General features: G+C 42.5%; 5 protein-coding genes and 1 pseudogene across 6 annotated transcripts in view; 4 read left to right on the forward strand and 2 right to left on the reverse strand.

Moving 5' to 3' along the window:
• Nucleotides 1–4,857, forward strand: part of LOC112234885 (folliculin) — a 17,707-nt gene extending 12,850 nt beyond the window's left edge. Inside the window, exons 10-16 of the mRNA XM_042305129.1 lie at nt 578–613; nt 2,285–2,448; nt 2,665–2,778; nt 2,876–2,999; nt 3,221–3,349; nt 3,619–3,721; nt 4,038–4,857. Of these exons, the coding sequence (XP_042161063.1) occupies nt 578–613; nt 2,285–2,448; nt 2,665–2,778; nt 2,876–2,999; nt 3,221–3,349; nt 3,619–3,721; nt 4,038–4,245 (878 nt within the window). The 3' untranslated portion in view covers nt 4,246–4,857. The remainder of the gene's footprint in view (nt 1–577; nt 614–2,284; nt 2,449–2,664; nt 2,779–2,875; nt 3,000–3,220; nt 3,350–3,618; nt 3,722–4,037) is intronic.
• A 2,722-nt stretch (nt 4,858–7,579) lies between these two features.
• LOC112234884 lies at nt 7,580–12,465 on the forward strand. The gene is made up of 5 exons (XM_024403198.2): nt 7,580–8,113; nt 8,474–8,583; nt 8,764–8,835; nt 9,256–9,393; nt 11,524–12,465. Exons 1-5 carry the CDS (start codon nt 8,101–8,103, stop codon nt 11,881–11,883), a joined length of 693 nt encoding a protein of 230 aa, XP_024258966.1. The 5' UTR covers nt 7,580–8,100; the 3' UTR covers nt 11,884–12,465.
• An 11,862-nt stretch (nt 12,466–24,327) lies between these two features.
• On the forward strand, nt 24,328–29,437 carry grwd1 (glutamate-rich WD repeat containing 1). The gene is made up of 7 exons (XM_024403196.2): nt 24,328–24,594; nt 24,806–24,923; nt 25,122–25,287; nt 25,442–25,652; nt 25,941–26,086; nt 26,287–26,478; nt 28,957–29,437. The coding sequence occupies exons 1-7, from the start codon at nt 24,381–24,383 to the stop codon at nt 29,263–29,265; spliced, it is 1,356 nt and encodes a 451-aa protein (XP_024258964.1). The 5' UTR covers nt 24,328–24,380; the 3' UTR covers nt 29,266–29,437.
• A 5,274-nt stretch (nt 29,438–34,711) lies between these two features.
• LOC112234882 (CDC42 effector protein (Rho GTPase binding) 5) lies at nt 34,712–39,551 on the reverse strand. Of its 2 annotated transcripts, none has more exons than XM_024403194.2 (2): nt 39,317–39,551; nt 34,712–38,030 (listed from the first exon to the last, which is right to left on the reverse strand). In XM_024403194.2, the coding sequence occupies exons 1-2, from the start codon at nt 39,366–39,368 to the stop codon at nt 37,057–37,059; spliced, it is 1,026 nt and encodes a 341-aa protein (XP_024258962.2). In that variant the 5' UTR covers nt 39,369–39,551; the 3' UTR covers nt 34,712–37,056. The 2 variants fall into 2 exon arrangements, with proteins under 2 accessions (XP_024258962.2, XP_024258963.1); XM_024403195.2 differs by lacking the exon at nt 39,317–39,551 and adding an exon at nt 38,292–39,300.
• Nucleotides 39,552–45,711: 6,160 nt separating this feature from the next.
• LOC112234880 (leukocyte receptor cluster (LRC) member 8) lies at nt 45,712–60,140 on the forward strand. The gene is given in 17 exon segments (XM_042305042.1): nt 45,712–46,042; nt 48,955–49,096; nt 52,075–52,230; nt 52,512–52,595; nt 56,052–56,139; nt 56,142–56,504; nt 56,649–56,799; nt 57,059–57,229; nt 57,627–57,872; nt 58,075–58,239; nt 58,628–58,703; nt 58,705–58,920; nt 59,018–59,119; nt 59,221–59,289; nt 59,397–59,526; nt 59,650–59,857; nt 59,977–60,140. Coding segments are annotated over 17 exon segments (2,571 nt in total). The 5' UTR covers nt 45,712–46,001; the 3' UTR covers nt 60,140.
• An 8,947-nt stretch (nt 60,141–69,087) lies between these two features.
• Nucleotides 69,088–70,491, reverse strand: part of LOC112234879 — a 16,328-nt pseudogene continuing 14,924 nt past the window's right edge.

Below are 70,491 nucleotides of genomic sequence, written 5' to 3' on the forward strand. Positions count from 1 at the left end.
GACAGACAGGTGCCATGGGTGATAGAGACAGACAGGTGCGCACGGGTGCTCATCTGAGTTCCAGACAGGTGCGCACGGGTGCTCATAGAGGGAGGAGACAGGTACGGGTGCTCATTAGAGACAGACAGGTGCTCAGCTGTGCTTAATTGCCAGGTGCTCTGACACAGTTACCTTGTCTCCCATGCCTTGTTAGAGAGGCTGCGCACAGGTGCTATCCATGAGCCCAGCAGACTGCCCTCTGACAGTGGTCCTTCCACACTAACAATCACTAAGGTCACTAATACGCACTGGTAAACAATAGCAGACAGGTACGGGTGCTTATAGGGAGACAGACAGTCGTGCAGGTGCTCATAGAGAGACAGACAGGTACACATGGGTGCTCATAGGGAGACAGACAAGTGCGCACAGGTGCTCATAGAGAGACAGACAGGTGCTGTAGAGAGACAGACAGGTGCTTGTGGAGACAGACAGGTACACATGGGTGCAGGTTACTGACAAGGCCACAGTGCTCATAGAGAGACAGAAGTGCTCTGAGAGACAGACAGGAGCTCATAGAGAGACAGACAGGTGCTCATAGAGAACACTGCACGGGTGCTTATAGAGAGACAGACAGGTACACATGGGTGCTCATAGAGAGACAGACAGGTGCGCACAGGTGCTCATAGAGAGACAAACAGGTGCACACGGGTGCTTACAGAGAGACAGACAGGTACGCACTGGTGCTCATAGAGAGACAGACAGGTGCGCACGGGTGCTCATAGAGAGACAGACAGGTGCGTACGGGTGCTCATAGAGAGACAGACAGGTGGGCACGGGTGCTCATAGAGAGACAGACAGGTGCGCACGGGTGCTCATAGAGAGACAGACAGGTGCTCATAGAGAGACAAACGTGCTCATAGCGAGACAGACAGTGCGACAGGTGCTCATAGAGAGACAGACACTGGTGCTCATAGAGAGACAGACACATGGGTGCTCATAGGAGACAGAGGTGCGCAGACAGACAAGTGCGCACAGGTGCTCATAGAGAGACAGACAGGTGCTCATAGAGAGACAGACAGGTGCTTATAGGGAGACAGACAGGTACACATGGGTGCTCATAGAGAGACAGACAAGTGCGCACAGATGCTCATAGAGAGACAGACAAGTGCGCACAGGTGCTCATAGAGAGACAGACAGGTACACACTCGTGCTCATAGAGAGACAGACAGGTGCTCATAGAGAAACAGACAGGTGCGCACGGGTGCTTATAGAGAGACAGACAGGTACACATGGGTGCTCATAGAGAGACAGACAAGTGCGCACAGGTGCTCATAGAGAGACAAACAGGTGCACACGGGTGCTTATAGGGAGACAGACGGGTACACATGGGTGCTCATAGAGAGACAGACAGGTATGTGCTGGTGCTCATAGAGAGACAGACAAGTGCTCATAGAGAAACAGACAGGTGCGCACGGGTGCTTATAGAGAGACAGACAGGTACACGTGGGTGCTCATAGACAGACAAGTGCGCACAGGTGCTCATAGAGAGACAGACAGGTACACATGGGTGCTCATAGAGAGACAGACAAGTGTGCACAGGTGCTCATAGAGAGACAGACAAGTGCGCACAGGTGCTCATAAAGAGACTGACAGGTGCGCCCAGGTGCTCATAGAGAGACAGACAGGTGTGTGTGCTGGTGCTCATAGAGAGACAGACAGGTAGCCCAAATGTTAAACGGGTAGACAGGTACACACTGGTGTTCATAGAAAGACAGACATGCAGACAGACAGGATAACTCTAGAGGTGGGAGACACCGTGAGACCAGTTTTAAACTAGTCAGAGAGACATATTATCCCATATGGCTCAAGTTAAAAGAAGTGAATAAAAAGATTGTGATCTGATATCAGGGTAAAGCGTTCCTGACAGCATTATCATGAGAAGTCATGTGTTTGCCCAGAGTGGAACAGGAGTCCGTGTCTACAGTAAACGTGTGATTAACACGGTTAGACCACGAGGACAGAGAGCTACGATGTGACTCACTTAACCATATCACACATTCCATTCTGATTACCATTTTTGGGACAATTTTTTTTCCCATTGCTCCCCCTGTTCAGCTCTGATATTGCAAGTCGCTATGACACTTGAATACTTCCAATCAGGAAAATAGTTGCAATTGGTACTTTGTTTACTATCCTGGCTAAATAAATTTAAATAAAATAACAGTATATATACAGTATATATCTAGGAATTAGTCCCGATATTGGGTGTTTTGTATGTCTTTTTAACAATGTCCTGTTGTCTTAGAGCAAGAGGAGGAAATGAGTTGCTGGGAAGGAGCAGAAGGGGGCGGGTCTAGACCCCAGTGCCACCAATCGGAGAGCGAGCTGTACAGAGACTTCTTGTTTGACGAGGGGAAAGCAGAGGGGTATCCTGGTCCAAAGTTCAGGTCCTTAAGACATTTAAGACAGGTAAACATTGGTGTGCCTTTCTCCCTACCACATTATGAACACTTTCATTTCTAGCACATCATACGCCATACTTAATTCTGTTAACCACTTGGTTTCAAAAAAGCAACAACTTTGTGAGCCAATTGGTTAAAAAGGGAAACCAATATCGTCTTATTTTGTGAATGCATTTCTTGTCTGTTTCCTTGTGATGATATCTGTTATCTGATTGGTACACAGGTGCTCGGGACCACTGATTTCCGCCAGCTAGCATGGCACGTGCTCATGGGAAATCAGGTCATATTGAGAGGGGCTGACCCAGGGCTCATCCATTCAGCATTCACCATGCTGAAGGTCAGCCAATCAAAAGTTTACTCATCGTATCCCCCTTTAAAGAATATTCCTCCTAACATTCATCGCTAATCACATGGTTTGGTATATATCCCATCAGGCCTTGCTACCGGTGGGCTGTGTCCGCTCTGTGACGTATAGCGCCCAGTATGAGGAAGCATACCGATGTAACTTCCTGGGCCTCAGCCCTGACGTGCCCATCCCCACACACGTCAGCTCCTCAGGTACACAAACCCAGAATACATCACTGTGGTTACTGCTTTATTTGGAGGTCTGCTTATAATCACTATTACATATAATAGTAATATGCTAATAATAAAATACTGTATGATAATGATATTAGTTATAAGTGCGAACAGAACAATTAACAAATAAAATGTTTTCATAAGGTTTTGAATCCTAAAATGTCCATAAAATATGTCCATCTTGCTGTGTCCCTTCCCAGAGTTCTCAGTGTTGGTGGATGTGGTCAGTCTGGAGAGGGGCTCTCTGTACTCTGCTGCTTGTGGTGAAGACATCCTCTCACTCTATCAGTTCAACATCAGCAGTACCAACTCACAGCCTACAGATAAAGGTGAGGATAGACCCCATCTGGACAATATACTATATACATCATCAACATGAAGGTATACATTATACATGTCTTCTTCAAGGCACCTCTAGTTGTTAACAATCATGGCAAAGGTCAAAGACATTTAGTTGTGTGAAATTTTCCTCTATTAACTTTCCAGTTTCAATCTATTGACCTGCATCTCCTGCTCTCTCCCTATCTCTCGTCACCCCTATCACTCTCTATCCTTATCTCCCGTCCTCTCTCTCTCTTCCCCCCCACTCCTCTCTCAGGTCCCACGTTGTTGAATAAGATCGAGGTGGCGTTGTCCAATGAGAACCTGTCAGTGGACGTGGTCTCTCACTGTCTGCTGTGTCTGAAGGAGGAGTGGATGAAGTGAGTAACAACAACCCCTCTGATAAGCAGGGAATTTCCCTCAACTTTGAAGTTTAATTTCTTTGGCTTTTTCTAAACAGAGGTATGTAGGTATGCAACTGTAGATAGTGGGGCATTAAAGAGTCAAACAAGTCCCCCTATGAAACCCCCCAAAGCCCCAGCCTGGTTACATTGGCTGTGCAGTACAGGATGATGTGGAATGCTTAATGTAGTCCAGAATCATTGGGAAATTCCAATAACTCCTCTCCCTCCCACTTCTATCCATACCACTCCTCCCTTAACACCCCAACCCCCCTCTATCCCTTCAATTCCTTAGTAAAGTGAAGGTGCTGTTTAAGTTCTCCAAGGTAGATGGGCGTGGGAGGGAGGACACCCAGAAGGTGTTGGCCCTGCTGGGTGCCACGGGTCCTGGGGAGGAGGACAACGTCAGGCTGCTCAAGTTCTGGATGACAGGACTCAGCAAAACCTACAAGAGCCATCTGATGACCGCTGTCAGAGGAGGGGAGAGGCCCCTTAGCCAGTGAGAGAGCAGTGGAGGAGAATATGAGCGGTAGCGGGAGAGACCATACAACTGGAGTGAAATATACTGTATCTCAGTATAGGAGGCTGGTGGGAGGAGGTATGGGAGGGTGGGCTCATTGTAATGGCTGGAATGGATTAAATGGAACGGAGTCAAATGTGATTTCCATATGTTTGTGTTTGACACCGTTCCATTTATACCTTTCCAGCCATGACAATGAGCCCATCCTATAGCTCCTCCCAGCACCCTCTGTGTGTATCTACTACTGTATTTGGACAGACAGAGAGAAAGGGAAAGAAAACAAGTGTGAATGAGTGAGTAATGACAGATAGACTGACTGAAGGATATGTTTGTGTCCAGGTGCTGACTTGATTAAAACCCATCCTTCACCATAAAGAACAAAAATCCACTCTATGGGTCGGTTTTAAATTAATAATTAATTCCGATACATTACGTAAAATGTAATAAGTCATTCGTATATTTTTTTAGTAATCATATGGGAATTATTATAGGAACACTGTCCACAATTTTATGTCTAAATTATTATAAAACTTTCAATAGTTTTGTTAACACATTGTACAGAGATATTCAAATAAAATAACTGCTTGAGCTGAAACTGAAATATTGGTGTGGCATTCATCCTTTTTCCCAACTGGCACCATCTTGTGGAGAATCATTAAATCAAAGAAAGAAGGGAGAAGAAAAAGAGTGGAGGGAAAAAAAACGTGTGTCTGTTGCCAGTTCCCTCTCACATGCTTTTTTACAATGAGTGGCTGTCAGCCAAGAGACCTCAATTGGTGTAAAACAACAGTTCTAGGTCTTCGGGTGACACGCAACGTAAAAACCCTTGCATAATGAGATCTCAGTCCCTCAACATATCATTGTGTTGTATACTACCACATCAGCAGGGGGCTTCTTCACTAACGAGCTAGTAACTCATTATTAAAACTAAATAACTGCAAAGCTTTTTGTGTTTTCGCAGTTATTTGATCCCTTTCAGAAGGCTTTTGCTGAAGTCTGCAGACTTGTAAAATCCAGTACCACGAGGCTTCAAGTTCATGCCCTGTTTTTTTTTATACTGTGTATGTATATAATGATTGAGCAAATTAGGGAGTATTATAACATACATTGTGTGTAGTTATACTTCTACTCTTGCACTGCATCTCAGTGCAAGAGGCGTCACTCCGGCCATGATTGGGAGTCCTATAGGGCGGCGCACAATTGGCCCAGCGTCGTCCTAGTTTGGCCGGGGTAAGCCGTCATTGTAAATAAGAATTTGTTCTTAACTGACTTGACTAGTTAAATAAAGGTTAAACATTTTTTATTAAAGTTCTTTAGAAAGAGTGGGTGAAATTTGAGCTTTAAAAAATCTATAAATAGAATGTACCAGTGAATTATACCTACTTAAAGTGTGTTTTCAACACAGAACAAAGAAATACAGTTGGTTACACATGACCCAGTCGATGTTTGATTTGATATTGTAAACTGTAGGACAGCCCACTGGTGGAACGTTAGGTCATATAATATTGTAAAGTAGACAATAAAACAAAGTTACAGACGCAGAAATATCATACCCCCAAGAGATGCTAACCTCTCACCATTACAATAACATGGGAGGTTAGCATTTTATATCATACCCCAAAAGACATGCTAACCTCTCACCATTACAATAACATGGGAGGTTAGCATTTTTGGGGTGTATGATATTTGTGCTTCTAACTTCCTCAATCATCATTATTTACAATTCATTCAGGATTATCCGTAATCATGGTAGAATCCACATTAATTTAGAAGTGTTTAAAAACATATTATATTCTTATTTACAATGGAAGTGACTCAATGAGACAAAACATTATTATTATTTGCCATTCGTTTCTATTGGGCACAAAATAATCTGAAACACAACCAAAACAAACCACAAATGCATCCAACAAGATCGTTAAGTCACAAGCTTGTAATCATTGAATGCAAAGAATATGGGACCAAATACTAAACTTTTGACTACTTTAATACACATAAGGGAATTTGTCCCAATACTTTTGGTCCCCTAAAATGGGGGGACTATATACAAAAAGTGCTGTAATTTCTAAACAGTTCACCCGATATGGAGGAAAATACCCACAAGTTAAAGCTGACAGTCTGCGCTTTAACCTCATAGTCATTGTATCATTTCAAATCCAAAGTGTTGGAGTATAGAGCCAAAAGAAAACATGCTTCACTGATCCAATAATTACGGAGTGCACTGTATATACACTCTGGGTAGAAGCTCTTAGACACAGATCTAGGACCATCTTATCCTTACCACATCCTAACCTGAACCATAAATGAAGAATATGCTAAACTGACCTGAGATCAGGGATCATCCTACTGCCCTATGCAGAGGACCAAGGTGAAAAGAGTTAGGACTGATGGTGCCTCTGGGAGGCTGAAGAATGTTGGTCTGTTGGACTGCAGAACTCTGTCTTCCTTTTCCCTTTGGACCTCTAGAACATTCACTGTTTCTCTTGGCCCATGTTCAAAATGGAATTGATAGAAGAAATAGTACTACAACAAGGACTACGTAAAACCTGAACATGACAATGTACTAATTGATCTACTTCTGATCCCCACTCACTTTCTCAATAGTTTGTCATAACAAAAATATCTGAGTAGCACTTGAAATAATAAACTAGTGTACCACAAATGAAAGTGCTATCAAAATGTGAGAAAGTATCTAAGCCTCCAAACTGTGGGATATTAAACTTTTCCATTTCAAATCAATGGACATTTTTTTGTTATTCATTTATTATTTTGTTTTGAGAAGCAACATCAGCTTCACTGTCATGATTATTATTGACTTTGCACACTTGAATGACTTGCAGCTTATGTCAGTCAGTGTTGCAATCCTTTTAGCCACCCAAAAATACAAGATCATTCTTAATTTATGAGATCCTCTGGTGACTCAACAGGGTGAGTATTAGGTGAGTATTACTAACTGGCTCACTGGAGACAAGGAGGCAGGCACACGCTCAGGCACACATAGGGGGGATTGAAAACATATGGCATGACTTAAGCCTTCTGAGGACTCATTTGGATTGGGGGTGGAGGGAGAGAGAGGAACTTTTGTGAGTGTAATATTTACTGTTCGTTTTATATTGTTTATTTGACTTTTGTTTATCTATTTCACTTGCTTTGGCAATGTTAACAGATGTTTCCCATGCCAAGATGTTTCCCATGCCAATAAAGCCCCTTGAATTTAATTTAATTTAATTGCATGGGAGAGGGGGCTTGGTCAGTCAATAGGGAGGTGAAATGACTGGTGGTGGGAGGGGCTGAGAGAGTACAGGGAGCAGATATCAAGCACTTTCACTTTCAGGCTAGCCTCTGTCTGAGCTCACACAGACAGACTGCCCAGAGGGCGAGAGAGAGATAGTGGGTCTGTTTCTCTCACTCTGTCCATTAGCCATTTAAAGGGTGAGAAGAGAGTGAGGTCTGTAATATACTGGGTCAACAGGGGAGAGAGAGACAGACAGACGGAGGGAGGGAGGGAGAAAGGGAAAGGCTGCAGCTTGACAAACTGGGAGGTGGGAAAATCCAAAGTGAGAGCACAGTGCAGATTGAATGAGAGAAGGGGGTGTGGAGATTTGGAAAGTACCAGGGAGACAAAAGGAGGAATTCTAAAAAAGGGGTCAACTAAGCTGGAGTCTCAACAGTAGAGGAAAAAGAAAAGACTCAGAGCTCTCTCTCTCTCTGTGTCACACACTTGACGGAACCGCTGAGGAAACTTTGCCTAGTCAGACCAGAGGATTTATTTCAGCTGCGTATTGCATGCTTTCAAACACAGAAATGGAGAAGTGGCCTTTCTCATGAAGATAAAAGGATGTTACGATCAGGTAAGAGAAATTCAGTGATGACATAAATTCAGAGTATGCAAAAGTTAATTGATTGATTCGTGGATTTGTATTTGTTGAATTCATTTGACCAGATTAGTGGATTTGTATTTGTTTAATTCATTTGACAACATTACCATTGTACTGTAATTCATATAGTGGTTCTGTAATTTGGATTTGTAGTTAATTTGCTCAAACTATTAATTAAAGCAACAAGTTAACATGAAGTTATGATGTTTCTCATTAAGCATGTGGCTGGAACCACATGGGCAGGACACATACATTTTCCATCCGTTAACCTGCTGCATCTCTCTCTCTCTCTCTCTCTCTCTCTCTCTCTCTCTTTACTTCAATCTCTCACAGTTTTTCTGTTGCTATCAATGTTGACACTCCAAGGTAGCGGATGTGATTACTTTTTGAGGGGGGTTGTCGATAATCTTCAAACCACCCTTAACTCGGACCACGCTGGATTTGTGAGTTGAACGTTGTGGCTATCCTCCTGTACCTGCATGCACCCTGAGTAATGACAGTGGTTTAAAAAAATATGCTTTCACTTCCTAGTGGTTACATTTTTTTATCAATTCGATTTTTTGTCTATTGGCATAGATACTCTTGTGAATACTGTGATTCCTGAACCATTTTTTTCCTCCAAGCGTAAGGTGTTCCCTAAAGACTATTGGATTTCCCACCACTACAATGTCAACCTGCTGTGCAACACTGATCCGGTGAGGCACCATCTATTGATTAAATGACACCATTTTAATAAATGATTTATTCTCGTGTTTTATACAAACATGTCACACTTAGAATATCTGCTATGTCTATCATTAAATCCTTCATTCTGATTTTCTGTTGAGCAATGCGGGAGGACTGGCTCGTGGTAATGGCTGGAGCGGAGTTTGTGGAATGGTATTAACCATTCGCTCCCTTCCAAACATTTTATGAGCCGTCCTCCCCTCCGCAGCCTCCACTGGTTCCAGTACTCTAAAGTCTAAATGTGTGTTGTCAGCGTTACTGGGCAGGATAATCAATAACCTCTGATTAGCACAATGATGATCAGCTCTGTGTGGTGCTCCGTCTATTCAAATCATCAGCGTAACCTCTGTGTCTAAAATCCTGCTTCTGCCTCTCGGCTGCCCCTCCAGTGTTGTGTGTTCCGAGCTGCGACTGTTCTCTCTGACTCCTGGCTCCAGCTCCGCAGCCAGCTGTGGCCAGAGCACCAAAGCTTCGAATTCATCTCCAACCTTATACAAGCCCTGGGTGACAGGGGTATGACAAAAGGGGTAGGTATAACTTTACCATGTCGTGGACATACTCTAGTCATAGCCGCGGGAGGTTTGGGGCCGAGGGTGCAGCACTTTTTCACTAAAGTCGTGCATTGGTCCTGTATTAGCGAAACAATATAGCCGTCTGTATTGCCGGAAAATCTTTCTTCTCCAAACTACATTCCGAGGCTATGACTAATAGTCTATATGAACTGTTTTGGATAGATAGTGTACTGTAGGTTGCAGGTGGGGGTGAACAAGTAGCAGCATGTACTCAAAAGAGACGGACACAGCAGCCTTAAACATTTGAGACTAAGTTATGTAAAACATAAAACAACTATGCCCTAGCAAATGCAACAAAACACTATAAAGATGCCATGTTGTAGTAAAAAAAATGACAGAAAATGGTTAAAACAGGGGAGAATAACGTTTTTTCAAGGCTTAGCCAACCGTTCACATAACAACAGAATGCAGCACCCGACTGAAGAGAGAAGAGACAACAACAGCGCGCTCTGGAAAGAGAGTGGAAGGCAGGTTGCAAGTTCATTTACAGCAGCGCATCCCCTGAACGATAACGACATGTAGGTGAGAAGCCTGACCACGGAGACGGGGGTGAGAAGGTGATGAAGTGTACTTCATGAGCTGTAACCGAAAAACAACTGGTATTTCGAAAGTTTGAGTTGAGGGAGAAAGTGTGGTGAAACAAATATTTTTAGTATCTTGCTAACGTTAGCTCTATCGAATTACCCGTTAGCTAGCCAGGGAAATGTTGAGCAACATTAGCCAACTTAACTGATCAAATAATTGAGTTTATGGTGTGAAAATGAGCTGGCTAATGAAGTCAGACAGCTACAACATCAGATGAGCTAACGTTAGTAACCTAACCAGTTACCAGTATTTACTGGTAACTTTATACGACTCCTTGCCGTTCCTCAAGTTATAAAGCGTTAGTTGCTTACTGGACTCTGGCAATTTGAAACGTTATCGTTAACTATAAAACGAACTAACTACTATCTGATCTGTGAACTAATATTTCCCCTCTACAGTACAGTATGTGGTTAATTTTCAGGATGGGAGAATTAGGTGAAAATGAGGCGCTGCTTGTTAATTAAGCAGTTAGGTGGAGTTGAAGCTGGGCCTGGTTTAAGCTGGATGTCACTATAGAGGTGAATGTTCCATTCGGATTGTTCCACCACACACTTTCTCACATTTTCAATCCGGCGCCAGTGGATAAAAAGGGCTATGCCAGGTGTAGTACTCTGCCTGAAAGAGATCAATTATGCCAACAAAAGGTATCATGCTCTGCTGGCACATTGAAGAACAGATGTACTCAGGCAGAAAGTGTACAGTGTAATAATGTGCAGTGTAGCCCAAAGATTATTGCTTTTGTTGTGTTGAATTTAACAGTAACACGTGTGTGAGTGAGTGGGGATTATTTAATTTTTTACCCAGTGAACGTTATTTTTGCACACATGTAGCCTTGTGCACTGGATCAATGTCTACCATAGTGGCCGCTATAATAGAGCAAAAATAGAATGCCTGTTTGATTCTTTCTATTTGTACTAAATATGTTTTTTTCCCCCCAAGTGCAATATTTAGATGTGAGTGGTCACAAGCATTCTATTATAAAGGCTGTCATGGCTAACTGCAATATTAGTATATTGTTTTTTTCTCAAGACTTGAGTGTCATTTGCAGTAAAGTCTAGGCAACAAGTAACATTGTATTTCTTGCTTTACATTTTTTAGCTATGAGTTAGGTTCACTTTAACCACTTTTTTTTATTTTGCACACAGTGACTGACTGATCATGTAGATCATATTATTTGTTGTTTAATTAGTTAACCTGCATTTCCCCCAGCAGGGATTTTTTTGCATGTTTCAGGGAGGGGGGGGAAGTTTCACCTTTTTGGGCCCTCACCAGTTTGCATCCCTGTTTTTTTTCCTGACCATGTGGCTTGACTATGCAATGACCAGTGCATAATTTTCCTGTTTAGGTCACCTATAATGTATGCAATGTACATCACAGAGGTTAACTCCCCAGAGAACTGGCTATCAATCAATGACAGTGCTTGCACTGTATGTTTGTTTAATAACAACTCCTCTCCTCCTTTATCCCCCTTTCCTCTCCCTTATCACATCCCTCTCACAGAGATTTGAGGATCCTGACCCTTCAGTTCTTCCCTCTGTCTCCTCTCCAGAGGAACTTCTCAACTTCACTTCATCTGTTTTCTCCAAATGGCTGGAGCTGGGGTGCTCGACCCCGGTGGACACTTGTCCCTTCCCCACTCTGGCCTCTCCTGCTGGGGAGGAAGAAAGGGCAGCTCTGGAAAGTAAAAAAGTGAGGTTATTAACCACACGAGCAGTTCACATGGAGAATGAAGGGGAAATAGGGATGAGGTTACACACACCTCCACCAACCAATAGGAGCCCACCATCCAAAGGTGGGCTCCTATTAGTTCTTTCTGGGTCTTTTTTTTTAAACCTTTATTTAACTAGGCAAGTCAATTAAGAACAAATTCTTATTTACAATGACGGCCTACATTGGAGCCTCCTGTTATGTGGACTGACTGGATGCTACTGTAGAGCAGTTGCTAAAGTTACTGAAGTGGATCTCTAATGGCGCACACAAAATGGTTTGGAGCACTTGTTGGCTTTTTCTTCTCAATCTGTCCATTTTAGCTGTTCTAATGCAGTAAGCTTTGTCAATCAAGTGACTGACATGCACACTTAATTGTTGCACTGAATGTACAACTGCAGTCAAGATTATGTATAGAATAACAACCTTTTAATTTACTGTCTGCACACCAGAGTTCTATTATCGCCATAAGAAACCATTACGTACCTATACAACATAGCCATATGTATAAAAAGCCATATTCTATGCAAGCTAACTAAACACTAACAAGTGTTTTATATTGAGCAAGATACAGAACATAAATTATTGTCCAATATTTCTGATCAAATTCATATGATGTTTACAATGCAGTGGAATTTGTATATTTGTTTGTTTGTTGGTCTTCAATTAATGTTTTTTTTTTCTATGAACCTTTGTATATACTGCATCTTGTAAATAAAAACCATGCAGCCGTTATGAGTTTCTCTGATGTAGTCTTGTGTAGAGATCCCCGAGTGCTGACTGTTACCATCCCCAGTGTGGGGAGTATTTTGCAATTGCTGCAGATCTGCACTGCTGTCTGATTCTCAACAGCTATCCTTTTTCTTTCTGTCTCCTACAGGAAGACTTCTGTCATAAGTAAGTTGTAGTTCAATAGAATATTTATGTCTGCAGCTACTGGGTAGGCCTACAACTGAGCCAAATCACTCACATTAATTACACACATCAGCTATATGTACAGTGGGGCAAACAAGTATTTAGTCAGCCACCAATTGTGCAAGTTCTCCCACTTAAAAAGATGAAAGAGGCCTGTAATTTTCATCATAGGTACACTTCATGACAGACAAAATGAGAGAAAAAAAATCCAGAAAATCACATTGTAGGATTTTTAATGAATTTATTTGCAAATTATGGTGGAAAATAAGTATTTGGTCAATAAGAAAAGTTTATCTCAATACTTTGTTATATACCCTTTGTTGGCAATGACAGAGGTCAAACGTTTTCTGTAAGTCTTCACAAGGTTTTCACACACTTGCTGGTATTTTGGCCCATTCCTCCATGCAGATCTCCTCTAGAGCAGTGATGTTTTGGGGCTGTTGCTGGGTAACACAGACTTTCAACTCCCTCCAAAGATTTTCTATGGGGTTGAGATCTGGAGACTGGCTAGGCCACTCCAGGACCTTGAAATGCTTCTTACGAAGCCACTCCTTTGTTGCCCGGGCGGTGTGTTTGGGATCATTGTTATGCTGAAAGACCCAGCCACATTTCATCTTCAATGCCCTTGCTGATGGAAGGAGGTTTTCACTCAAAATCTCACGACCCATTCATTCTTTCCTTTACACGGATCAGTCGTCCTGGTCCCTTTGCAGAAAAACAGCCCCAAAGCATGATATTTCCACCCCCATGCTTCACAGTAGGTACGGTGTTCTTTGGATGCAACTCAGCATTCTTTGTCCTCCAAACACGACGAGTTGAGTTTTTACCAACAAGTTATATTTTGGTTTCATCTGACCATATGACATTCTCCCAATCTTCTTTTGGATCATCCAAATGCTCTCTAGCAAACTTCAGACGGGCCTGGACATGTACTGTCTTAAGCAGGGGGACACGTCTGGCACTGCAGGATATGAGTCCCTGGCGGCGTAGTGTGTTACTGATGGTAGGCTTTGTTACTTTGGTCCCAGCTCTCTGCAGGTCATTCACTAGGTCCCCCCGTGTGGTTCTTGGACTTTTGCTCATCGTTCTTGTGATCATTTTGACCCCACGGGGTGAAATCTTGCGTGGAGCCCCAGATCGAGGGAGATTATCAGTGGTCTTGTATGTCTTCCATTTCCTAATAATTGCTCCCACAGTTGATTTCTTCAAACCAAGCTGCTTACCTATTGCAGATTCAGTCTTCCCAGCCTGGTGCAGGTCTACAATTTTGTTTCTGGTGTCCTTTGACAGCTCTTTGGTCTTGGCCATAGTGGAGTTTGGAGTGTGACTGTTTGAGGTTGTGGACAGGTGTCTTTTATACTGATAACAAGTTCAAACAGGTGCCATTAATACAGGTAACGAGTGGAGGACAGAGCAGCCTCTTAAAGAAGAAGTTACAGGCCTGTGAGAGCCAGAAATCTTGCTTGTTTGTAGGTGACCAAATACTTATTTTCCACCATAATTTGCAAATTAATTAATTAAAAATCCTACAAATGTGCTTTTCTGGATATTTTTTTCTCATTTTGTCTGTCATAGTTGAAGTGTACCTATGATGAAAATTACAGGCCTCTCTCATCTTTTTAAGTGGGAGAACTTGCACAATTGGTGGCTGACTAAATACTTTTTTTGCCCCACTGTATGTATGCCAATACATGCACACACACACTTTAGACAGAACACTTGCAAAATCTTTGATACAAAAAGAAGGGGCCCCTTTTTTCCTGCTGTTTAAGACAACTTCCATTAAACGCAGCCAGGTGCTTTCTTTAATGCACACAAACTTTTAAAAAACAAGGCTCAGAGACTAACAACAATACCCCCAAGGCATGTCTCACATCCTTTTGTAAATGGAGAGGTAGCAGAATGAGCATCAGCCTTTCTGAGAAATTATGATAAACCTCTGCAGACACAGTTGAGAGAGTAATGGTGAATGTGTAAACTCGGCAGTAGAAAGCCTAAACAGTATATTTGACCTTTCAGCTTCCCTATCAAATCTAAAAATGTCAAACGGACAACCTAGAAGCTGAAGTGAAATGTCTACTATTTGCTGATGATCTGGTACCCTTCTGTACCCAGCCAAGGAGGACCTACAGCAGCACCTAGATCTTCTGCACAGATCCTGTCAGACCTGGGCCCTGGCCTCCCAAGTGGCGCAGTGGTCTAAACTGTGCCACTAGAGATCCTGGTTAGAGTCCAAGCTCTGTCGCAGTTGGCCACGACCAGGAGACCCATTGGGCGGCGCACAATTGGCCCAGCATCATCCGGGTTAGGGGAAGGTTTGGCCGGCAGGGACGTTCTTGTCCCATTGCACACTACCGACTCCTGTGGCGGGCCGGGCGCAATGCACGCTGACACAGTTGCCAGGTGTTTCCTCTGTCACATTTGTGCGGCTGGCTTCTGGTTTAAGCGGCCGTTGTGTCAAGAAGCTAGGTTGTGTTTCGGATGACGCACGGCTCTCGACCTTCGCCTCTCCCGATGTGAAAAGACTGTAACTCCCAATTGGATACCACGAAATTGGGGAGAAAAGGGGTTAAAAAAAGAAAGACTTGGGCCTTGACAGTAAATTTCAGTAAAACAAAAATAATGGTGTTTAAAGTAAGGTCCAGTTGCCAGGACCACAAATACATATTCCATCTAGACACTGTTGCCTAAGAGCAAACAAAAAACTATACCTACCTCGGCCTAAACATCAGCACCACAGGTAACTTCCACAAAGCTGTGAACGATCTGAGAGACAAGGCAAGAAGGGTCTTGTACGCCATCAAAATAACATACAATTCGACATCCCATTTATGATCAAGCTAAAAAATTATTGAATCAGTTATAGTACCCATTGCCTTTCAATGTTGTGAGGTCGGGGTCTGCTCACCAACCAAGAATTCACAAAATGGGACTTTGCATGCAGAATTCTGCAAAAACATCCTCCATGTACAACGTAAAACACCAAATAATGCATGCAGAGCAGAATTAGGCCTTTACCCGCTCATGATTAAAATCCAGAAAAGAGCCGTTAAATTCTACAACCATCTAAAAGGAAGTGATTCCCAAACCTTCCATAACAAAGCTTTCACCTACATAGAGATTAAGCTACAGAAGAGACCCCTAAGCAAGCTGGTCCTGGGGCATTGTTCACAAACACATACAGAAAACCACTTGTTCCTTTCCCACTCTGGATTCTCCTGCTTGTGAGTTGAACATTGTGGCTATCCTTTTGTACCTGCATACACCCTGAGTAATTGTCACACCCTGATCTGTTTCACCTGTCTTTGTGCTTGTCTCCACCCCACTCCAGGTGTCGCCCATCTTCCCATTATCTTGTGTGTATTTATCCCTGTATTCTCTGTTTGCCAGTTTGTCTTGTCTTGTCAGGTCTTACCAGCATTCTTTCTCACCTTCCTGTTCCTCTAGTTCTGTTTCCTAGTTTTTCCCGGTTCTGACCATTCTGCCTGCCTTGACCCTGAGCCTGCCTCGCGTCCTATGTCTGCCTGACTCTAACCTGAACACAAACCGTGTTTCTAATGAATCATCTGAGAACTGTACTATCCGCCTCCCGTGTCTGCATCTGGGTCATATCCTGAGTCGTGATAGTACAAACTGGCCATGACTGACCTAGCAGACTCCGATCAGCTCCGCAACGCCATCTCCTCCCAGGGAGCCACCATTGGAAGACACAAGGAGTTACTTCAAGGTCTTATGGAAGGATTCTAGACCTTGGCGGAACGCCAGGATTGTGCCTTCAACACATTGCTGGAGCAATTCCGAGGATTGTCTGTGATGCAGCTACAGTAACCCCCCAGACTGTCAATTACCCCACTACCAGTGGCGTTTCTCCCCAATCTACCCTGGCTTCCCAAGAACCTCTCTTACCTCCTCCTGAGCGCTATGCTGGAGATCCCGGAGATCCATCTCTTTCCCAGTGTTCTCTCATCTTTGAGCTGCGACCCTCTTCAATTCCCTCAGATCACTCGAGGATAGCGTACGTGATAACGCTGACGTCGACGAGTTCCTTCACGGGTTGTCGGAGGTGATTAAAGACATGCTCTTAGCCCGGGAGCTACCCCTGGACCTCGACTCCCTCATTGCCTTGACCATACGGATCGATGGGTGGTTACAGGAACGTAGGAGGGAGAGGGAGTCAGCTCCCTGTCACTGACGCGCGTCCTTGATTTCCACCTCACCTCAGAGGAATCACGGAAATCCCCGAAACCCACATTTCCAAGTGGATCCGATGTCGGACGAAGTCTCTCGGAGGGCACCGAGGGCTGTCGAGTCGTCTCCTCCAGAGCCCATGCAACTGGGCAGGGCTAGATTGTCTCCTGCTGAGCGCTTACGCAGACTTAACACCCAGAGCTGTCTGTATTGTGGAGCTACGAGACATTTTTTATCTATCTGCCAATTAAAGAACCAGGCTCATCAAGGATGTACTAGTACGAGTACGCTGGTGAGCCATACAGGGAGTTTCCCATCTTCCATTGCTCGTACCCCTCTCCATGCTACCCTGTTGTGGGATGACCAGCTCCATCCAGGAGCTCATTGACTCTGGGGCCGACGAGAGCTTTATGGACCCTACCCTGGTGTCTGAGCTGGGTATCTCCACTCAACCTCTTTCCATTCTGATGGATGTCAGAGCGCTGGATGGGCGCTCTATTGGCGGAGTAAACCACAGTATGGTTCCTATCCACCAGCGAGTGTCAGGCAACCACAGTAAATCCATGCAGTTTCTGCTCCTGGAGTCTCCTCATGTACCCATTGTTTTGGTGTTTTCATGTCTCCTGAGGCATAATCCCCTTATTGACTGGGCTACAGGGTCCATTAGGGGTTGGAGCCTGCTTTTCCATGTATATTGTTTGAAGTCGGCGCAGCCTGCCCCGGGACATCTCCCTGCTGGCTTGGGAAAAACCTTGGATCTCTCTGCCGTTCCCACGGAGTACCAGGACTTACGGGAGGTTTTCAACACTGCCCAAGCCACATCTCTTCCACTGCATCAACCCTATGACTGTGCTATCAATCTTCTCCCGGGGCACCGCACCGCCTCGAGGGAGACTTTATTCCCTTTCGGGTCTGGAGACCAAGGCGATGGAGGGGTATATTGAGGACTCTCTCACTGCAGGAATATGCGTCCATCTTCCTCCACCGCCGGCGCAGGGTTCTTCTTTATGGAGTAGAAGGACAAGATATTGTGTCCGAGTATCGACTACCGGGGTCTCAATGACATTATGTTTAAAATCGTTACCTGCTACCACTCATCTCTTCAGATTTCGAGCCTCTCCAGGGGGTGATCATCTTCTCCAAGTTGGACCTTCGGAACGCCTACCATCTGGTTCAGCTACGGAAAGGAGATGAGTGAAAGACTGCCTTTAACATGGCTAGCGGGCACTATAAGTACCTGGTGATGCCATTTGGACTGACCAACTCTCACGCAGTGTTCCAGACCCTGGTCTGTGATGTGCTCCGAGACATGTGAACCGATTTTTGTTTGTCTACCTCGATGACATCCTCATTTATTCCCCGGTCAGCTCAAGAGCACGTCCTCCATGTCCGACAGGTCCTCCAGCGTCTCCTGGAGAACCAGCTTTTCGTGAAAACGGAGAAATGTGAGTTCCATCGCTCCACTATCTCCTTCCTAGGATACATCATCACTGCAGGGAATATTCAGATGGACCCTGACCAGGTGAGAGCGGTAGAAGATTGGCCTCAACCCACATCCAGAGTGGCGCCGCAACATTGACAAAACGCTGATAGGCTTGACGAGACAAGATGAACTGGCAACAGACAAACAGAGAATACATGTATAAATGCACTGGGAAGATGGGTGACACCTGGAGGGGGGCACAAAGACACGTGTTGGGGAATAATCAGAATTAGTTGGTAACATAGGTAAGATGTTTTATATTCATCATATGTTTGTAAGTTACTTCTCATCAGAATGTTTATTTTTGTATAATACTGAGGCCGGGTTTGCAGTCAACTGTTCTCTGTCAAGACTAAGTTACTTGGGCCGGAGAGAGGGGAGAGGTCAAGCGTGTATCTCTTGGCTCCACAATGTCTGTGTGCCAGTCAATGTGTCTCTGTGATCTTGTCAAGATAGGGTGGATTTGATATATGCCTGTTGATATGAGGATTTGTTTAGGTTCTGAGTTTGAGAAAATAACATAGTTTAGGAGACAAAGCTGAACGATAAATTATGGCCAGTGCTGTCTGGCTATGTGTGTCTTTGCTATAAAGGATCTCAGTTGCAATGTGTAAGGGACTCTCAGAGAATTCATTTATAGACACTGAATTGATCTGAGAGTCACAGGGTTGTGATGGAGCTTATATAATTAAAGATGGTGATAACTCTGACTTGTGTGTGGTTTGCTCTCATGATTTGGTAAATACAGGAAATTTCCACGACACACGTGAAACAGATCAGGGTGTGACAGTGTCATTCTCTGGTCAGCTTCCTGACTGATTCCTGTGAGTAACACACTGACTGAACAGTTGCAGCTGCAGAGCTGAAGAAAGGAGCTGTTGGGAAAGCACTTTGGATGGAATGTAGCTTCACAACTCAATTATAGGGGCTCTTCTCACACAAACACAAATCGCTCATGCCCATGCATGCACGCACCCTGACCCACGCCCATGCACATGCACATACACACTTTAGACAGAACACTTGCAAAATATTTAATACAAACAGAAGGAGACTCTTTTTTCCTGCTTAAGACAGAACTCCCATTAAACTCAGCCAGGTGCTTTCTTTGCACAAAAACTTTAAAAATCAAGGCTCGGAGACTGACAACAATAGCCCCAAGGCATGTCTCACTTCCTTTTGTAAATGTAGAGGCAGCAGAATGAGTATCAGCCTTTCTGAGAAACTATGATAAACCTCTGCAGACACAGTTGAGAGAGAGAGAGAGAGAGAGAGACACAGTTGAGAGAGAGACACAGTTGAGAGAGCGAGAGAGAGAGAGGGGATGTTGCACAACATCAAAACAGACAGTGAGAGACAAACAAACAGATGCACACAGATAATGTTTGCTGTCCTATTATGAGGAGAGGACAACCACAGAGAGGACAGAGAGAGAGTTTTCAGTTATTCGTTCTGTTTTAATTAACTGTTTCATAGCCCTGTGTGTTGGGAAATAACATAAGACAGCAAAAATACACATTTACGAAAAATAAGGTCTGTGGTAAATACAGGCTTAGGAGATTTGATACATTTTGTTCTATGAGGTAATCTTCATCAGTTAACGGCACTTTTTGTGAATTTTGAAGCATTTACAGTGCCTTGCGAAAGTATTCGGCCCCCTTGAACTTTGCGACCTTTTGCCACATTTCAGGCTTCAAACATAAAGATATAAAACTGTATTTTTTTGTGAAGAATCAACAACAAGTGGGACACAATCATGAAGTGGAACGACATTTATTGGATATTTCAAACTTTTTTAACAAATCAAAAACTGAAAAATTGGGCGTGCAAATTATTCAGCCTCCTTAAGTTAATACTTTGTAGCGCCACCTTTTCCTGCGATTACAGCTGTAAGTCGCTTGGGGTATGTCTCTATCAGTTTTGCACATCGTGAGACTGAAATGTTTTCCCATTCCTCCTTGCAAAACAGCTCGAGCTCAGTGAGGTTGGATGGAGAGCATTTGTGAACAGCAGTTTTCAGTTCTTTCCACAGATTCTCGATTGGATTCAGGTCTGGACTTTGACTTGGCCATTCTAACACCTGGATATGTTTATTTTTGAACCATTCCATTGTAGATTTTGCTTTATGTTTTGGATCATTGTCTTGTTGGAAGACAAATCTCCGTCCCAGTCTCAGGTCTTTTGCAGACTCCATCAGGTTTTCTTCCAGAATGGTCCTGTATTTGGCTCCATCCATCTTCCCATCAATTTTAACCATCTTCCCTGTCCCTGCTGAATAAAAGCAGGCCCAAACCATGATGCTGCCACCACCATGTTTGACAGTGGGGATGGTGTGTTCAGGGTGATGAGCTGTGTTGCTTTTACGCCAAACATAACGTTTTGCATTGTTGCCAAAAAGTTCGATTTTGGTTTCATCTGACCAGAGCACCTTCTTCCACATGTTTGGTGTGTCTCCCAGGTGGCTTGTGGCAAACTTTAAACAACACTTTTTATGGATATCTTTAAGAAATGGCTTTCTTCTTGCCACTCTTCCATAAAGGCCAGATTTGTGCAATATACGACTGATTGTTGTCCTATGGACAGAGTCTCCCACCTCAGCTGTAGATCTCTGCAGTTCATCCAGAGTGATCATGGGCCTCTTGGCTGCATCTCTGATCAGTCTTCTCCTTGTATGAGCTGAAAGTTTAGAGGGACGGCCAGGTCTTGGTAGATTTGCAGTGGTCTGATACTCCTTCCATTTCAATATTATCGCTTGCACAGTGCTCCTTGGGATGTTTAAAGCTTTGGAAATCTTTTTGTATCCAAATCCGGCTTTAAACTTCTTCACAACAGTATCTCGGACCTGCCTGGTGTGTTCCTTGTTCTTCATGATGCTCTCTGCGCTTTTAACGGACCTCTGAGACTATCACAGTGCAGGTGCATTTATACAGAGACTTGATTACACACAGGTGGATTGTATTTATCATCATTAGTCATTTAGGTCAACATTGGATCATTCAGAGATCCTCACTGAACCTCTGGAGAGAGTTTGCTGCACTGAAAGTAAAGGGGCTGAATAATTTTGCACGCCCAATTTTTCAGTTTTTGATTTGTTAAAAAAGTTTGAAATATCCAATAAATGTCGTTCCACTTCATGATTGTGTCCCACTTGTTGTTGATTCTTCACAAATAAATACAGTTTTATATCTTTATGTTTGAAGCCTGAAATGTGGCAAAAGGTCGCAAAGTTCAAGGGGGCCGAATAATTTCGCAAGGCACTGTATGTAATCAAAAATGCACTTCAAGCACATAAAAGACTTCATAATTCATAAAGGTCGTGTTAACTGACTGAAATCTCATAGAACAAAAAGTATAAGATCTCTGATCTTCAAAGCTTGTGTTAACCTTATTTTCGGCATTTATCACAAAACCTTATCCTTTCCCCATTCATTTTCCCAATAGAAATGGCTCAAGGAACCTGAGGTAACTCATTTCTGTTTTTGAGGACTACAAGCTGGCGAGCTCTATGGCGCTGCCTGTGTTAATACAACCTTTTGGCCACTAGAAGCCTCAATCATGCTCCATGGTAAATACCCATCACCATTACACCAGAAGTAAACATGATGATACGTAGTATAGTATTGATGTTGCATGACTGAAATTGCAATGATAATGCTCAGGCTCAGCAATGCAAGTGGCTGGAGTTTGGACAGTAGGCTCAGTGGCGATTTTAGTATGTAAATCTTGGTGGGGCAAACTCCCCAAAAATGTTTTTGATGCATGCCAGCAAAGCCACAACACAAGACAACACTAACAATACATTCATTCCACTATAACGGTAACAAACGGTGCCACAAAAACAGTTAGGGCCTACATAAAGCTGTCCCAATAGCAGAGCCTTCCTTTCAGCACCATGGAGTGAATCCTTACGACCGTTACACCTGGCTATCAGCTGTGCCTTGTCTGGCAGCGAAGCAGTTAATTCAGACTAATGTACTGCCTTTAAAAAAAACATAGCTGATATGGCTGACTTGTTTAAACAAATGTGGTTTCTACTGACAATTGAGATGTACAAACTATGGCATAAGGGAACGATAAGCGGATAAGAGGCAATCGTAATTTCGATTAAGACATTAATGAGTGAGCTAAGATGGATGTAATCAATATAACTATTTGTTCAGCAATTTTGTAATGAAGAGCCAAAGAATTCAGAACATGGGCCGTTCTTACAGTATTTTCCCTGTACACCAAGTCAGAACCGTAAGATAAATAAAGGGGGCATACTGTATAAGCAGACAATGAAAGCTCTTAAAATATTAAATTATTACATTTGTCTAAAACAGGCTATACACTACATGTGCACCACCAAGTCAGAACAGTAGGCTAAGTTATGAGGTGGAAAGGGACCAAGTTATTAGTGTGAGGCACATGGGCTGCTAACAGCTTACTACACAACATACACTTAGTATTACTTTCTTAGCTACAGTATACATATCTCCCTGTCATATTACATCATTTATGCAGCAGCATAAAATACATTTTTGGACTCACTGTTATGCTGTGCTCACTTGAACAGGAAGGTGGCACGGGGGTCCTTCTTGTGGGCAAATCTTGTCAGGCATTCTCTGGATTTATGGTTCTTTCAAGACAACTGGGAACTCAGAAAAAAACAAGGTTGAATCAGGACGTCAGTGATCTTCAGGTCGGAGCTCCCGACATGGAATTGCGAGTTGGATGACCGTTCAAAACGTATTTTCCCAGTCGGAGCTTGTTTTTTTTCCAGAGTTCCCAGTTGCCTTGAACTCACTAAAGTCTGAGTTTTCCCAGTTCCAAGTTTCCAGTTGTTTTGAACACGGCAGAAGTCATTCTGGATTGACAGCATGGACAATGTATTCAGCCTTTTCTGGCCTATTGTGTTGCGTGTGAATGTTTATCCGTTTAAGTTTGGAAAAGAGACTCTTCAACCCAGACTTGGACTACACACCCTCTCCAACGAATAGAAGGCTAGTGATTGCTTTGCAACACTTGCAGTTAGCCACTGATTCCTTCCAAACCACTCATTGTTGAATTTGCGATTTCCAACTTCCTGTGTAATGTTTATGTCCAATGGCCGATGAGCACCGATATTTCTCTTCATATGACAAGAATTGAAAAGGATTTGCCAGTAGACTGCTTGTCTAGCTTGCTAGCTAAGATTTTTTGAAGTATGATGTTGATTTTTAAAGTATGATCAGTCCAATCAAAGCTGCGGTAGATCTAACGTGATTTGGTAGCCTAGTGGATAGAGCGTTGGACTATTAACTGAAAGGTTGCAAGTTCAAATCCCTGAGCTGACAAGGTACAAATCTGTCGTTCTGCCCCTGAACAGGCAGTTAACCCACTGTTCCTAGGCCGTCATTGAAAATAAGAATTTGTTCTTAACTGACTTGCCTAGTAAAAAAAAGGACCTTGAGCTTTCTTGGATGGGCACTTTTGTAATGTAAATTTATGGCACCACCCAAGGGGCTTGAACTTTCTAGCTCTACCTATAGCTTTTGTGATGATGTAGTGTCCCTATGAGTGACAGAACACTGAGCAAATCATGGCACAACTAGAGAAGATGACCAACTCCTACACTCTGGCTGCCCCTCCACCACACAAAGCACTAAGCTATGTTGAAACACCTGCATTTCTGATCTGCCTTACTCAAGAAAACAAAAAAGAGACCATGTTTGTATTATTTTTTACACTGTTTGCAAACTGATGTGTGACACGTAGTAATGACAAAATAACATGCGAAACAGGGGAACAAATATTTCAGCTAAACAGGTGGGGCTCAAAAACCCACCTGCCTTGAATGTTCGCTTTACATTTTGTAATACTTTTTGTTTATCCATAAGATTACAGTAATTCCTTCCTTGGTTAGATGCTTTTAGAATTAGTGGACTTTACTGGCAGTAGCAAGGGTCAGGAAAAATTCCAGGCGGTCTGCCAAAGAGGTCAGGAATAGAGGGGGCACATCAGCTGAATTATCGCAAATGAGCGAGCGAGAGACAAACCACGTGATCAATCCACAGGAAGTAAGCAAAGCTTGGCCCCTCTCAAAATGTCGGCGCCCGGAGAAGACACGCTTCCGAACGAAGATGGAGAGATGGAAGAAATGGAAGGGGATGGCAGCGACGAAGACGAAATGGAAGAAGAGGGAAAGGATGGAGAACAGGAAACTCAAGTTTATGTCCCCGGAAAACAGCCTCTCCAACCCGGAGAGGAGCTCGAGATGGACCGGTCGGCTTACCGCATGTACCACGAGTGTCAGACAGGTTGGTCCAACAGTTAACTAGCTAATAGAGTTATTTTATTGCCCATCAAACAAATTAATTAGAATGTTTGGAATGTCACGAACTGTTATTCCAAATGTATTGGATAGCTTGTTTGCTAACGTTATAGCTTTAGTTTGTAATTCACCAAAGATTGATCTAGATGGGCACTTGCTGATTATTTTGCTTTGTCACCATATACCCCCCGCCCCAGGTGCTCCTTGCCTGAGCTTCGACGTGTTGAGAGATGCGAATGGAGACGGCAGGGAACAGTATCCCCTCTCTATGCTGCTCTGTGCAGGCACACAGGCTGACGCTGCCCTCAGCAACAGGTAGCTGTCACACCCACCGATCCATAACAATGACACTCAGCATACACTCAGACTGCCTTCCTATTGGGAGGCTGATGTGAAGGGATCCCCAAATACTTACATTGAATATACTTTTTGCACACCCCGCTATTGGTAGTCCTTTATTGCCCAGGCCTCATTGACTTATCCTACCATACCTTTTTTCCTCCTTCCTCTAAGACTGCTTCTCATACGCATGCACAACCTCCACGGTACTACAGAGAAAGTGAAGGATGGGGACGAGAGCAGTGATGGAGAGAGTGATGAAGAGGATGATGATGAAGATAAGAAGCCACAGATGGAGTTGGCCATGATGCCTCACTATGGAGGGATCAACAGAGTCCGAGTGAGTTTAACTGTTCTCATTGTCTGAGAGTATCTGAATATCTCTTGCACCCTCAGTTTGTTCTTCTGTACATGCACCCTGATTGGACTGTGTGTGATGTGAGGCAGCAGTGGTTTGAAAGGCTCAACATTAACGCTGTCTATTTTCCCACCAGGTGACCCATCGTGGAGATCAGTCATTGGCTGCTGTCTGGTCAGAGAAAGGTCAGGTGGAGATATTTGACCTCCGATCCCAGATGGAAGCCGTCCACAGTTCAGCTGCCATGTCAACCTTTGTTAAACAGCAGAAGGAAGCCACGCCCCTCTTCAGTTTCTCGGGTCACATGAGTGAGGGCTTTGCCATTGATTGGTCGCCCAAAGTACCCGGTGAGTCGGTCCATTGCCACTTTTGATGTTTTGGTACGTCTAAAGCAGAGTGCATATTCCTCACCATCCGCTGTGTAGTTACTGTTCTATGTATAAGGGGACGTCTACTATGTTGGCTTCCAGCCAAAATTAATGAGAATGACTGGCTCAATCTAATTACCTTGATGATGAATTAGATTTTTTATGTACAGGACTAGTCTTAATGTGGTTCTGGGAAACTGTCCCTAAATAAATGTGAATACAAGAGTAGAATAATAAGCTCATTTATTAGTATGTTTTGTCTAAAAGGTCGGCTGGTCAGTGGCGACTGCAAAAAGAACATCCATGTGTGGGAACCACAGGAGGGAGGGACTTCCTGGCAGATCGACCAACGGCCTTTCAGTTCTCACACCAAGTCCGTGGAGGACCTGCAGTGGTCACCCACAGAAGCCACGGTATGATGGGAGAAGCAGTGGGATGTTAGGCTGAGTGACAATATCAGTAGATGTAAAGAAACTTTACTTTTTTAAAGTCAGAAGAAGCAGACATGAAATGAGGTCCGTTGCAGAATTATAGCTAAAACTGCAACTTTCTGTCTCATTGTCCTCTTTTTCTCCCTCCTCCCTCTTTTCTCCCTCTTTCATCCTACCCCAAGGTTTTTGCATCCTGCTCTGTGGATCAGTCCATCCGGGTCTGGGACACCAGAGCCCCGCCCAACTCCATGCTATGTGCCAAGGAGGCACACTCCTCAGACGTCAACGTCATCAGTTGGAACAGGACTGAACCATTCCTCCTCTCCGGCGGGGACGACGGACTTCTGAAAGTTTGGGACTTGAGGCAGTTCCAGGTAAGAACTGCAGTAGGGTTAATTTGCCCTTAGACTTAGACATTAGTCTAAGGTTGGGATTTAGGGAGGGTCAGCTGATCCTACGGTACCAACCAGGGCAAGTTTATTTTGGGAAACTGAAAGCTACGTTTTTCGTTAGAACCTTCGTAGGAGTATCATTACCTCTCAGAGCTGTTTCCCAAAACCATCATTGCTAAAGTTGCACTTGAAAACATTTGTTATTTAGCATTTAAAGGCAGAGACAGTACAGGTGCATTAAAGCTGGGACTGAGAGACTGTAAAACAGCTGCTTTCTCTAGGCCATCAGACTGTTTAAATAGTCACCATTAGTGTTGCACATTTTAGGGAATATTTAGAGGTGGACATTTTCTGTGGGAATTAACAGAAATTAATATTAATACCATTTAAATGTAGATGTTTTTTTGCATTGAATATACACTACCGTTCAAAAGTTTGGGGTCACTTAGAAATGTCCTTGTTGATGCTGGCCTTCTAGGCAGAGTTGCAAATAAAAATCCATATCTCAGACTGGCCAATAAAAATAAAATATTAAGATGGGCAAAAGAACAGACACTGGATTTGCTTGACCTTCACTTGAACTCTGTTGAGCTCTGCATCCAGCAAATGAGTAGATAAAGCATGTCTGGTTGGAGGGGTGTATGCTGGGCAAAGAACATTCAGAAATCTCTTCCAAGACACATTGCCTGTGAGCATCAGAGAGGAACCAGTTGCATACACAGCTCGATCAAGACATTCATCAGCATCTCTCTGACTACGTTCCTCCATTGAGTCAAAAAAACAAATGATTCTAGGAGGACCATGAGCTGTTGCTATCGGTAAGGTGTCTGATTCATCATTTTCACCTCGAATAGAAGTAGAGGGACTTTTGTCAATGGTTGCTTGTTGTGAGCGCTGAGAGAACTTTATGCACTTGGCCAGATGATTCTGCATCTTTGTTACATTCTTCACATATGATTTGGCACAGTATTTGCAAATGTACACAGCTTTTTCTTCTTCATTAGCTGCAACTTTAAATAGCATTTCCGGGTTGAACAGGAATACCAGGATGGTTGCAATTTTCTCAAAGGTATTTTTAAAGATTTTCTGGAAAATATTGAACACATAAAAAGTAATGGGAGGATGGCAAATACCGTAAATGCCATCTTTGCATCATTATTGCACCATCTGGGTTGGTTTGTTTGGGTTTAAAATGGCTGCAGTCCCAACACTCTTAACAGATTGTCACTGCACGCCACTGCTGCTGAACAATCACACACTGCCATCAATCTCTACCTGTGTTTTCTGTGCATCGGACAATAATCAAATACAATTTTATTGGTCACATGCACATGGTTAGCAGATGTTAATGCAAGTGTAGTGAAATGCTTTTGCTTCTAGTTCCGACCGTGCAGTAATATCTAACAATTTCACAACAACTAGCTTATGCACACACAAGTGTAAAGGAATGAGTAAGAATATGTAAGTATAAATATATGGATTGCCGTGCGGCATAGGCAAGATGCAGTAGATGGTATAGAGTACAGTATATACATATGAGATGAGTAATGTAGGGTATGTAAACATTATATAAAGTGACTTGTAACACATTTATTACATCCAATTTTTTATTATTAAAGTGGCTAGAGATTTGAGTCAGTATGTTGGCAGCTGCCACTCAATGTTAGTGATGGCTGATTAATATTCTGATGGCCTTGAGATAGAAGCTGTTTTTCAGTCTCTCCGTCCCAGTTTTGATGCACCTGTACTGACCTCGCCTTCTGGATAGGCAACAGAAGGCTACCACACTAACTTGTATTCTTCCAGATTGAATAGAGCCCCTAGTGTTAGTGCAAATTGGGAGAGTATTTTCAACAGAGTATATTCAGAATCAGACATCCTAGTCCTTGTATACTCCCAACTCTGCAACATAAACAACTAACTAACTAGCAAGGTGAACAGGCAGTTGCTCGGGTGGTTGTTGTCCATGATTATCTTTTTGGCCTTCCTGTGACATCGGGTGCTGTAGGTGTCCTGGAGGGCAGGTAGTTTGCCCCTGGTGATGAGTTGTATGATAAGTCCTCTTGTCTCCCCCGCCCCTTCTCTACACCCATGGTAATCCTGTCCTTTCCTGTATGATGGCATTTCAAGATGTGGGTGGAATGTAGAGGAAAGTTGGCTCCCACACACTGACCCTCTTTTTATTTTATTTTATTTATTTTTAGCTTCGAGCTTTAGAGATTTGATATTACTCTGATGTGCTGGAGGAGCACCAAATCAACAGTGGTTACATGGTCTGACTCGTATTGCGCTTTAGAACCCTTAACTTGGGAGGTCGCCCATGGGACTGGTCTGGGGTCAGTGTGTGTTTGACAAGGCAGATCTTAAACATGGTTATGCAGTTATTCTAAAACAGAATGCTCACAACAGAAGTGAGGAGAGATTATGCTAAACTGTAATATTATCTACCTGTGCTTTCAGTCGGGCCGGCCGGTGGCTAACTTCAAGCAGCACAGCGCGCCAGTGACATCAGTAGAATGGAACCCTGTGGACTCCAGCGTGTTCGCCGCCTCTGGAGCGGACGACGTGGTCAGCCAATGGGACCTATCGGTAGAGTCATGTGATGTTGGTGCGAGGGCGGAGGGGGTGAAGGACCTGCCCCCCCAGCTGCTGTTCCTGCACCAGGGTCAGACAGAGGTCAAGGAAGTCCACTGGCACCCGCAGATACCTGGAGTGATGGTCTCTACTGCTCTGTCAGGCTTCAACGTGTTTAGGACCATCTCTGTATAGTTGTGTGTGTGTGAGAGAGGGTCTAAGTGTGTGTGCCTGTGTTTTTTATTTCTCAGTCCCCTCACTGCTCTGTTGGCATGCATTTACCATGTACTGTGCATGTATGTTATTCCTTCTGGCCTTCACAAGTAGCATGTGTACTAACATGTTCAAAGTAAAACACTTTACCAAATTACTGTTTTGGTGTATATTTTTTCTCAACCCAACAAAATGCCTGTTGGTTGACATGAAGGAATGAGATCATGAGTTAGTCATTTCCATTGATGTACACCCCCCTATGTCTTTATTTCTAGAGTGATGCTAATATTACATTTAGCTTTTAGATCAAAAGGGTTTAGTACAGTGTCACCTTTTATTTGAGGGTATTTGTATATTCAGCTGTGGAAAAAATGAAGAGACCACTGCAAAATTATCCGTTTCTCTGGTTTTACTATTTATAGGTATGTGTTTGGGTAAAAAAAAAATGTTTTATTCTATAATCTTCTGACAACATTTCTCCCAAATTCCAAATAAAAATATAATTTAGAGCATTTATTTGCAGAAATGACAACTGGTCAAAATAACAAAAAGATGCAGTGTTGTCAGACCTTGAATAATGCAAAGAAAACAAGTTCGTAATCATTTTTAAACACCATACTAATGTTTTAACTTAGGAATATTTGGTGGAATAACCCTGATTTTTAAATCACAGCTTTTATGTGTCTTGGCATGCTCTCCACCAGTCTTTCACATTGTTGGGTGACTTGATTCCACTCCTGGTGCAAAAATTCAAGCAGCTTGGCTTGTGACCGTCCATCTTCCTCTTGATCACATTCTTGATCTGGTGGTCCTCCATCCACACCTTGATTGACCTGGCTGTGTGGCATGGAGCATCGTCCTGGAAAAACCAATCCTCAGAAACCATTCCTCGCATCACCAATCCTCCACCAAGTTTCACAGTGGGTGCGAGACCAGGAGAGGCCTACAAGCCACAGTGTCTCGCACCCACTGTGAAATTTGGTGGAGGATCGGTGATGATCTGAGGGTGCTTCAGCAAGGCTGGAATCGGGCAGATTTGTCTTAGTGAAGGACGCACAAATCAAGCCACGTACAAGGTTGTCCTGGAAGAAAACTTGCTTCCTTCTGCTCTGACAATGTTCCCCAACTCTGATGATTGTTTTTTCCAGCAGGACAATGCTCCATGCCACACAGCCACGTCAATCAAGGTGTGGATGGAGGACCACCAGATCAAGACCCTGTCATGGCCAGCCCAATCTCCAGACCTGAAAACCTCTGGAATGTGATCAAGAGGAAGATGGATGGTCACAAGCCATCAAACAAAGCCGAGCTGCTTGAATTTTTGTGTCAAGAGTGGCATAAAGTCACCCAACATTAATGTGAAAGTCTGGTGGCTAGCATGCCAAGATGCATGAAAGCTGTGATTGAAAATCAGGGTTATTCCACCAAATATTGATTTCTGAACTATTCCTAAGTTAAAACATTAGTATTGTGTTTAAAAATTAATATGAACTTATTTTCTTGCATCATTCAAGGTCTGACAACACTGCATCTTTTTTGTTATTTTGACCAGTTATTTTCTGTAAGTAAATGCTCTAAATGACAATATTTGTATTTTGGGAGAAATGTTGTCAGTAGTTTATAGAATAAAACAAAAATGCTAATTTTATTCAAACACATACCTATAAATAGTGACACTGATAATTTTGCAGTGGTCTCTTAATTTTTTTCCAGAGCTGTATATGCACACAGTGGGCTTGTCCAAATACCCATACTAGCATACTACATACTTAAACTCCATGCTATTCACTCACCGTTGCATTCTATTTAGCATGTACCGTTTAGTAAAAAGTATGCAGTATGCCACAGCTGCAACTCAGTAGCGGCTCCTGATTGGCTGAGTAGGTGGGGCGGGGCAGAATGTGGGTGGATTTTTTCCAAATTCAACAGACATGCATTACATTAACCAGCCTGATAATAGTTCATTTCCAATTCGATTCATTTCTCTAAACTCCTGAATAAAATAGGAATGAGTTATAGGCCTACTCAGGCTGGTTATAGGAAGACTATCACATTTGACCTACACTGTAGTAGACCATATAGCTTATCTATCCTATTTAAGGACTGAAGACAAACTAATTTGGTTCCATTTCAACAAAGTGCTGTAACAGAAAATAATGAAATCAAACAGCCTAGTAGTACACACAAACGTTTAAAATTTTCAAATCAAAGGGCTATTGCACATAAGACGTGGACAGTCGGGTGCATGCAAATTCAGAACTGCTGGACAGCACCATAAACTGAAGTTGGGCTGAGGCTTGATCCATGAATGAAATAGATACAAAAACAATCCATATGTTCAAATCAAAAGGCCTGATTAATATGGCATCAATAACACAGCCACATACCAAGTCCCTGGTGCCGACACATTCACAAATCAAAAGGCCTGATTAATATGGCATCAATAACACAGCCACATACCAAGTCCCTGGTGCCTACACATTCACAAATCAAAAGGCCTGATTAATATGGCATCAATAACACAGCCACATACCAAGTCCCTGGTGCCTACACATTCGCAAATCAAAAGATGGTTTAGTATTTAAAAGCTCCGACGAAAGCCAAGAGAACAAGAAACACTTTTCAATTAGAAAACATAAATCCACGTAGTTTTTAAGGAGAAAAAAGACTAGTCTACGATGCGATACTCGTGATCATTGTAAGAACAAAAAGGGCATTTGAACACCACCGCAAACAACCTGGTCTCAGAGCATTTTGTAGTATTCTGTATTTAAAGCAGATACGCTCCATTTAGAACGATGTTACGTTTCGTATAGTATGTATTAATTTTTGGATGTCCATTACACATTTCATAGCTTACGAATTTGCAAAACGTATGATATCTTACGAATTCTAGCTAGGTGGCTAATATTAGCTGGGATGGGCGTTCGGGTTAACAGAAGCGTTACATAACATGCTAAGTAGTTGCAATGTAGCTCAAAAGTAGTTGAAAAGTTACTAGACGTTCACGTTATACGCCAACCCATCCTATCCACACGACCAACCACCCTCCTTTTGTTTTTGCCTGAAGTAACCATCTGTCTTATGTAACCATACCATACGTAACATACACTAAATGGAGTGTCCTGGATTAATATACAGAATAATATGAAATGCTCTACGACCAGGTTTCCGCAGAAGCTTGCTATTGGGCATCTTCTAAATTAATAATAGCCTAGTTTTGTTGAAAGAGAACTCGGGGCTTATCACTCGCAGCCTACCTCTTCCAATGCATTGTGGAAAAGTGTGCATCTAATTCTACTATATGAAGCGCCAAAATTAGCATAACATATTGGCATTTAAACCATACACGATTTAAGAAAATTCACATAATATAAAACGTTATATTGTCGCATAATCAGAATGCGTCATGCTGGACTGCATGGTTTCGCATGTGTGACTAATAATCATCCTTATTGATTATCAGCTGTTGTCAAAGCCGAAATGAATTTGACATCTGCACATTTAAAGTATACTCGATTTTTGAAACGTCACATACTGCAAAAAAAAAAATGCATACTCAAACATCTTATTACTAGTTGTGGAAAAAGTACCCAATAATAGAAAATGACTCAAGTAAAAGTGAAAGTCACCCAGTAAAATACTACTTGAGTAAAAGTCTAAAAGTATTTGATTTTAAATATACTTAAGTATGAAAAGTAAATGCAATTGCTAAAATGTACTTAAGAATCGAAAATAAAAGTAAAAGTATAAATAATTTCAAATGTCTTATATTAAGCAAAACAGACGGTACCATTTTATTTATTTATTTACTGATAGCCAGAGGCACACTCCAACACTCAACAGACAACATTTACAAACCAAGCATTTGCGTTTAGTGAGTCCGCCAGATCAGAGGTAGTATGATGACCAGGGATGTTCTCTTGATAAGTGTTTGAATTCGATCATTTTATTGTCCTGCCAAGCATTCAAAATGTAACGAGATGTAACAACAACAAAACATGTAAAAAACATATAAATACTAAAGTACAGATACCCCAAAAAACGACTTTAAAGTATTTTTACTTAAGTACTTTAGACCACTGCCTATTAGGACACAAGTATGAGTATTCTGACATGACCACTAACTACATCAAGCTTGTGACTACAAACTTCTTGGATGCATAGACCCTTTTCCAGTACGCGACACACTGACGTCATGCACAGATGCGAGCTACTCTTGGCGGCAGTAAGAAAGCCATTGCCATCTGCCCATTCGACATACCCTAGATTTACGTTTTTATTACTTACAAACAAAATAACTTTTTGGGGTTCTCATACGCTTACAATTATGTTTTGATTCTTGCTTGAACAGTCGTTAAGATTATATTTGGTTTGGGATTTTTGCAAAATAACTAATTTTGGATGAAGCAGTTATCAAGAATGCTTACACTCGTTGATATAGGCTGTAGCAAAAAGCTAGCCGAAATATCAATTTTACTGGTTGAAGTATAATGCAGTGGATTTGCGATGATGACACAAACATTATATTAAGAAGGACATTCATACGAGCCTTAAAATCCAATCATAATCCAAAAGTAGTGTGAAAGGTAGTAGTAGTGTAAACTACATGTAAATAGGCGTTTGTTTTTGCTGGTGTTCGATAAGAACTCCCCCTTGTTCTGCCACCAACTTGCACAGCTTGCGCACAGCGCACTCATGCGGCAATATTTGTAAACACAGCTTGTTTTGGTTGTGTTTCAGGTGCTGTTTCTCCAATAGGAAGTGAATGGTGAATAATGTACTGTCATTTGAGACACTTTTATCGTAAGTTAAAGTGTTTGTGAACACCTACATGAATAAGAATGCTACCATGATTATAGATAATCATAAATGATGTGTGAATGGTGAATGAGAAAGTTAGAGGGATGAAGATCATACCCCCACCAAAAAATGCTCATATCCCCCATTATTGGTAATGGTGACAGGTTTGCATGCTTTGTTGGAGCCTAACTTTCACACTCATTATTCATGAATGATTTTTGTTAATCATGGTGTTATCAGGATTGATTTAGAAGTGTTCAGAAACATTGTATCTACTCACTTAGAAAATGGCTCAAGTCATCATTCAGTTTCTATTGGGCAAAACAAAAACAAAACAAACTGCAATGCTTGACATCTACAAATGGGGAGGAGGGAGTGGGGGGGGGGGACTAGATCTAAAGTGCTTTCGTTTCTAAACAGTAAAATACCCTCAAATAAAAAGGTGACATCTCATATGAAACATTATCTCATATCCAAAATGCTGGAGAATATAGCCACATTTTAAAGGTTGGCATCTCTGTCGAAATACAGACGTAGTAGAGTGTATTATCGCATTAATATTCCTGCCATCTTTCCACATAAAGTTAATGAGTACACTGACACAAGGAAACACTTTGCTGAAACATTACGCTGTAAGGAAATATGTTTATTGAAGTAACCAGCATATCCAAGAGGATCCATCACGAGATAAAGAACATGTCCAGAGACAATTATTTCCAGACCTCCTCCTCTTCTCCCTACAACATTACTTGTAAGGGGAAAGGGGGATAGTCAGTTGTGCACCTGAATGCATATAACTGAAATGTGTCTTCCGCATTTAACCCAACCCCCTTGTACAATGTTGGTCCAAAAGAAGCATTAAATATAAGGTCATATATGCTTTCCAACTGAAATTCAAAACATGAGATGAAGCACATCAATTTCAGAGATTGTCAGTGGTTGTTAAAAACAAAACTAAGAACTTTTGTAATTGACTACACAGGCTAAATGCATTCAAATAAAAATAGGCCTACATTGGATGTAATTTAGGTCAGAAAAATTCTGACTTGAGAAATTAAATATTGGAATGAGAACAGTTCACAGTTTAAAAAAAATAGGAATGATAGATTTATGTCATGAAAACACCATAGATATTAAAGCTCTAAATAAGAGGAATTTTTTTTAAATGAGGTATCCATAAACAGAGTAGGGTTGTTCCATGAAATTAGTTGCTTTTGCATCCTTTGATATTTTAAGTAGAAATTGTGCACCAATATTGGATTTAAAAGCCTGTTATATTAAAATTAAGTAGACCACATGGATAATTCTATAAATCAGATTTTTTTAATGAATATAATTCAGCATTGACATGTCCCTCTGTGCATTGACTTCTCAGAAGATTTTAATCCACTTCACCCCAAAATTGTAAAACCCTAGTTATTCTGTTGCTTATTCTGAGTCATTTCTGAAGATAATTTATTTCTTAAGTTTAGTGATTCATTAAGGTAATTTTTTTTTACAAATATTTTTAAAAAATAAAGAAAAGTCACTAATTTTAAGGTCAACCCTGTTACGTGAACTTGTCTTAATAACGTAAAACGATTCATTTTTAAATATTTTTTTCAAATAAACCAATAGTCAAATCATAGTGTAAATGCAGGTGAGCTGGTTCTACTCTTTTAGGCCATTTTCTGGTGTTTTGTGGTGAAAAACTGAGTGGGTCGAGCTTTAACTCGTCAACCCTGCTACAGGCTAATAACGTTTAACTTAATAAAATGTTTTGAACCTTGCATTCAATTGCCCCTCCCTGTTGCACGCAACAAGCTTCCATTCCCCCTGTCACAAGGTGATTTATGGCTGATTTAAGATGAAATCATTAACCCTGTTACAGTCAACACTTACTTTATTTGGCAGTTATAGTATATTGAGATGGGAAAACATGTTTTATTAAGTTGAAAATGTGCTCATCATTACAGAATGTTAAAATTAGGTGAAATATATATATTTTTTAACCAAGTTACACTACCTTAGAAGGACTAATTTCGTGGAACAACCCAGTGGCATTTAACAATAAAATCACTCAGGAAAAAAACAAACACTTTCCATGCATTAGGTGGAGAAACAGGTGGCAAAGAAATCTATATTTGTCCTAAAAAGGCTGATTCATTTAGTTTGTTTCTAAAGAGCATTAAGATGCAATGCAAAACAGACAAAGCAATTTGCTCTGAGCCATACATGATATGAAAATACAACATAAAGAAGGAAGACATGGCTATGGTGAGTTAAAGCACAGGGATATGAACAACGACTCCCTTTAAGGCACCTTCAGCATAAGATACTAGTCTTTCTGTATCATATGCGCTTTCGCTTAAGAAACACCCTTGACCTGGTAAAAACTAAAACATGTTAGTTAAAACATTTCAATTTGCCTTAATCATTGTCATTTAAAAAAACTGTCATTATCTTTTACTGAGCACTGATTTAACAGTAAATCTTCCAGTTTCTTGAAATGAATTAAAGTGCTGCAAACTAGGCTATTTATTCACTTAAAACCTGCTTGGCCTAAAACAATACTAGGCTATTCTTTGTATTTTCAATTGAGACATAATAAATTGAAGTACAGTGTCTGTTAAAAATGTAGCATTTCAAATCTGATGTCAATACATAGGTGGCTATTTCATAGGTCAAATTTTTCTGTCCATCAATTGGAGCTTATAAGATTGATTCAATGAAAACGGATTCCTGTAGTAACTGTTTACTAACTGCATGTCTATGACTGAGGATCCAAAGGAGTAATTTGGTCCCAAAAACATTTCAACAGAGACTCTTCAAATATCCAGTTCTTCTGAAATACTTAGCTTTGGTTAAACCTCCCTTTTGAATGATAATTTGCAGAACAATGCATAGAGGAAGTAAACTGTACATAGTTCACAACCAACGAGGAACCATTTTATCCTCTCATTGATTGACGTAAGATGCCCCATAGCACTCTTATAGGCCGATTTCATCATCAAACTCATCTTCAAATGTGTAGCCCCGTCCATTGTCTCCCCCTTCCTCCTCCTCCTCCTCCTCGGAATCAGTCTCTGAGTGACAGTTGTCAACCCTCCTCCTGTCCAATGGGGTGACACCCTCATACCCTGAGCTGTGTGAGGAGGCGGGACTGGAAGGTGAATCCACCTTGTGGTTGGTGGGCTGTACCTCTATTCCCACGATTGGCAAGCTGATGACGTTGTTCCCTCTCTCTCGATCTTCCTCGGTGGGACTCACATACTCTTCCTCAACATCTAACCCCTGACCTTCCTCCTCTGACACTTGGCGAATGATCTCCTCTCGTTTGTCGCTGAATCTCACCTTCGGCCTCTGGCCTTTGGCCTTGATCCCTCCAGTCCCCTCTATTATCCTTCCTTGTCCCACCTCATCTCCCTCGATCTCTAAAAGCTTCTTCTCATTCAGCTCGTTCCTTATGCTGACAGACTGATCCTCCGCCGCCATTTTAAAATTCTCCACTTCAACGACAAGACTTTTGCTTGGACTGGAGACGTCTTCCTCATTAGCGCGAGTCCTAGTCCAATCAGAGTTCAGCCCCAGTCCATCCATCACCCCCAGCACGTCACCCATGATGGATGGGCCCAGGTCGAAATCCATATCGAGTGTGAAAGACGACACCGACTCAGAATGCTGAAGCTCACTGTTCAGTGGGCTTCCGAAGCCATCCGTGACATCATCAGTGTGGTTAAGTGGCGTCTCGGAATCAACGGGCGCCATTGAGTCGTTTGTTGCCGTGGCACCCGGAGACCCAGGGTCAGGGCTGGGGCCGACGGTAGCCAGGAAGGAGGTGTCACCGAAAGCATCTCCTCCCCTCCCGATGTGCATAGTGTGGCGGAAGTCCCCCAGCGGAGCTGAGATCATGGTGGGGTCCAGGCGAGGCGCCTTGTGGGCCGACTTGTGGAGTGGCATGACAGCTGAGAGAGGGAGAAAGAATTATGGAGAAAGGAGGCAAGAGGGAGAGAAGATGGGGTACAGAGGGAGATGGGGTACAAAAGAAGGTGAGAGAAAAGTGGGTGAGAAGAGAGGGTGAGAAAAAATGAAAGAGTGACAGAAATAAAGAAAGAGGCCAGAGACGGGAAGAAAAGAAAACCAGTTGGGTGAAACACATCAAGCAGAAACACTTCTATGCATCAGAAAACAAAATGGCAGACTAAATGAAACTACTAACGACCTACCTTGATGTTCTTACTTTGACGTGATTTATTTATGCGGACACTGAGCCAAGTTCAGTCAGTGTGAGACAAATATCAACTCAATAAACCTATTTAGAAGACACATAACAGAAATAAAATACCTTCACAAAAAGGTATTTTGCCAGTATATAAACCTACAGTGAACAGAGAAGTCCATTCTAGGCTGTCAACATAGATAACAGAGAGAAAGTGAATATGAGGGGCCTGAGCCAAGCTGTCACTGAGGGGCCATTTCCCTTGATTAGTGTCACTGTAGGGGAGACTTCTATGGTCTTATATACAGTGACCTGTCATGACAGGCCTACATGAAAACATTGCTGTTGTGCAAGAGAGTGTGAGAAACCAACGAGTCGTTTGGCATTGATAGTTATGCCAAGGCCATGCTGGGACTTGCAAGTGAAACATACTTCTGCCTGGATTCCTTCCCTCGGGGTAGGAGACATTAAAGCCATAGACAAACACTATATAGGGCAATACTAAAAGCAATTACAATGATTCACTATTGCATTGAATTGAAAACTATATTGAAAATGGACTCAACCCGGTGTTACTGAGCTTTTAAAAACAATGAGGTAGCCTACATTTAAAAAGCAGTCTGACATTACTGTCATTAGTTTACTATTTACCAATAACTTCCAGAGGATGAAACAGTAAGCGGTTGAAAGTTAATTAGTCCCCATGTGCGTCCCCTTCTCCTTGCAGGTGATATGCCTAATCAAAGCAAAATCAACAACTCCTCATAAAACTGATCGCTTTTATGCGGCAAGGCAGGCTACATTATGTCAAACTTACTGCCAGCCATAGCTCGGGACCCCATTTCAACAAATAATAATGTCTGCTTATTGAACTCTAAAACGTATCATATAGATTGTCCAGGAGTACTAGTCTATGGAAGGCCATAATGAGTGATGTCGATGGGGAGGGAGGAAAGGGGACAAAACTTGCGCTCCGCCGATCAAGTTTCTGAGGGGAGTGTTTCCAAAGCAGAAAAAGTATGGAAAACTTACTTTGATTACGCTCGTGTTTCTCTTCCTCCCGCCTCACTATCCCTCTTTTCATCGGGCTTTTCTTCTTTATCCTTTATTCTGGCTTCTTCTCGCTCTTTCCCAGCGTCGTTCGTCCCTTTCTAATATTTCTTTTTCTAAGGGATTGGCAAGGAAGTGACGCGATATTTTATTAGGGAGTGTTTTATGGAGGGAGAATGACGGGGTCTAGGGTCCACATCAAGTGCACACATGATCAAACAATCAACAACTAAATGTTTTTGATACAAGGTTACAAGTATGTAGCATAAGGGGCTCCCGAGTGACGCAGCGGTCTAAGGCACTACATCTCAGTGCAAGAGGCGTCACTACAGTAACCTGGTTCGAATCCAGGCTGTATCACATGCGGCCGTGATTGGGAGTCCCAGCGTCGTCCGGGCTTGGCCGGCGTGGGCCGTAATTGTAAATAAGAATTTGTTCTTAACTGACTTGCTTAGTTAAATAAAATACAAATAATTAAGCTACATTAATGAGATGTCTTCTCTCTCTCTCTCCTTCAGCCAACTCCCTTAAAGCTGAGGGTGGCAGTCAGAGAGGTTGGTGTCATTCCTTTACATGATAGAAACTTAGCTAATTACTATGGGTGTAAGAAATTGGCTACAATTCCTCCCTTTCGGGAATGCTGTCAGGCAAGTCGTCATACTCAACCACTGAGCAGCACAACATGCTTTGTCCTACAGCGCACTGCCTGTGGTGTTTAACACTCAGTTCCTCTTCGCTAATTTTGGTCAGTCCCGCTATTATCCTTCTTGAAAGGGGACTTTGAGGAAATCCTGGATCTAGGTAATCAGAATGCTGACCGCTGCTGTAGGAAGACCTTCCGCTTGTTGTGGGACAAGATAAACTATCTCTGAGCTGCCTCCCCATTCAGCGCCATCTCATACTTCAGGGAATCACAGAATGGTGAGGCATGGAAGTGACTCACTGTTTTGTGGGATATCGTCACCCAAGGTTTACGTAGCTGTGGGATGACGTGTCCAAAGGTTAAATTGAATGGCACACCGTGGGAATAGAATTCAATCAGGGGGGGTGTCTTCTACTACTGTGAGGATTGAAAATATGCTTGGCCTATCATGAGGGTGTCTGTGTATGTTAAAAGCAACATTTTGCAACATATGATGTGACTAGCGGAAAGGCTGTGGCTGGCCTTGAGGTATAGGCAGTTATCATGAGTTGTGGGAGACACGTACAACACGTAGGCAGTTAAACAGACTGTATTTTGTTAGAACTCAAACTTAGCAGTAACAAGAACCAGATGTGAGATAACGGTATTTAGGGGATGAGCGCATAGATATTCTACCCAGCAACAACTACACCTGCCAATGGGAGCGCCCGGGGGCTGGGACCAGTTGGGGCACCAACAATCAACATAGATTGAGTACATTTAAACCACACTTGATCTCTACTCTGACAGGCCAGCTCAGAAGCAGGAACTACTACTGTCAGAGTATTTAAAGAAGATATCTTTAGGGTGTTGGCCAGTTCTCTGTTTGCCCTGCGTGGTGTTACAGCTGACGCGTATATATGAAAATTACATTTCGTAACCGGCCGCGACCGGGAGGTCCGTGGGGCGAAGCACAAGGGAGGGCTTGGTCGGTAGGGATGTCCTTGTCTCATCGCGCACCAGCGACTCCTGTGGTGGGCCGGGCGCAGTACGCGCTAGCCAAGGTTGCCAGTGCACGGTGTACCCTCCGACACATTGGTGCGGCTGGCTTCCGGGTTGGATGCGCGCTGTGTTAAGAAGCAGGACGGCTGGTTGGGTTGTGTATCGGAGGACGCATGACTTTCAACCTTCGTCTCTCCCGAGCCCCTACGGGAGTTGTAGCGATGAGACAAGATAGTAGCTACTACAACAATTGGATACCACGAAATTGGGGAGAAAAAGGGGTAAAAATTCAAATAAAATAAAAAATTTAAAAAGTCCCAAATACAACCCCTGGATGAACCAGTAGACTAACAGAAACCAGTGAAGGTGCTTGTGGTCACACTGATGAGTGCCTATGGGAATGTTACATTTTTTAAAATTTAAAATGTATTTTACTTAATTTAAATATTAATATAGGATACTGCATCTAAGTCCTTGCTCTCTGTCTCTCTGTAAGATATCCTCCTTTGCTGACCATTTGTGTGCGTGTGTGTATGAGTGCGTGCATGTGTTTTGCGAAGACACTGCCTAGGGTTGTGAGTCTATGAAAATACATACATCCTACAGCAGTCGAGGTGCAGGGCAGGAAATAGAGGGAACAGGGGAACAGCAAGGTACAATTAGGTACAAATGTACGTATGTTTATTACGCCATATTACTCACCTCTCCCGGGCTCTATTCTGTTTGCCAAACATCACCTCAGAAATAGAATAGAGCCAGGTGGGAAATCAGAATCTGCTCAGTAATAAAAATATATAATTATTTGCTCTTATCTGACAGAAGTTGGACTTCTGTCTCGGGTGACATGACCTAGCCATTAGCCAAATAATGTTTAAAATGAAAGCCATGGGATTAGTGGCCCATATAAACTTCTTTTTTTTAAATTGTGTCTGCTGTTTAGTTCAATGCCACAAGAGGACGCTATTAATCTTTTATAGTGCTTGATTCCACCCGATTGTATTTTCTACTATCACTGTAAATCAACTATTAAGGTTCATTAGTCAATGCATTTAAGACACTACAACATAGTATCAATATGTCTGATAAAACAGTGTCGGTTACGCATCAGTCATAATTTTTCTATGTCTGTCCTTACATTGTTCATATATGGCTCCGTAGACGGGCTCATCGCTATTAAGACACCGACGTCTTGCTCCCAGACAAATTAAACAACTTCTTTGCTCGCTTTGAGGACAATACAGTGCCAGGGACACAGCCCGCTACCAAAACATGTGGGCTCTCCTTCACCGCAGCCAACGTGAGTAAAACATTTAAACGTGTTAAACCTCGCAAGACTGCCGGCCCAGATAGCATCCCTAGCCGCGTCCTCAGAGCATGCGCAGACCAGCTGGCTGGTGTGTTTACGGACATATTCAATCAATCCCTATCCCAGTCTGCTGTTCCCACATGCTTCAAGAGGGCCACCATTGTTCCTGTTCCCAAGAAAGCTAAGGTAACTGAGATAAACGACTATCGCCCCGTAGCACTCACTTCCTTCATCATGAAGTGCTTCGAGAGACTAGTCAAGGACCATATCACCTCCACCCTACCTGACACCCTAGACCCACTCCAATGTGCTTACCACCCCAATAGATCCACAGACGACGCAATCACACTGCACACTGCCCTAACCCATTTGGACAAGAGGAATACCTATGTAAGAATGCTGTTCATTGATTACAGCGGACAAGATTATGAATGGCGAGTTCCTAACGAGTTTGGGAAGCTAAGCTAGAGCTCTGTGAGACATTCGCAGCGATGGGGGTAGATGTTTTCATCAAGAGAGACCTTTAGAAAATATGCACATTTTCTCTAACACTAAACATATAAAGATGCATTTCACAGTTACAAGGAAGGTGGAGTCTTATAGTAAGTAGTTTTATAACTTGATTATTCTGTATTTAGAAAGCATATAAGTCCTTTTTAGCCTTCATACAGTTTTGTTGAATAGGAAATACATCACATAAAATATGTAATATGTTTATCATATTTGTACTGTGTTCTTGAGCTTGTGTCCTCAAAAGTGACTACACCTCAGCAATTTACAGCTGTTTTGAGATTTAAATATATCTTTGAATATGCAGAACTACTAGTTATTGTTTATGGCCCTCTCATGATAAATAATTACTTTTGGGGCTTACATAACTTTTTCTGATTGATTTAGTTACATTTAACTGGTTAAAGACATGTTCTCAAAACGTTCAGAGAACATTAAGAAACAACAATCTTCTGTGGGAATTTGTACTTCAGCATAAGGTTTTGTGCAGGCTTCCTCATGTTTTTAGAACATTAAGAAAATGTTAAAACCACAAAAACCACAAGAAAACATTAGTAACGTTCAAAGAAAGTTCTAAGAATACTATTTAAAAAGAACGGAAGTGAACATTTTGCCTGTTCTGGGAACTTACATTTTTAGTTTGCAGGGAGGTTCTGAGAACGTTTTACTATGGCTCCCTGGAAGTTTTCGTAGGAGGTTTTATTAACATTCTGAGAATGTAAATTAGAGGCTATTTGGATGTTTTTGAAGAACATTAAAACTTTCACAGATTTTCTTTTTCATAGGGCAACCAACTCATCATCAGCATCTGGCTCTGAGGCACATTCCTCTGAGACAAGGCCATAACTCAAACTATTCAATAAAATTTACATCGTTACCCAGTACGGGTTGTCATCCCTGGACAATCCCATATCTCAGACCCTTTTCAGGTGTCCCAACTTTTCTTTTTATAAAAAATGTATTAATTCAGGTTACAAGAGCAGAGACTCAATGACAATCGCTGAATGTCATTACACTTTTTGGTGTTTTGTAACAGATTCATCAAATTGCGTGAGTGCACAGTGCATTGTTTCGATGCTTGAGTGGATGAACATGCGCAGGTAGCCTACTTTGTTAAGTAATTTGTTTGACAATAAAGATGAAAACTTAATGACTGGTTGTGTTCATGCTAAATAAAAAACAGGCAGTTAAATATCATGTCTTTACTATTAGGCCCATACATTTTTTGGGGTGTGCACACATTGGAGGTCCCATGAAAAAAATAGAGACCCCCGAATGTCACAGTATAATTTGCCCTCTGCGAACAATGTTGCTATGACCCAAGTCAAATATTCAAATTGAACTGGCTGTATGTAGACCAGAGTTTAGAACAGGGATGGGCAACTGGCAGCCCCCTTTTGTAGGCCCATGTATCAAGGACTAGGAAAGGCCCCATGGGCTAATGGCCCAGTGCACTACTTTTAGACTCCAACCACCATAGACTATTTTTTCTGCTGCCGCACTGCAAGTGGTACCGGTGCATCAAGTCTGACACCAACAGGCTCTTGAACAGCTTCTATCCCCAAGCAATATGATTGATAAATAGATAACAAACTTGCTTCATGGACTATCTGAGTTAACCTTGTAACTTTACACACAAGAGAAACTTTATTGTCTCTATGTACATTCACAGGACCCTACACACTAACACACACAGTCACTCCAACACACTCACAAATACTCACTCCATCATTTGCTTGCTCACACATATGCACAGACATTTATACCGACTCCACACACTTGCACACTCACTCACATACAAACTGCTGCTACTCTGTTTATCTTATATCATGGTGCCTAGACCCCTTACCCTTTTACACATCTACCTCCATCACTCCAGTATCCCTGCACATTGTAAATATGTTATTGGAACTGACTTTTAAAAATATTCCCTGTATATAGTATATTTACTTACTTATTTTTTGTGTATTTCATATTTCTTATTCTTATTTCTTGTGTGTTTAAAAAAAAACATTGTTATTGATTATTGCATTGTTGGGTTTTGAGTTTTGAGTTTGCATGAAAGGCATTTTACCATACTTGTGCATGTGACATTAAAACGTATAACTTTAGAGAGAATTTTTTGTTATTAATACTTTTTTACTTTCAGATTTTTCAGGGGGCACCCTCAGCATACCTACTTCCCACGGCTATATGCAGATCAATTTCCCAAAACGTAATAATTATTATTTATTTGTAATTCAGGAACTCTGTCGGGGTCTTGAATGATTATTTAGAGTTATAATAGTAGAATACTCAAGGTGCAATTTCGAAATTTGGTTGTGGATCAGCAGTTTTTCTCTTGTTATGTCAGTCACTACACAGTCACTCAATTAGCTCATGTAAGATACAATTTTTTAGATTGGTAAATTATTAGAGCCAGCTATCTAAACTTGAAGTAATCATGGTCGAATTACGACTGGGGGGCCACCCACTCTCACTTAGGGCCCCCAAAAGGCTATGGCCGGCTCTGAGTTCACGTGTGGGTATGGACAAAGACCAGCAAGCTACTGCGGTCCCTCCTGATGAGTTCAGATTTTTTTGTGGCCCCCACCCCCATCAAAGTTGCCCATCCCTGGTTGAGACTATTATCACATTCACCTTGCTTGACAGTTATGTGGTGGAGGATGAAGTGTCTTAAATATATATATATATATATATTACTTATAACAGCTTTTCACCAGCAGGGAGAGTAAAAACATGTTTTATTCAATATTATTCTGCAACATCAAGGGTTACGGTGTTTAACAGCAATAACTTTATTATGCAAGTGTAGAAGCAATAGTAGTAGCAATAGAGAAGGCAAAACTTACTTTGAAATCTAGGAACAAAGTTGTTAAGTATTTTACTCCAATGAAAGGAGGCGAGGCAAAGGAAACGGAAGGCGAGGCATACGTTCCATATCTAATACAACTGCCATTTTGTTTTTCAGTTGAAGATCCAATGCAGCTACGGTTGTTCTTGTGAAAATGGCTTTATTCGACGTTTAGATATTGCTTTTAGTGTGGTTTTTGTTCTTAAATTGAAAGACTGTCTTGTTGAGAAGTAGCGGATGGTAGAGTAAAAGACCGAAGGACCAACTTTCCTTGTATATTGTGATTTAATTGTTCTTGTTTACGTTAGGGTCTTCTGGCCTACGACGTTCTATTAGATTGGTACTGTAGCTAGCTAGTTATCTCGGTGGCAAAATGGCGGCGAATACGACCCAGACAGCTCCAGCTGCTAACTGGTAAGACCTAAAATTATCAAGTTAAACATATGGAGCTTTCGAAAATGTTCTCACTTTATTTTGACCTGTATTCTAGCTAGACATTGACATTTAACGTTCGAAGAAAGCCTGCGATTCGCAGAGTTCGTCTCGTTCCGTTAGTTAACGTAGCTAACGCTAACTAGCGAGTAAATTAACGTTAGCTAACTCCTACTTTCCTGCAGCTTCGTATCGGCTGGCCTTCTCTACTAACAACACCACCAACTATATAGTACGTAGTTATGATAGACATGGTAATTAGCTAACTGGGTCACAGTACAGTAACCTAGTAACATCCATCCAATACTCTCACCAAGTTAACGTTATCTTCCTGGCCGGATCACAACAAATTCTAGTATCAACACGATTTTCATGTCTACGATGGGTCACCAAGAACTGGTGTAATATGGCTAATGGGTTGATTCCGGACCGGGCAGTTGTGCTTCTCTCTCAAGGCTTGGGCAGTATTGTCTAACTTGACATTGAATCACTTCTATAAGATTTGGAAATGGCCTAGCTAGTTGTCAGCAAGGTTACTGTCTCTTAAATATAGGCAGGGCCAGGCGATGACTGTTTTATTTTGTACTAGCATGGGTTATTGCTATTCTTCATGTGGAGTCAAAGCGCTCTTATTTTGAGATTCGCTCAACATACCCTCTGCTAACAGAGACCACCAATGAGAATGTCCCATTTTATTTAGGGGCCACAGAAATAGCAGGCTTTGAATTTTATGTGTGTAGCGGGGCCATGCTCAAGCAGCTGAGATGCTCATTCAACAGGTTACCTTCCTAAAATGTATTCATATACACAAAGCAAAAATATGAACGCAACATGTAAAGTGTTGGTTTCATGAACTAAAATAAAAGATTCCAGAAATGTTCCGTATGCGCATGAAGCTTATTTATCTAAAATGTGCAAAAATTACATATGTTAGGCATCATTTTGCCTTTGCCAAGATAATCCATCCACCTGACAGGTATGGCATATCAAGAAGATGATTATCAAGAAGCTGATTAAACAGCATGATCATTACACAGGTGCACCTTGTGTTGGGGACAATAAAGGGTGACTCTAAAATGTGCAGTTTTGTCACACAACACAATACCACAGATGTGTCAAGTTTGGAGGGAATGTCCAACAGAGCTGTTTCCAGAGAAGGTCATGTTTATTTCTTTACCATAAGCCACCTCCAATGTCGTTTTAGAGAATTTGACAGTAAGTCCAACGGCCTCACAAACGCACACCACGTGTAACCACGCCAGCCCAGGCTCTCCGCGTCCGGCTTCTTCGTCTGCAGTATCGTCTGAGAACAGCCATCCGGACCGCTGATGAAACTGGGCTTGCACAAACTGTCAGAAACCATGTCAGGGAAGCGCATCTTCTTTTATGGTGTCATTTGGGCAAGTGATTTGCTGGTGTCAGCGTTGTGGACATAGTGCCCCATGGTAGTGGTGGAGTTGTGGTATGGGCAGGCATAAGCTACGGACAACGAGCACAATTGCTTTTTATCGATGGCTGTTTCGATGCACAGAGATACCATGACGATATCCTGAGGCCCATTGTTGTGCCATTCATCTGCCGCCATCACCTCATGTTTCAGTATGATAATGCTCAGCCCCATGTCGCAGGGGTCAATACACAATTCCTGGAAGCTGAAAATGTCCCAGTTCTTCCATTGCCTGTATACTCACCAGACATGTCACCCATTGAGCATATTTGGGATGCTCTGGGTCGACGTGTATTACCGCGTGTTCCGGTCCCAGCCAATATACAGCGACTTCGCACAGCCATTGAAGAGGAGTGGGACAACATTCCACAGGCCACAATCACAGATCAACTCTCTGCAAAGGAGATGTGTTGTGCTGCATGAGGCAAATAGCGGGCACACCAGATACTGACTGGTTTTCTGATCCATTACTTTTTTAAAGGTGTCTCTGACTCAACAGATGCATATCTGTATTCCCAGTCATGTGAAATCCATAGATTAGGACCTAATACATTTATTTAGTTTTAGCTGCTGGGTTCCGTTTTAGCTCGTGGTGTTCTCAATTTTTATTAATCATCTGGGAAATGGGATGCAACCAGAAAAGTTGCATCTATATGCAGATAGTCATACAGTACCAGTCAAAAGTTTGGACACACCTACACATTCAAGGGTTTTTCTTTATTTTTACTATTTTCTACAGTGATGAATAATAGTGAAGACATCAACTGTGAAATAACACATGTGAAATCATGTAGTAATCAAAATATATTTTGTTTGTCTTTATCGAAGTAGCCACCCTTTGCCTTGATGACGGCATTGCACACTCTTGACATTCTCTTAACCAGCGGTTACCACACCCGGCCTGCTAGGTGGTTGCTACTTAGTCCCCAGGACATTTACAGTATTTGGCAAGACTGCCTTCTCGTCTTGTGCACCAGAGGCATGGAATAGTCTACAATCCATGCTTCATCTAGATAAGTTAGTGCCACTGAATTAATTTTACATTTTGAAGGGAGTCTTGTTACAGAGGAGTGTAAATGTATTTTAAAGCTGGATCATGTTGTGTTGTATATTTTAATTTTGTAATGTATTGATTGTTGCTGCTGCCTTGGCCAGGACTCTGGGTCTCAATGGGCTTTTCCTGGTAAAATAAAAAATATTTCCTTTATGAACTGTAACTCAGTAAAAGCTTTGAAATTGTTGCATTTATATTTTTATTCAGTGTAGTTACACATTTCCAAAAATAATCAATCTTGAGTAAAGAATTGGTGTGCTGTAATTATTGCTGGTTTGGTGGTAGTATCTTCCAAGTTAACACACCTGAAACTTGGTCGTGTTAAATGTATCAGACATTTGTTTGGTTTCCGTACTAACTGACTGACAGTCACGTGTCTCCTGTCTGTTGTAGGTCGTATGGTGCAGCAGCAGGTCCAGAGGGCCAGACAGTCTCGGAAAACCCAGAGTGGGAGAAGGCCAGACAGGCACTGGCCTCCATCAGCAAGACCCAGAGCGCCACCAAGACCGCTCAGGCCAACCGGACCACAGCACAGGTGTGTGTTTGCTTATGTGTCTGTTTTTTTGCTTATCGGATGCTTTTGTTCACTTACTGTAAGGCACATTACCTACGATAATGAAGTGAAATTCTGCTTATGAAGGGGTTTCATGTCTGGCAGATGGATGGCAGTTTTATTCGTCTAATTCAGGGGTTCCTAAACTGTTTTGGCCCGCGACCCCATTTTGATATATATAAAAATGCGACCCAACCATGTAAAAAAAAGTTGCCATCAACGGCATATGTTCACTTTTTAAATTGGGGCTATGACAGTCTATTACAAGACAGTCTGACAGTACTTTTGACTAGGGATGCCCAATATATTGGTGAACATATCGGAATCAGATGTTATTAGTTAAAAATGCCAACATCGGTATCGGCTCGATGTCTAGTTTAACGGCGATGTGCAAAACCAATGTCAAAGCTGATGCGCATACCTATATAACGTAGGTACATAATGACGCCACGTAATGTTTTGCACTACACGTTCAACACAGCATTCCTAACCTAGCCAACAATGTCTGCTGGTGTGGCTTGAGCAGTCAACAAGTAGAGCAGTCATTTGAAAGAGTAAGAACATTTCAGAGAGAACTCAAAGGCGAAATCCATTTACGCCAAGATAATGTAATTCAGTGCCCTTGACAATCAACTGTTCTCTGTCGTGGCTGATGTTGGCTTTCGCCGTTTGGTTGAGCACCAGTACACATGTTGCCCTACCGGAGTTACCCAGTAATGGCGTCACTGCTATTAGCTTCACGACGTACTATTGAACTCAGTTTGGGTCTTTTTGTGTCAAAAAAGATGCACGTCAAATAACACTATTTGACTTGTCAAATAAGCTTGTTGACAACTTGGAGTCATGCAATGATATGGTGTGTGGTCCACCCACTACAACTCGGGAAACCATGCAGTTTATTAGGCTACAGATGAAGTAAATTATGAAAGTGCACGCTGTGAGCTTGATTCTCCTTTACAGTCAATATCGAGGTTATTATTCTGGTGACATGATCGATTGCTTGACTGCCGTTTGATAAATACAAATATCCATTTTTTTTTTTTTTTAATTCACCATTATTTAACCAGGTAGGCAAGTTGAGAACAAGTTCTCATTTACAATTGCGACATGGCAATAATGTAGACTATCCTACCTGCACAGCCTACCTGCAACTGTATCTGCAAGCTGTTGGCTAGAGTGCATGTGCCAAGACCAGAATAGGAAAATGTGCTATTTAACGCAACAGTTTGTGACAAAACTATCGGTGGAGTTGAAAATTCTATGGAAACACACTGAACGTTTCATTTTTATTAGATATATAAAAACTTAAGCGAAAAATTACATTTTGTGTGCACTATGTCATAAAGCACAGATTTCTCCAACAAGCCCGTTTGGTGGAAACACACCACTGGAGGGAAAATGTGCATATTTTCTTTGTGGATTCTAGAATATGCGCATTAAAATATGTTGCCAATTGGATGGAAATCTAACTAGTGATGTGCTTTTTCCTCCAGTCTGATTTGGTGACTGTTGGTCCATTCTCTTATAATGAGTTCTGCGCATTGTAGAGTGAAACCGAATACACATATATGTTCCTGAGGTTTCTGTTTCAGTGATGGGGCCATAATATTTTGTAGCTTAAACCATTCCAAAAGAGAGCCATATTTATAGTCAAAAGACCTGAAGCCGCTCGGTTTCTTACAACCCCATTTAGCAGCTACTGAATGTTGCTGACATTACCCCAGTTCTATGAACCAAGCACTTTTTTTTTTTACTTGAAAGTTTCTCCCGTGACCCCATTTTTAAATGAAATGCTTGTCTAGTTGTTGCAATTATTGACATAGTAACAGTGCCTTTTTTTTAAAGCTGGGTGGACACTACACGACTTTCAAAGTCCTAACATCGCCGAGCCTCTAACATTAAATGACTGTCTTTCCTGTGGGTTTTTTTTCTTGCCAATGTAGTGGTGCGCACACTAAACGATGTGGCACAGACGGAGTCACACACTACAAGATTGTTGACCCGGTCGTGAGGATTCTCCGTACCATGCTGTCTTTCCAAAATAACAATGTTGTGATTACATTTGACGTAGCTACGAGCTGTGGCTCAAAGCAGCCCGATAAACGTTTTGTCATTCACGCTTCCCATACAAATTTGAAATATCTAGCTTCCATTTTGAATTAAATAACATTGCTTGTGAGCTTCAGGGCTTTAACAATTTGACGCTTTGGTTAAAGGCAAGTACAAACACATACTAGTAGTAGTCATCGCTCCTGCTCGAGAGTCATCTCACTGGCTTCTCTGGCGAGCTCTCATTGGCTATTGCTGATCATCGTTCTCAACTTGTCGTTGCACATCTCACACTACAAGACCATTGCAGATTTGCTTCCGATAAAATCAAACATGTTTGAAAATATCGGGATGTCTGGGATTGCTCAAAGACGAGATCAGTAGCCCTCAGATTGAGTCTCTGACCCGTTCACATTAAACAAGCATCGGTGACGGCCACGTGCCCCGAGTAGGCAATGACATGGAAATTTTATCTCCAATCTCAAAGACTTGTCTGGGACAGCTAAATCAGAGCCGAAATAGTGTAGTGTAGACCCGGCGTTAATCTCAAAGGCGCTTGTTATTGGGTATAATGTATTACCTCAACAGTCAACTTGACGAGCTGTACAGCATGGACCATTTTTTCCCTTCCTGACACAGACATACAACTGTCTGATCTGGGCTCGTATCCACAAAGCGTCTCAAAGTAAGAGTGCTGATCTTGGATCAGGTCCCAACCTGTGTATGTAGTCTTATTGATTAAGATTCTAAAAGGCAAAACTGATCCTAGCTCAGCACTCCTACTCTGAGGCTTTGTGGATACGGGCCCAGGTCTTCCTGGCTTTATACCCGAATATGATTCAAATGGACGAGTAGGCTTTCATTCTGATTTAATCTCTCATCACTTAGTAGTTGTCTGTTTGTGTTTCCAGGCTGGTCAGTTTCAGCCTGCAGTTACTGAGTCGACAGCCATACAGCAGCAGCAACAGCAGCAGTACTACCAACAGTGGTACCAACAGAATCAGCAGCAACCGTATCCTGGATACACCTACCCCTACAATTACTACTACCCCATGGCGCCAGGCCCCGTACGTGTACATATCCTCCACACCCTCCACATTTCAGATTAACTGTAATGTAGTCCTTGGTAATGATTTCCGCGACATTGATGCCGGCTTTATGCACTAGAGCGTTTAGATAAGGAATTGGAATTGTTAAATTTAGCCTACACATTCAAAACCTGCACTTTGCAACTAAAAAATCTATGAACTGTTAATACATGATACCCCGACAGAATACACAACATAAAACCATTGGTTGAAGCCAAGCCAGTACCATATTTGAAGTGTGTTTTCTTCTGATTCTCCAGTATGGTGGTGGTGGCTATCCTCCTCAGGGCCAGTATGGTGTACCTCCAGGACCTTACCCCTCTCCCACCACTCCAACTGGACAGGTAACCATCAGAGAACTGCTACTTAAATCAAGTTTTTCAGTTTACTTCACTCTTCCTCTATTGCAGTTTATGAATTATTGACTAAATGAGTCCCCAATGCCAGGCATTTGTGTAAAAAATTTATTTGATTTTATTTCACCTTTATTTAACCAGGTAGGCTAGTTGAGAACAAGTTCTCATTCGCAATTGCGACCTGGCCAAGATAAAGCATAGCAGTGTGAACAGACAACACAGAGTTACACATGGAGTAAACAATTAACAAGTCAATACAGTAGAAAAAAAAGAGAGTCTATATACATTGTGTGCAAAAGGCATGAGGAGGTAGGCGAATAATTACAATTTTGCAGATTAACACTGGAGTGATAAATGATCAGATGGTCATGTACAGGTAGAGATATTGGTGTGCAAAAGAGCAGAAAAGTAAATCAATAAAAACAGTAGGGGATGAGGTAGGTAAAAATGGGTGGGCTATTTACCGATAGACTATGTACAGCTGCAGCGATCGGTTAGCTGCTCAGATAGCAGATGTTTGAAGTTGGTGAGGGAGATAAAAGTCCCCAACTTCAGCAATTCGTTCCAATCACAGGCAGCAGAGAACTGGAACGAAAGGCGGCCAAATGAGGTGTTGGCTTTAGGGATGATCAGTGAGATACACCTGCTGGAGCGCGTGCTACGGGTGGGTGTTGCCATCGTGACCAGTGAACTGAGATAAGGCGGAGCTTTACCTAGCATGGACTTGTAGATGACCTGGAGCCAGTGAAACTGGCGATGAATATGTAGCGAGGGCCAGCCGACTAGAGCATACAGGTCGCAGTGGTGGGTGGTATAAGGTGCTTTAGTGACAAAACGGGTGGCACTGTGATAAACTGCATCCAGTTTGCTGAGTAGAGTCTTGGAAGCTATTTTGTAGATGACATCGCCAAAGTCGAGGATCGGTAGGATAGTCAGTTTTACTAGGGTAAGTTTGGCGGCGTGAGTGAAGGAGGCTTTGTTGCGGAATAGAAAGCCGACTCTAGATTTGATTTTCGATTGGAGATGTTTGATATGAGTCTGGAAGGAGAGTTTACAGTCTAGCCAGACACCTAGGTACTTATAGATGTCCACATATTCAAGGTCGGAACCATCCAGGGTGGTGATGCTAGTCAGGCATGCGGGTGCAGGCAGCGAATGGTTGAAAAGCATGCATTTGGTTTTACTAGCGTTTAAGAGCAGTTGGAGGCCACGGAAGGAGTGTTGTACGGCATTGAAGCTCGTTTGGAGGTTAGATAGCACAGTGTCCAAGGACGGGCCGGAAGTATATAGAATGGTGTCGTCTGCATAGAGGTGGATCAGGGAATCGCCCGCAGCAAGAGCAACATCATTGATATATACAGAGAAAAGAGTCGGCCCGAGAATTGAACTCAGTGGCACCCCCCATAGAGACTGCCAGAGGACCGGACAGCATGCCCTCCGATTTGACACACTGAACTCTGTCTGCAAAGTAATTGGTGAACCAGGCAAGGCAGTCATCCGAAAAACCGAGGCTACTGAGAGTGCCGATAAGAATATGGTGATTGACAGAGTCGAAAGCCTTGGCAAGGTCGATGAAGACGGCTGCACAGTACTGTCTTTTATCGATGGCGGTTATGATATCGTTTAGTACCTTGAGCGTGGCTGAGGTGCACCCGTGACCGGCTCGGAAACCAGATTGCACAGCGGAGAAGGTACGGTGGGATTCGAGATGGTCAATGACCTGTTTGTTGACTTGGCTTTCGAAGACCTTAGATAGGCAGGGCAGGATGGATATAGGTCTGTAACAGTTTGGGTCCAGGGTGTCTCCCTTTTGAAGAGGGGGATGACTGTGGCAGCTTTCCAATCCTTGGGGATCTCAGACGATATGAAAGAGGTTGAACAGGCTGGTAATAGGGGTTGCGACAATGGCGGCGGATAGTTTTAGAAATAGAGGGTTCAGATTGTCAAGCCCAGCTGATTTGTACGGATCCAGGTTTTGCAGCTCTTTCAGAACATCTGCTATCTGGATTTGGGTAAAGGAGAACCTGGAGAGGCTTGGGCGAGTAGCTGTGTCCGGACAGAAGTGTGCCAGTGATCAAATGCATGAATTAAGATGTTATTGATGACTGGCATTTGAATAATGTTCTATTTCTACACTGACAAGCGTCACAAATTATCTCACACTGTCAGGTACAACCCTACACTGTTGATTGGTCAATGTGTCATGTTGCCTTGTTGACAAAATTACTGAGCGGCACAGATTACTGTTTTGGTTTGAGAAGGGGCACAGATTACTGTTTTGGTTTGAGAAGGGGCACAGATTACTGTTTTGGTTTGAGAAGGGGCACAGATTACTGTTTTGGTTTGAGAAGGGGTACAGATTACTGTTTTGGTTTGAGAAGGGGCACAGATTACTGTTTTGGTTTGAGAAGGGGCACAGATTACTGTTTTGGTTTGAGAAGGGGCACAGATTACTGTTTTGGTTTGAGAAGGGGCACAGATTACTGTTTTGGTTTGAGAAGGGGTACAGATTACTGTTTTGGTTTGAGAAGGGGCACAGATTACTGTTTTGGTTTGAGAAGGGGCACAGATTACTGTTTTGGTTTGAGAAGGGGCACAGATTACTGTTTTGGTTTGAGAAGGGGCACAGATTACTGTTTTGGTTTGAGAAGGGGCACAGATTTACTGTTTTGGTTTGAGAAGGGGCACAGATTACTGTTTTGGTTTGAGAAGGGGCACAGATTACTGTTTTGGTTTGAGAAGGGGCACAGATTACTGTTTTGGTTTGAGAAGGGGCACAGATTACTGTTTTGGTTTGAGAAGGGGCACAGATTACTGTTTTGGTTTGAGAAGGGGCACAGATTACTGTTTTGGTTTGAGAAGGGGCACAGATTACTGTTTTGGTTTGAGAAGGGGCACAGATTACTGTTTTGGTTTGAGAAGGGGTACAGATTACTGTTTTGGTTTGAGAAGGGGCACAGATTACTGTTTTGGTTTGAGAAGGGGCACAGATTACTGTTTTGGTTTGAGAAGGGGCACAGATTACTGTTTTGGTTTGAGAAGGGGCACAGATTACTGTTTTGGTTTGAGAAGGGGCACAGATTACTGTTTTGGTTTGAGAAGGGGCACAGATTACTGTTTTGGTTTGAGAAGGGGTACAGATTACTGTTTTGGTTTGAGAAGGGGCACAGATTACTGTTTTGGTTTGAGAAGGGGCACAGATTACTGTTTTGGTTTGAGAAGGACGCTCCTCCCTCCCCGCTTTCGACCGATGACGTAGCGGGCCTTTACCCGGTACCTCGCGGCTCAGCATAATGTAATCCTCCATAATGTAATCCTCCCACTAAGAATCTGTCTGGAGCTGAAGTCTGTTGCAGTTAGAATGTTTTGCTCTGCAGTTCTCCTTTCATATTGAGATATACAAGTTTCTTTTCCCCCATCTATTATTTGTCCCTACCTTCCCAGCCTCCATCCCTGCCCGTGATGGATGACCAGTCCTCCAGCTACCCCTCTCAGCCCCAACCCCCTCCTCCTGCTGCACCTCAACCACCCCCCAGAGCCCCACCAGCTCTGAGCAGCCCCCACCCCCTCCTCCCCCAGCCATCCCTCCCACTCCCAGCTCCCAGTACCCCCTTCCTCCAGGGCAGAACTCTTACAACCCCAACAACCCCATGCCCTACCCCAACAATGACCCCAACCAGATGAGAGGTTACAACCACAACCAGGGCAGGCCCAGCTATGGGCAGAGCTACCAGACTCAGAACTCGTACCAGCAGCAGCAGAATAACAACCAACACCAGCAACAAGGACAGGGTCAGTATGGACCAGGAGCTGGGAGAGGAGAGGCCAACAAAAACAAGAACCATCAACAACAACAGCCACAGCAACAAGGACCGCAGCTCTGGCACCGCATGAAACGTAAGTGTGTGAGGGTATTGAGTTGTGTGTGTGTGTGAGGGTATCTCCAAGCATTTTTTTTTCTGTCAGCTTATCATTGAATTTGTTTCCCATCACTTGGTGTTATTTTCTTTGTTTCAATGCCTTCTTCATTGTTTTCCACAGAGGCACCTGGAGCAGGTGCGATGAAGTTCAACATTCCCAAGCGACCCTACGTCATGACCAATCAAAGTTTCCCTCCTGGGGAACAACCCACTGGATTGGCTGCTACTCCTTCCTCCCCAGCTGCTGCTGCACCTGGCGGTGCCCAGACACGGTGAGGAGACAGCTACTAATGACACCAATATATCGGTCTTTACTATCTGTAATACCTACTGGGGAAGAATGAAGTATCTCTACTCATGATCAGAAGATGACAGGGGTTTAAAATCTGCATCCAATAGATTTCAGAAGTACCATGTCCCTCTTTCTCAAACTAATAATTAGTCACTTCAAATTGACCTAGTACTCCCAAACCAGTTTCCTTTCCCCCTGATTTACTGTTGTAGTGCTGATTATAAAAATGATTCCCTCAGGCCCCAGGACTGGCCCCAGGCGATGAAGGAGTATGTTCAGCGCTGCTTCACAGCCTGTGAGAATGAGGAGGACAAGGACCGCACCGAAAAGGGGCTGAAGGAGGTCCTACAGAAAAGACTACAGGATGGGTCTGCCTACACCATCGACTGGGACCGCGAGCCTCTGCCTGAGTGAGTGGAGCAGTTGTTCTTGAAAAAGCCTGATGTTTTTCAGCCTGATGTTTGTAGCCTAGGAACTTAGCCTGATGTTTCACCGTCTTGGAACTTTGCCTGGTGTTTCACCGTCTTGGAACTTAGCCTGGTGTTTCACCGTCTTGGAACTTAGCCTGGTGTTTCACCGTCTTGGAACTTAGCCTGGTGTTTCACCGTCTTGGAACTTAGCCTGGTGTTTCACCGTCTTGGAACTTAGCCTGGTGTTTCACCGTCTAGGAACGTAGCCTGGGGTTTCACCGTCTAGGAACTTAGAAAGCCTGAATCCCCTTTTGGAGACCAAATGCCTAATTCCTGCCTAAGCCCTATCAAGAGGTGCTAGTCATCCTAATCCCTTCTCTCCTCTCTCTCCGTCCAGACTGAAGGCCAAGCAGTCTCGCTGGGAGGCTGTACCCACCCAAAGGACTCTGGAGAGTTCTGTGGGCCGTGGTGGCGGTACAGGTGGGGCTACGCGTGGCAGGGGTGGTGGGGCCAGGCTGGGACACTACAGAAACGTCTTCTCCCAGAGAAGCCCCTCATCCAGCTCCTCAGGCTCCTCCTCTCGCTCCCCCTCTCCCTCCCACAACCGACACAGGGACCGCAATGGCCAGAGACACAGGCGCAGGTGAGAGACCGTGTGTTTGTATGTTTTGGGTTAGTCCAGTGATTTATTATTTTTTCATAATTGTCTAGGTGTATTATTTGTCCCAACCTGTTTTTTTATTGGTCAAATATTCTCCTTAATATTGTATAATCATAGCCACTCTAAAAAGAGAAAGTATGCTGTGTAGTTTTGTTGTAATGTCCTGTTCGTTCTCCTCTTCCAGTGACTCTGAATCCCAGTCGGACAGCAGCATGTCCAGTGACCTCCGAACCCAGCTTCCCCGGCGCAACCAGAAAGGAGGGCGTGGCCGTGGGGGCGACAGGGACCGAGGCAGAGGGGGTGGAGAGAGGGGACGAGGAAGGGGCGGAAGAGGCAACAGAGGACGGAGGTAAACGAGCATGTTTTGGCCTAAAGAAAAATTCCAGACTAAATGTTTTGCATGTCAGCAATCGAGTTTTCAAGATATGCAAGACTACCCCTTTCAAAATACAGAAATATAGCCGGAATAATGCATTTTGCATCATATTATGCCAAACTCGGCATCATATGATGCAAAATGCATCATACCGGCTGTATTTTGAAAGTGATACATCTTGAAAACTTGATTGCTGACATGCAAAACATTCTGGGACTATATCAACAATGGACTAATGAAACCAATAATAAAAGCTAGTTTTGGGTGAGATCTTCTTTCAAGTCATTGGCCTTGACTCACCCACAAACTAATATTCACCTTTCCCTCATTGTGCTGATCACATTTCGGCTTCTCTTCTCAGAAACATGGATGACGCTAACTCCACCGTCCTGGGCAAGAAGAGGAAAGGTGGGAACGCCGGCCTGGACTTCCACGACCCCCCACCGGGAGGCCAAGAAACAAAGCCGTGCGGCCCGCTTCCACAACACCAAGATGCGCTCAGAGCCCCTGGTGCTGTCCATCAACAACCTGGAGCTGCCCAAGGAGGACCTGAGCTGGGATGACTGCCCCATCGTGGGCACCTGCCAAGAGATCACCAAGATCTACCTGAGACTCACCTGTGCCCCCGACCCTGCCACCGTGCGTCCCGTATCTGTGAGTATCGCCTGTCACGTGGAATGAGAGGATCCTTATTTGAGGCCTCCCTTCAGATTGTGTGATGTTTGTCTCCTAATCCCCTGTCTCTGGCCAGGTGCTGAGGAAGTCTCTGTTGGCTGTGAAGGCCCACTGGAAGACCCGTCAGGACTACCCCTACGCCTGTGAACAGATGAAGTCCATACGACAGGACCTCACGGTCAGTTTACTACATGTCCTTTTTAGTTTAGTCGAACAGGCACTTTGTCCTATCTCGGTATATGAGGATATGAAAACAGGAGGTGTCTCTTCTCATTTCAGGTTCAAGGAGTTCGTACAGAGTTCACAGTGGAAGTATACGAGTGCCATGCACGCATTGCTCTGGAAAAGGTGAGAGGGCCTCTACATACACTGTCCCCCTTCGCTACCTTGTATTTGAGTTTAAAGGTGCGGTGTCGTACTAATGTGCATTCTCTAAATGTTTGTGTTGTTACCAGGGCGACCACGCAGAGTTCAACCAGTGCCAGATGCAGCTGAAGGCCCTGTATAAGGACAACCCATCAGAAAACATAGGGGAGTTCACTGCTTACAGACTACTCTACTATATCTTCACTAAAAACTCTGGAGGTAACTTACCACCTGCCTGATATTCCTCATCAATCATTCTATTTCTGCATTGAATTTTGGCTCGCATAGAATTGAGCTTAATGTCCTGATTTTCTTGGTTGCATGTTTGCCCCCCACACACAGACATCACGACTGAGCTGGTGTACCTGACTGCGGCGCTGCGGGCGGATGAGTGTGTGTCCCACGCGCTCTCCCTCCGCGCCGCCTGGGCTCTGGGAAACTTCCACCGGTTTTTCCAGCTCTACCGGAGAGCCCCACGCATGGCATCCTACCTCATAGACAAGTTTGTAGAGAGGGAGAGGATGATCGCTCTCAGGGCCTTATTCAAAACGTACGCCAGAGGCCTTTCCTACAAACTCCATGGTTCCTAACAATTCATCATTTTATGTAATTGTATGTAGGATAGAAATGGTCCCACTTTAAATTGCCTCTCCCCCTCTGTTTTCCCAGATTCAGACCAGACTTGCCGGTGGAGTATGTGCAGTCCAGTCTGGGCTTCCTTTGTTTAGACTCTTGCATGGCCTTCCTCACAGGCCTGGGGGTCACCTTCTTCCCCTCTGACCCCAGCAAGATAGACTGCAAGATCAGCTCAGCCTGTCTGGCAGCCTCCTGAGGGGGTGGGGGTTTACCGGGAGGGGGAAAGCACACTAAAGGGAGATACTGAGAGATAGACAGGGTCAGGAATGTACCCTACAGTTATACTGCACTACACTTCAGGAGGGAGACTAGTGGTTAGACTGAAACTACAATTTAGTCCTGTAGAAAGAGGGAGATATGCACTAGGACCCACTAAATCACTTAAGGCTGAAATTCAGTGAGGATCCCACCCACAGATGCAATGTGCTCACAGATATGGACTGTATAACAAGAGTGGGGGAGATTATCTGCATATATGCTGCACATCAAATACATTTAGAATAGCTTAGTCCCACACATCTCTGATCAGCTCAAGATATTAATTATACCTTCGACTTAGAACATTTTAATGACGAACAGATGTTAGGCATTAGTTCAATGTAAGACCCGAAGATCAATCACCAACTCACACAGATCAGGGAACAGCGTAGCCTCAAGGTCTCCCATCCACTATCGCTCTCAGAAGTTTTAAGCTAACAGTGTTCTGTTATGTTTTTCCTTCCCTCAAGTCAACAGCCTCAAACTCATGCGAAGACAAGCCTTGAGAACCCAAGAGGGAGATGAAAACGAAATGAGCTAAAGTCATCCCTCAAGCCCTCATCCAACAGGCTGCTCATCCACTCCAAAACCAAACCATCAACCAGAGAAGAGGTTTGTCTGTTCAGGTGTTCAGCTCTAGAGACTGTGCTAGCCCTTTGCTGCCTTCAGGAAGCCTTCGTGATCCAGCGTCCAATCCGGGAGAGGAGGAGATGGTGGTTTGTATGTCCTGTCCCCCCTTCCCTCAAGCTGTCTACGATTGGTGATCTGGTGGGGAAAGTTACCCCCACTTCCTGTTCCTGCCTAGCCCTGCACACTTGTCACCCCTGAAAGGTATTGACTGAGAAATCTAAAGGTTCTGATTGGCTCCTTGCCCAGGTTGGCCACAGCCATCCTTACCCCACAGTTGTCCGCTACCCACAGACTTATAAAGTGTGATGGTGGATACAGTCCCCTAATATTTACCAAGAATGGCCTCTGCAATCCCTCGGTATGTGTCCAGGAGGCAGGATATCCACCTATAGTCCATCTATCCCCTGAGAGCAGACAAGGAGGCAGTCTCCCACCCCTTAAGAGTACCAAATAACCAAGTTGAAGCTCTGAGCGAGCCTGTGGTGTTTCCTGAGTTAGCCGATCAACAGCCCCCTCAGCAGCATGGAATAGCAGTCGTCGAGCACTTCCACCACACAGGAAGAAGTCAGCTCCATCAAGATGGTGGCAAAGTCTTCACCTTCAAATATGGTGGCTGGATCAGTCCCACACAACAGATGGAGATGAGATCGCTGTCTGTGCAGATGGCAGCAACGTCTGGGTTTGTATGCTCCACACTCCGTTCAATAAGGCTGAGTATGTATGTATGGCTGGTAAGAAAAAGGACTCTTGGTGTGCTGGAAGGAGGTGGAGGACAGCACGGCAAAGATCACCTGGTATTCACTATTGGCTCATTCACAAACACTAACCATTGGTTTGGGTTAAGGTGTATGTAATCAAGTTTATGGTAATTGCTTAAATTCCATCCACATGATGATAGTGTGTCTGAAATTGTGATATAAAATTAAGGGTGCCAGTATTAACCCCCCTCATTTTTAAAAGAATGATGAAGCCAAACTGTCAAATTATGCAGGTGCAGATACACAAATTCAGGTTTAAAAGGTAACTGTCCTCATTTGAAAATTGTCATTCTGCCACAAAACATTAGTTTAGGACATTAATGTTGACAGCTAAAGCATACAAGACTCTGCTTACCAAATGTTTGTCTGTAATCAAATAATCTGCTTATTTATTTAAAGCTAAGAAATCATGTGATATTTTTAAAACCTCATTGCAGACATTTTGGTTTTCAGGAAAGGCAGGTGAGAGAAGGATTGTAGAGTAGTTATTTTGGGGTCCTATCCAGCAGTTATACATTAGGCTACATCCCTGTGTATACACTTGATAAGATCTGAAGTGAGGAGACTGGTGTGGAGAGTTAATTGTAAATCAACACAATTGTCAATACATAAATAGAACCTAGAAATGGAACATGAGTTGGTGATATCAGTTGATCTAATATCAGCATATATACCCTTGTTTTCAGGCATGACCTTGAAGAGTATTAACTTGATTCACATCAAAGCTCGAGGTATTTTAGTGAGTTCAATGCCATTGCGGAGATATCAAATTTATTTGTCACATGCACTGAATACAACCGGTTCAGACTGAAATGCTTACCTACGAGCCCTTTCCCAACAATGCAGAGTTACAAAGTAAGAAAAATGATATAAATACAAAAAGGATTTGGTAACACAATAAAATAACTAACGAGGCTATACACAAGATAGGACTCAACTTTCAGGATGAACAGAAGTCTGTGCTGTAACAAATGTCCTGTGTGCTCATCTATAGAGTCGATGTGTCAGTATCTAATGTACATTGTTATGGATTCAGTTGGCCTTTATTCATTGGACATTTTGATATGTTTTATGTTTACCAGGGCAAGTGTAATTTTGACAAACGTATATGGTGAATGAGAAGCTGAAGCATTTTAGATATGGGTAATAAACAATGTATTCTTAAGACAATTGATGTGAATATGTAAATTATAGTTACAAATCTAAAGTTGGATGATTTGGAATACATTGCCTGTTTTTGATATTGCCGTGGATTTATATGGGGAATTGATAGTAACTGCTTTTTGTAGTGCAAACACTTGCGTGATTTCTACCCTATATTTTTGACCGCTTATTCAATAAGTGTGCAGGACAGGTTTATATTTTGGGCTTTTACAGGGATTGAAAATGGGATATTTGCTGTATAAACCAAATATTTTTCTTGCCAAATGTCCCTTAGATATGCACACTTGGTTGACCACTTTCATTTCTTACTCATTTTTTTAAATGCTCATCTTTTGTAAACCCATTTTTGTTTTTAGATTTGATTTACTGCATTTCTGTGTCATCTCAACCTTTCTGGCTTTCTGTACTCATGAACCTCTTGCAGTGGTATTCAAAGTCAGCATCGCAACCCATGAGGGAAATGCAAAAACATGCATAGGTCATATTGTATGGGACAATATAGAAACGATTTTGAAAAGGATAATTTAATATGTATTTATTGGTTTATTTTCATTTCGATGAGATGAACATGTAATGAATTGAAGGTTAAAGAAAATTGAAGGGTGTCAGTAGGTTTGGAAATTCTTCTGGCCAAAAAAATAGTTCCCCAGAAATTCTGGTGTAAAAAATGGTGTCCCCACTGAAAAAGTTTGAATATCACTGCCTTAGAGATAAGTAATGTACTAAAACCCCACACAACATCCTGATGGCAAGAGAAAGGTTTGGTTGAAGGCACTGCACTCCCATCAGCCAAGAAACAAACTTGTTGTGTTGCTCAAGTCTCCCATTTGTCCATTTCTTTGGAAGTAGTTTGTCAAAGAGCAAACCCAGACATGTTTCAGATTAACAGTGACTTGGCTTTTTGGCTGGTGTGAGTCAGTGTTTTGATATGTTAACATATCAATATGGTATTGTCATTATGTTATTAATATTCTTAATGATTGGATTGAGAGAGCCTGTGAGATTGATATATATATATACTGCAGGATCAGTTTCAATATGAATGTCTGGATGAGTAATCAGTCTTCTCAGCAACTCGTCTACCCATTTATAGATCCCTTTGTTTAATTTGACTGGCACTATTTTGTGTGATATGTGCTCTCTTCGGTCATTAATTTCAGCAGTTGTACTCATGACTCAACTTGTCCCTTCTCTCATCTTCTTATTCTCTGTCCCTCTTTACTTTGCCCCACTCCCGTCACCAGTCCTTTTCTCTTATTTTTCTTCTTGCAGTACTGCATTACAGGAGCAAAAGGAATGTGAAAAGAGAGCACCTCCTCCCAGCCTCCAGAAGCAAGCTGGAGAGGGAAAAGTGTGAGAAATGCAAGACTTGATACTGCCAACTCAAGTTCAAGCCATTTTGTCAATATGATGTTGCTGTGTCTTATCCATGGGAGCCTGACTTCAATTGTTTTAGTCAAGTCTTTTGAATGTATTTTATTTGACTATTCTTAACTTGAATCAAGAAAACATTCGATGTCAGAATTTTTCCACTCTAGTTTGCCAGAAACAATTTTGGAACACTGTTACAAGTTCTGTCTATAGTTAGGAAGGCCTATACCTCTAAACCATCATATGTGTTAATGTATACTGTTTGTCCAGAAACATTTGCATGCGTTCTTGTTTTTCATAACCAGGGTGTTCTCTAGAAATTGCTTTGTCATTATGTCAACTTCTCAAGTACAGATAAATATTTGGTAAGGCAACCTTTTTTGGTCAGTGAATATTTGACATCTCTGTAACCTTGATGTATTTTGTCAGCTGCCTCATGTGGTCTACCTGTAAATTAATTTGCCTGCATTTGGTATTTGTCATAATACAATGGGAGTTATTTTAACTTGGAAACCCATTAATTGGTATCTCTAGCATGTAAACTACTTTTTGGGATTTGAAATGGATCTGGACATACAGCATACAATTTCCATTATATCAAGGAAAATACATTCTAGATATTGTTTTTCTTATCTGCTTATATTTGGTCACATTCCTTTAAGTTTTGAGTAGTCCGGTAGTAGTTGGCTCCCATATCAGAATGTTGCTCTGTACCTTTCCTAAACAGGATGCTTCTCTGTCTTGTCTCTGTTGATTTCAGACACCTCTTCAACAGTGAAGTCAAGTTCATGTAGCGTGCTATCTCCTGGTCAGATGTTTAACATTGCAGAACCTCTCATATCTCACATTGATGCTTTAGTTCTGATACATTCATATTTTTTGTTCAATAGTGGTTTATAACTGTACATTTCCATTTAACTAACAATGCTTCTCCTTTTTAAAATGAGCTGCTCCTCTTACTCTGAACTGTTCCTTCTGACACCTGTGGGTTTGTTTTTTTTCCTCTCTTGAACTTCTTGAAGCCCATCACTGTAACTCCTGCCTCCATTTGTCCTATTAGACTGCACTTGAACAATTCCCTTTTCTTACTTCAGCCTGATGCATCGGTTCATTTTTAATTCTTCACTGTCTTTAGTGGATTTGTTCTATTGCTCCTTTTCTCTCCTCACTCTTCTTACCTGCATGTGTCCCCTCCCTCTTCCCTTCTATCAGAATATCTCCTTTCTCCACCCTCTTCATGTTGTGTATCTGTTTGCTAGTGACTTGTTGCTGAGTAACTATCCATTCTCGGTAGTAAGTATTGCTTCTACGCTGCTCAGGTGGTTTCTGTTGCAGCTAGCTGAAACTAAAGGATATACTTGCAAAATATCCCTCCTCCCCAATCTCAACCCTCCCTGGATTGTATTTGAAATGAAATACTCCCGTTTTGTAAATACTGTGTACATATGTATTTTTGTCTTGAACCTAATAAAATAAAAGTTTAGAAATAAGTATTGTTTATCTTGAGTTATAGAAATGACATGTTGCACTTCTACTTAATGTAAAAATTGTTGCTCAAGATTGATATTGTATCAAACCCAGAAGACTACTCAAACTGAACATTGTTAAAGGCATTTATTTTAAATCCGAACTGAGAGACAGCAATGGACAATCATATTACAGGGACAGTTCAGTGAGTTGATTGACATCAAAATCCTGAAATTCTGGCTTTCATGTCACTGATTAACATTATTGCACTGTTTCTAGGGATTGGCACTGAACTTAAATTCAAGGAACAATATTAAATGTCAAAAGAATGGCTGAAGTAAAAAAAGAAAAATAGCTCACAGTTTGACCAGAGAGCAGTTGGAAAAGGCTTGCAAAATAAGGAGGAAATTGAGTAGGCTGATAGCTATAGAGTGAAGAAGCAACACGCACTAAAGCTACGAGCCAAGGAATAGCTAAGTACTCTAAATTACTGAAAGATGAAAGCAGTTTTTCACAGGAGCTAAGAAGACAGGAAAGCATTCAGAACAGGTAAATGGAGAAGAAAAACAGCATAACAGATAAACAACACAAAGCTGAAAAAGGACCTAAAAGGGACAGAGTGGAGCAGAGGAAAATAACCTAAAGAGGGGGATGAGAAGAGAGGAGGAGCAGAGGGAAAGAGAAGGACCTAAAAAGGGTATGCAGAGGAGGACCTAGAGAGGAGCAGAGGGAAAGAGGAGGACCTAAAAAGGGGACGCAGAGGAGGACCTAGAGAGGAGCAGAGGGAAAGAGGAGGATCTAAAGAGGGACAGAGAGAAAGAGGAGGACCTAAAGAGGGACAGAAAGGAGCAGGGGGAAAGAGGAGGACCTAAAGAGGGATAGAGAGGGAAAGAGGAGGACCTGAAGAGGGTCAGAGGAGCAGAGGGAAAGAGGATGACCTGAAGAGGGACAGAGGAGCAGAGGGAAAGAGGAGGACCTGAAGAGGGGCAGAGGAACAGAGGGAAAGAGGATGACCTGAAGAGGGACAGAGGAGCAGAGGGAAAGAGGAGGACCTGAAGAGGGTCAGAGGAGCAGAGGGAAAGAGGAGGACCTGAAGAGGGACAGAGGAGCAGAGGGAAAGAGGAGGACCTGAAGAGGGTCAGAGGAGCAGAGGGAAAGAGGAGGACCTGAAGAGGGTCAGAGGAGCAGAGGGAAAGAGGAGGACCTGAAGAAGGTCAGAGGAGCAGAGGGAAAGAGGAGGACCTGAAGAAGGACAGAGGAGCAGAGGGAAAGAGATAGAGGATGACCTGAAGAGGGTCAGAGGAGCAGAGGGAAAGAGGATGACCTGAAGAGGGTCAGAGGAGCAGAGGGAAAGAGGAGGACCTGAAGAGGGACAGAGGAGCAGAGGGAAAGAGGAGGACCTGAAGAGGGACAGAGGAGCAGAGGGAAAGAGGATGACCTGAAGAGGGACAGCGGAGCAGAGGGAAAGAGGAGGACCTGAAGAGGGTCAGAGGAGCAGAGGGAAAGAGGATGACCTGAAGAGGGACAGAGGAGCAGAGGGAAAGAGGAGGACCTGAAGAGGGACAGAGGAGCAGAGGGAAAGAGGAGGACCTGAAGAGGGACAGAGGAGCAGAGGGAAAGAGGATGACCTGAAGAGGGACAGAGGGAAAGAGGATGACCTGAAGAGGGACAGAGGGAAAGAGGAGGACCTGAAGAGTGAAGGAAAGCAATGATCGCTGAGAAACAAAAGAAGATGGACAGAACATTTAGAAAACTTTAAAATAGGAAAGCAAAATAAAAGACAGAAAACAGAAAAATAAGAAATTGGAAATGGCTTAAAGCAAACAGAAAAATAGAACTCACAAGTCAGGTAAAAGAATCAGGAGGTTGTAATGTTAGTATTAGGAAATAGTTCATGTTAATATAGAAAGTATATACCAAAGTGTAGAGCGAAGCAGAATTACAGAAATGATCAAAGACAATACATGTAAAAGTGGCACAGCTAGATGACTACAAGACAGCTAAGAGAACAGTGTGTAAAAGTGGCACAGCTAGATGACTACAAGACAGCGAAGAGGACAGTGTGTAAAAAGCATAAGGAGAGTTTAGAAAGAAAGTGTCAATCTGAAACAAAGAGGAAAGAATTGCAGAATATCAGTAGCAGAGGAAAAGTGGAATAAAATTCAGAAACAGAAGTTGGGAAAAGAAAAAGCAATATTGTGTAAATAGAAGACAGCAAGAGGAAAAATGAACCTAGAAAAAGGACAATTTAGGGGAAAATAAAGAAATGCTGTTGGGAAAATAGAGAAGAGGACAGCAGAAGTAAGAGGCGAGGAAGGTAACATTACAGTGAAAGAAACTAGCAAATGTGCAATTTAGAGAAATACATGATAAGATACAGAGTCAAGATGGTGAGGAAATTATTTGAAAGTGTCAAAGCAGAGAAATAAAGTTTAGAAAATGAAGATAAATGTGTCAGTAAAGAAGAAGACAAAGGGTGAAGAAAGAAAGCCATAAGATTAACACAGAAAAGGTGAAAAGGATCAAGAGTGAAGAAACACGAGAAGAAGTGTAGCTAAATAAATGTAACATTTCCATTAGATTGAAAGAAAGGGAAATTATACATCTGAAAGCCATGCATAAAGAAAATAGAAAAATAACAGACTTGAAAGCAGAGGAGTTTGAAAGAGAGAGAGCGAGAGAGAGTGAGAGAGAGAGAGAGAGAGAGAGAGAAAGAACGAGAGATAGAGGACAACAGAGTAGAAGTAAAAAGGCATATTTTTCCATATTATAAATTTTTACTAGATGTCAAAATACCCTGATGAAGGCATCACAGTCAAACCATGGTTGAAAGTGAATAATACCATGATAGTGTGACTTTAGTTTCTATTTCAAATTGATATTGTAGGCATGGTTATCTAACCCTCAATTGTATCTCGTAGGGTTAAGGTTAGGGTTAAGCTCCCCTTAGAAATAGTGAGAAAAAACAGAACAACTGTAAAGCTTGGAAAGAGAAGTCTTTTTCCACTTCCAAGAAGATAGGAAAACGAAGCAGTAAAGAAAGAGGGGAAATTAGTATACAAAAACTAAAGCTGAACTTTGCATAAAGAAGAGGTTTATTAGCCCATAGGTTGAAACACACGCAGTAAGACCACACACTACAGCAAGGCAGGCACAGGGCTGGGTGTCTAGGTAAAATACTGTTGCCCCCCTAGAACCACACATACAACATTTGAGATACTAAACTGAAATATGAAGTTATATTCGCTGATTTTAAGTTAAGATTCAGTCCATACAGTACAAAGGTACTGAACCAGAAACAGTTGCATAAACATATGCAGACAGTCATTTCTGTAAAACACTCACAACCTTCTTGCACTGGTATCAGTCAGCCTCAAAACGTACAGTTATGTTGAGAAAAGGAACACTGAGAATATAAGTTTGAGCAGAAGAGTGAAGGACTGCAAAAAGAGGCATTGAAAAGAGAAAGGAAAATGACATGAATCAAAGAGGAGAGGAAAGGGAAACAGAAACAATGTTTTATTGAGAGGTCAACAGCAAATAAACAACAGTGAAGCTAGAGTACAGGATGGAGAAGGAGAGATGACCCATAGAACTAGAACTCATCTGATTATTTCTATGGATGGAACACAGATTCTCAAACAGAATGGAGAGAAGCAGGCGAGAGGACAGGAAGAGGAAACCAGACAACGTCCTAGAGTTTAACAGGACAGAGGAAATAAGGGAAAGCACATTAGAGGTTACAGGCTCGTCAGGCAGAGCGAAGTAAAACCCAGAATTAGGCTGCCATAGAAAAATGAGAAAGTGGGTTGGGGAAGTTTGTCGAATAGCTAGTATTTAGCATTGAGCATTATGTAAAGCAGAGAGAAGATGGATAGAAGCTCAACAATGAAAATAAGAAAAAAATGTTTTGTTACAGTTAATTAGTTGAGCGAAGTAATGGCTCCTGAATGCTTTTTTGACAAGTGAAACATTTTTAGAATCAGAGGTAGATAGTTAGGAAAGCAAAAACATACATACATTTTATGCAAATTATAGTTTTAGGGTTCTAGAAGCATTTAAAAAAAGATTACTGTGCACATTTACAATACCAGTGCCATTGCTGTCTCTCATAGCTTGTGCTTTGAGTATTGATGTTGTCACATACTCCCACACACAAGCACACACACACACACACACACACACACACACACTTCAACGTCCTCAAACAGTGCTCTACATCATTGACAAAACCAGTGTCATCAAAAATAAGTAATTTAACTGTATAAAATGTCATTGTACTCTACAATTTGACTCTTGAAAAGTCAAAAGCTCAGACATTGATCAAAAACGTTTTTTTACAAAGGTCAACATGTAGAGAAACCAGTATTGTTGTGCCACTTGAGTTTCAGTATTTCACCATGAAGTCCAGCCAATGAAAAATAAAATGGCTCACATTCAACTCTCTCTGTTAGAATAGTGAAAGAGTAGCTTATAACCCAGGTACGGAGGCAGAAATCTTTACATTTTTAAACCCTGGAACAAATCTGTGGCACAAACAATACAGATTAAGTGTAAAATAAAGATTTGAAATAACTGTCTATACATTAGATCAGGCTCTTTATCCTATATGTATTCTCTGATAGAATAAATAGTGAATAACTACTACAGTATTTACACGTTCAGTCGGTTTGATTTGACAGTCTCCAAGTGGAGGGAGTCAGACAGGAGGTGACACAGAGCTCAGTGATGTCATAACCTGTCACAGAACGGCTTCCAGGCTCCCATTGGGCAGCTCAATAAGGGGTGAAGCGGTTGTATCCTCCTCTGTACAGACTGGCCTAGAAATAAGTAGAAGATATGATGGTGAATCGGTGCCCACTGGCGGATTCCTTTTGAGGCTCGATTAAAGTCTGGCTCG

The sequence above is a fragment of the Oncorhynchus tshawytscha genome, linkage group LG23 (assembly GCF_018296145.1).
Source record: "Oncorhynchus tshawytscha isolate Ot180627B linkage group LG23, Otsh_v2.0, whole genome shotgun sequence".
Classification (NCBI taxonomy): Eukaryota; Metazoa; Chordata; class Actinopteri; order Salmoniformes; family Salmonidae; genus Oncorhynchus; species Oncorhynchus tshawytscha.

Bases quoted from the DNA above. Each gene is read 5' to 3' on its own strand.
- LOC112234884 (XM_024403198.2), top strand. The intron at 8,584-8,763 runs GTGAGTTGAACG...TTTTCCTCCAAG, and splicing joins ACTCGGACCACGCTGGATTT to CGTAAGGTGTTCCCTAAAGA. The intron at 8,836-9,255 runs GTGAGGCACCAT...CTGCCCCTCCAG, and splicing joins TGCTGTGCAACACTGATCCG to TGTTGTGTGTTCCGAGCTGC.
- grwd1 (XM_024403196.2), top strand. From the start codon at position 24,381: ATGTCGGCGCCCGGAGAAGACACGCTTCCGAACGAAGATGGAGAGATG. The intron at 25,653-25,940 runs GTGAGTCGGTCC...TTTGTCTAAAAG, and splicing joins TTGGTCGCCCAAAGTACCCG to GTCGGCTGGTCAGTGGCGAC. The intron at 26,479-28,956 runs GTAAGAACTGCA...CTGTGCTTTCAG, and splicing joins GGGACTTGAGGCAGTTCCAG to TCGGGCCGGCCGGTGGCTAA.
- LOC112234882 (XM_024403194.2), bottom strand. From the start codon at position 39,368: ATGAAAAGAGGGATAGTGAGGCGGGAGGAAGAGAAACACGAGCGTAAT. The intron at 38,031-39,316 runs GTAAGTTTTCCA...TCCCTCTCTCAG, and splicing joins GAAACACGAGCGTAATCAAA to CTGTCATGCCACTCCACAAG.